Below are 72,089 nucleotides of genomic sequence, written 5' to 3' on the forward strand. Positions count from 1 at the left end.
ATGCTTCCTAATGACTTCTTAGACCCAGCCAAACTTTAAAGTGATGAAATTTTAAGGTATTAATTTCATCTTAGTACAGAATGTGTGTCATTGGCTGCAATCACACAGTGGAAACATAAAGTTAAACGTAGAGATCAAAATCTTGATAACACAATGTATCTACTGGACCTATCAATGATTGGCTTCAGCAGGACATGACACATCTGAAGAAACTTTTAGACTATCTTTCTCGCTAAATTAAGGCCATTATCACAGCTGAAGACTCTGTTAAGTGGTAGCCTGATGTTTTGTGAGGCTGACTAATTTATTGTTCAGTGTCTTTTTATACATGAAAGTTTCTGTTGTTGCACTTGAGTGTTTATTTCAAGTAATTCTCTAACTTTTAAAAATCTTGAAGACACCTCAGTGTATGGTCCCAGTAAGGCAGAAATAAAACGCATTTAAACCTGAGGCCTCTAATCACGAAAATAAAGTGTTCCTCACACAGTATTTCTTTCCATTGGTATCATGGACTCAGGTAAGACGATTCCTGTAATTTTAAGTTCTTTTGGTAATACAAAAAGTTATGGAAAGGAACTCATCATAGTTTAATGGGTCATTAATGTTTGAAAATTTGGTACATTCAATGCCACAAATCTTGAATTAAATTGGCTTGCCCCATGGTTTTGTGTTGTCTTGCTGACGAATATAATAACTTTGCTCGTTTTAGCTTGCTCTTTTATTTATGTAAATAAAATTTGTGATTATCAGGTCACCATACACATTTGGATGGTTTTATACAACAGTAGTCACTTTAAGATATGCAGCATCACTTGTTAGTGGTACAGAGTTTATTTTCTTATGAATAAAGCTGAAATGTTTCACGTTCAGTATAACACCGACTGACTTCTATGTCTATCCAGAGAATTCATACTAAAGTAACATAGAACAGTCAAGGAACACAGGATAAGAATGCTCTACTCGAACAAATACAAATCAGGAATGCTGCCATCATATTAATTCACACACTCAAATTTTTCTACACCGCTAGTTTTGATGCAGATGAACTGACAACATTCGCTGTTGTTGCCTTCTGTTGCTCTTGAGTCTAGCGTTGATAGTAATGTCGGCTGTGGCGGGGCTCCTTAGCGGCTGTTAACCTGGCGAAACAGCGCGTAGCACGAGTAGGACGCATTCAGCAGCTGCAACAGGCCACGACAAACCACTGCCTTAACTGAGAAGGAGCTAACACACAGGAAAATAATACTATCTCCTAACGACATATCCGTAACATTTCATAAGTCTCTTAATAAATCAACTTATCTACAGTCATTTAAGCTTTTCACCTATAGCACTGATAATATAGGTACGTTAAAACAAAATTCACTGTGTATTTACTTCATATTGTCTAGTAAGAAGAGTCCAGGATTACAACTGTTACTACTCTGAAGAGGCATTAAAGAGATAAATCTGTTTCGAGTTTCGTAAAAGGAATATATAGCAAATTCGTGAATATTTGTAAGACCATCTCCATCTTTTTTCTGTCCTCCCCCCCTCCCTCCCTCACTCCCTCCCTCTCTCTCTCTCTCTCTCTCTCTCTCTCTCTCTCTCTCTCTCTCTCTGTGTCTACATCTACATCTACATCCATACTCCGCAAGCCACCTGACAGTGTGCGGCGGAGGGTACCTTGAGTACCTCTATCTGTTATCCCTTCTATTCCAGTCTCGTATTTTTCGTGGAAAGAGGGATTGTCGGTATGCTTCTGTGTGGGCTCTAATCTCTCTGATTTTATCCTCATGGTCTCTTCGCAAGATATATGTAGGAGGGAGTAATATACTGCTTGACTCCTCGGTGAAGGTATGTTCTCGAAACTTCAACAAAAGCCCGTACCGAGCTACTGAGCGTCTCTCCTGCAGAGTCTTCCACTGGAGATTATCTATCATCTCCGTAACGCTTTCGCGATTACTAAATGATCCTGTAACGAAGCGCGCTGCTCTCCGTTGGATCTTCTCTATCTCTTCTATCAACCCTATCTGGTACGGATCCCACACTGCTAAGCAGTATTCAAGCAGTGGGCGAACAAGCGTACTGTAACCTACTTCCTTTGTTTTCGGATTGCATTTCCTTGGGATTCTTCCAATGAATCTCAGTCTCGCATCTGCTTTACCAACGATCAACTTTATATGATCATCCCATTTTAAATCACTCCTAATGCCTACTCCCAGATAATTTATGGAATTAACTGCTTCTAGTTGCTTACCTGCTATATTGTAGCTAAATGATATGCGATCTTTCTTTCTATGTATTCGCAGCACATTACGCTTGTCTACATTGAGATTCAATTGCCATTCCCTGCACCATGCGTCATTTCGCTGCAGATCCTCCTGCATTTCAGTACAATTTTCCATTGTTACCACCTCTCGATATACCACAGCATCATCCGCAAAAAGCCTCAGTGAACTTCCGATGTCACCCACAAGGTCATTTATGTATATTGTGAATAGCAACGGTCCTACGACACTCCCCTGCGGCACACCTGAAATCACTCTTACTTGAAGACTTCTCTCCATTGACAATGACATGCTGCGTTCTGTATCTCTCTCTGTCACTATCTATCTTTGTCTCTCTCTCTCTGTCTCTCACTCTCTCTCTCTCTCTCTCTCTCTCTCTCTCTCTCTTCTTTCATTACAAAAATTTATGTATGTGTATGTCTGTATGTTCCACATCTCCTCCTAAAACACGGGTCCGATTTCAACCAAATTTGCTACAAACATAACTTTCTGTCAGACAACAATCGCAGCAGGGGATAAGAACCACCTACCTATCATGGTTGAGAAGATGTGAAAAAACTGCTGCATCACGCATGACGTTTAAATTTATTACGTCTGTGCTTCTAACCCCATTCACAATACATTTCCTAAACAGTACCCACATATTCCGCTAAATGCATCTAAAAATTATATCATTGTACCACACATAGTTGCAGAGATATGACGTCACAAACACTGAGATTAGTGAAAAACTGCCACATTGTCCATGACGTTTAAATTTATTACCTCTTTGCCATTACCTCTGTTTGCAACACATTTTGCACACGCCGTCCACATATGCCGCTGAATGTACCTACAAAATTATATAATTATGACAAGTAGATCAGGAGATATTACGTCATAAATACTGAGATGCGTTAAAAATGGCCGCATCATGCATGAAGTTTTAATATACTAGACTTCACTTCTTTGACACTTCTACAGTCGAATAAACTTAATAATCTCTGTGTAGGTCCAAATAATTTCCCCTAACGTTTCTTCCAGTGCCAACTGAACTATCCCTGAATGCCATAGCTAAAATCTAAGTAATGTACCCCATCGTGTGATAGTGGTTTCGCATTGACTTTTCGTATTATGGTATTTCCATAAAGCAGTTTGTCTTTCTACTGAATTGCCAAAGTTCTTTTGTTGCGCTACATTTCAAATTCTCCCAATTTCTTCTCTGATCTCATCAGTAAACCAGCTTCAGTATCACAAACGCTGTACTGCAAATTAACAGATTCAAAAGCTTCTTCCCCTATTCTTAATCTGTCTTAGTGCTCTATTGTGAGGAACTTTTTTCACCTGCGTCAGTATACTTCTGCTGTGCCCCGTACATCACCATCTCGTGTATTCCTGATTCCCGGATAAGCGAATTCGCTTTATCTGTCTTACCCATACATGTAGCTTAGCTAGATGCTGTTCTCCTCTGTCTGTGTTTTCATTAACTTAAACTCAAAGACTAAGTAAAAACTGTAAGCTCCATTCAGCAGTGTCCTGGAGTTCCATACTTGCAATCAGAATAGCTCTGTCGCACTTTTTCACCCGCATATTACTGCCCGGTACATTTATTCTTCTTCTGAAATTTCCTTTCGCCTCTTGCATTGAGTCCTCCACGACTACTTTACAATGACAGTTACCTGTTACCCTGCGTTACACCCTTCTTCACACGAACACCCATTTCTTGATTTTCATCTTCTATTGTGTCTACCTGTTTTTAGAGTATTTCGTTGATTACTTTTTCTGACACTTTTTGTTTGTTTCCAGCCTTCTCTAGAACGTCTTATTATCTTTTACTTTGTGTAAGTCTCTTTTCTTGATCCAAAAATTCGATGTAGGCTTCCTGATCTATTTTTATCCATCCCGCCATTCCTAAGTGAAAGTATTTAATTATTGTAACTTAAAAGACCAGCTGGTTCATTCCATAGGATGACAACAACACAGAGATTGTGGCTTGCACGTCCAGGTATTGGGATAGTGTTATCAAGAAAGCTGTTGAAATCAAACTATCAAGCAACCTTATTAACAGAGATGGTGGATTTTGTTTAAATGCTGCTTGGAAACCGGCTCTGTCTCTCATCAAAAAACAGAGGGACAGAATTAGTGCTACCTCACCTGTTGAGTAACAGTAACTATCGATATTTCTGATGTTGGTTATCTTTGTGTTGACACTTGTTCTGTGTGTGATATCTTCCTTGTTTCTCCACTGTGAACCGAGGTATTAAATTTCCTTGCACATTTCTTCCTCCTTGCATTTGTGCCTTGAGAATGGCAGGGTGTGCTCCTGTCGAAATATCGGCGGTGTTCGACGACGTCACCCAGCAGCAAACCCGTAAGTTATTTGGACATTCAATGTGTGGTTTCCATGAGCAATAAAAAGGGCGGAAATGATGCTTACGCCGGCCGAAGTGACCGCGCGGTTCTGGCGCTGCAGTCTGGAACTGCGAGACCGCTATGGTCGCAGGTTCGAATCCTGCCTCGGGCATGGATGTGTGTGATGTCCTTAGGTTAGTTAGGTTTAACTAGTTCTAAGTTCTAGGGGACTAATGACCTCAGCAGTTGAGTCCCATAGTGCTCAGAGCCATTTGAACCATTTGATGCTTACGTTGATCTCTATTCCAATTTCCGTACAGGTTCCGGAACTCCCGGAAACGAGGTTATGCAGAACTTTTTTGATGTGATGTGTGTACATCAGACGATCACTATTTTTCCGAGATAACATGCTGCGTCCTCCCTATCAAAGGATCCTTATACCAGCCACAAATTATAGTATTTTTGACAATAAACGTTCCATAGCAAAAACATTGTTTGTAGAGTATGTAACGCTATTTTATACGAGCCAGAGCAACGCAAACATCATCTTCTCACTAAATTAATGGGACTGTTAGCATCTCAATGTAACTGTTTGCCAAGGAGTATTAGAACGAACCTGTTTCTCGTCACCAAAATTGTCCTTACACTGTGACTAGCTTCATCGAAAGTGCTCAGTTAAGTGGCAGTGAACGCAAATTTTTCTATAAAAGTGGTTCTCATTAACGTTTAAAATCCTGAAGCGACATAGATGACGCGGAGCCAAGTAATTTAACGTAAGACACACAGGGACGCACATGTCGGGAAATGCTCCAAAAGTGGATGACTTATTGTTGAACATGTGACGTCGCCAGATGGCGCACCTCACCGCACGTGCAGCAGTTGAGCCTATCGGTGTGTCGTACCTGGTAGTCCCTTCCCAAGTCCAGTATTCACGTCGGTGTGCTTCCGGCCGACTCGATAGCGTGCGGCTTAGGGTTCGAGTCTGCAGTATGACAGGCTGTATTACTTTCACTGCATTAGACAGTAATGGGTTTACATTGAGGTAAGATTTACAATTTTTTTCACCGGTCTCGCGGCCTTCGCTGGTTTATTGCAGAGTACAGTAGATCAAAATCCAACGGTATTGCGTCACAAATAAATGAGCATAAACTTCCGGAATGCGTCGCCACCAGTAAACGACCTTCGTTTTCTTTCGTAAATAAAGTCCGTAAGCAAAACAAGAAGGAACAAAAGAAAAGAAACATAAAATAAGAACAACTTTGGCCCACCCGGTTAGCCGTACGGTCTAAGGCACTGCTTTCCACGCGGGAAGGCGTGCCAGTCCCCGACACGAAACCACCCGGCGGATTAGTGTCGAGGTCCGGTGTGCCGGCCAGTCTGTGGATGGTCTTTAAGGCGGTTTTCCATCTGCCTCACCGAATGCGGGTTGATTCCCCTTATTCCGCCTCAGTTACACTATGTCGGCGATTGCTGCGCAAATACAATCTTCACGTACGCGTACATCAGAATTACTGTACCACGCAAACATTGGGGTTACATTCGTCTGGTGTGAGATGTTCCAGGGGGCGTCCCCTGGGAGCCGAGCCGCACATTAAACCTGGGTTCGGTGCGGGGTGGCGGTGGGGTGAGTGGACTGCTGTAGTGCTGTAGCCTGTTGTGAGGTTGAGTACCACTGCGGGCTACGGCGGAGACGAAGTCTCTCCGTCATTTCTAGTCCCCAGTTCCTAAGTCGTACGTTTGCAGCAGATCACATCAACAAAAGGTGTTAGCACTGCCCTCTACCGGGGACGGTAAGATCCACGAGACAAACCGCTGCGTGTGATCGAACTGCGTTTTCTTGTGACATTATAAGCTCAACATTTCTCATGCACTTTTGGGGTATTACCTGACATCCCCCCCCCATGAACCATCGACCTTGTCGTTGGTGGAGAGGCTTGCGTGTCTCACCGATACAGGTAGCAGTACTGTATGTGAAACCACAATGGAGGGGTATCTGTTTAGAGGCCAGAGAAACGTGTGGTTCCTGAAGAGGGGCAGCAGCCTTTTCAGTAGTCGCAAGGAAAATAGTCTGGATGATTGACTGATCTGGCCTTGTAACATTAACCAAAACGGCCTTGCTGTGCTGGTACTGCGAAGGGCTGAAAGCAATGGGAAGCAACCGCCGTATTGTTTCCCGAGGACATGCAGCTTTACTGTATGGTTAAATGATGATGGCATCCTCTTGGGTACAATATTTCAGAGGTAAAATAGTCCCCAGTTCGGATCTATGGGCGGGGAATAGTCAGGAATACGTCGTTATCGGGAGAAAAAAACTGGCGTTCTACGGATCGGAGCGTGGAATGTCAGATCCCTTAATTGGGAAAGTATGCTAGAAAATTTAAAAAGGGAAATGGATAAGTTAAAATTAGATATAGTGGGAATTAGAGAAATTCGGTGGCAGGAGAAACAAGACTTCTGCTCAGGTAAATACAAGGTTACAAATAAAAAATCAAATATGGATAATGCAGGAGTAGATTTAATAATGAATAAAAAAATAGGAGTGCGGGTAAGCTACTACGAACAGCATAGTGAACGCATTACTGTAGCCACTATAGACACGAAACCCACACCTACCACAGAAGTACAAGAATATATGCCAACTAGCTCCACAGATGACGAAGACATTGATGAAATGTATGATGAGATAGTAAAGGGAGACGAAAATTTAATAGTCATTGGTGACTGGAATTCGATAGTAGGCAAAGGAAGAGAAGGAAAAGTAATAGGTGAATATGGAATGGGGGTAAGGAATGAAAGAGGAAGAGGCCTGCTAGAATTTTGCACAGAGCATAACTTAATCATAGCTAACACTTGGTTCAAGAATCATGAAAGAAGGCTGTACACATGGAAGAGGCATGGAGACACTGAAAGGTTTTAGACAGATTATGTAATTGTAAGACAGAGATTTAGGAACCAGGTTTTAAATTATAAGACATTTACAGGGGCAGATGTGGACTCTGACCACAATCTATTGGTTATGAACTGTAGATTAAAACTGAAGAAGCTGCCAAAAGTTGGGAATTTAAGGAGATGGGACCTGCATAAACTGTGTGAGAGTGTGGGTGGTATTCTGCCATTCTGCGCAACGGATTAATCTGAGATGTACTCTTTACCCTTTGGCTCCTGCAAGATGCAGTTTCCACCCCCACACTACTACAGAAGTCAGACAGACGCTCCTAACGTTCTAAATAGAAATGCCTGAAAAACGTTCAGCAATAAATATCTTCTGGAGTCGTCCGCTGTAAGGAAATGATACAAAAATTCACAAAATTTCTTACGTAACTAGTGGGATACTTGGGTACTGGAGTAGTGCTAGTTAGTGTAAGAAAAACATGAAACTAACGAATAATATTTTTTTTTTTAATTCTGAGAAATCACAATGGCACTTTTAGTTATGAACTAAACAAGTTATTTCTGGGTTCTTTTCAGAATGTGAAGTTACCTCTTAAAGATAGGATTCGCTAATGAAATTTCTATACAAAGTTATTGACTTGGCAGAATGGCTGAGAGCCGTGCCTACTCAACTTGAATAATTATCCGTTAGAATGTTGCTAGGTTTGGTCGAGGCTGTCGCGTGTGAAATGCAGTGAAGTGTACTGCTGTGGAGGAAATATGGCGCTCGCAAGAGCTGTAATGCACAATACCATAAGCTGCGATGACTGCTGCCTGTGCCGCTCGCTGCTGACAAATGAAGGTCAGGAGACCACGACGTCTTACAAATGAGAGAACCAGAGGTTGTAGAGAGTTCAGGGAGAGCATTAAGAATGACAGACAAGAATGGGGGAAAGTAATACAGTAGAAGAAGAATGGGTAGCTTTGAGAGATGAAATAGTGAAGGCAGCAGAGGATCAAGTAGGTAAAAAGACGAGGGCTAGTAGAAATCCTTAGGTAACAGAAGATATATTGAATGTAATTGATGAAAGGAGAAAATATAAAAATGCAGTAAATGAATCAGACAAAAAGCAATACAAACGTCCCAAAAATGAGATCGACAGCAGGTGCAAAATGGCTAAGCAGGGATGCCTAGAAAACAAATGTAAGGTTGTAGAGGCGTATATCACCAGGGGTAAGATAAATACTGCCTACAGAAAAATTAAAGAGGCCTTTGGAGAAAAGTGAACGACTAGTATTAATATCATGAGCTCAGATGGAAGACCAGTTCTAAGCAAACAAGGGCAAGCAGAAAAACGGTTCAAATGGCTCTGAGCACTATGAGACTTAACATCTGTGGTCATCAGTCCCCTAGAACTTAGAACTACTTAAACCTAACTAACCTAAGGATATCACACACATCCATGCCCGAGGCAGGATTCGAACCTGCGACCGTAGCGGTCACGCGGTTCCAGACTGAAGCGCCTAGAACCGCACGGCCACACCGGCCGGCAGGGAAAGCAGAAAGGTGGAAGGAGTATATAGAGGGTCAATACAAGGGCGATGTACTTCAGGACAATATTATGGAAATGGAAGAGGATGTAGATGAAGATGAAATGGGGGAGTTTGACAGAGCACTGAAAGACCTAAATCGTAACAAGGCCCCAGGAGTAGACAACAGTCCATTAGAACTACTAATAGCCTTGGGAGCGCCAATCCTGACAAAACTCTACCATTTGGTGAGCAAGATGTATGAGACAGGTGAAATACCCTCAGACTTCAAGAAGAATATAATAATTCAATTCCCAAAGAAAGCATGTGTTGACAGATGTGAAAATTACCGAACTATTAGTTTAATAAGTCACGGCTGCAAAAAAATAATACGAATTATTTACAGACGAATGGAAAAACTGGTAGAAGGCGAACTCGGGAAAGATCAGTTTGGATTCTGCAGAAATGTTGGAACACGTGAGGCAATACTGACCCTACGACTTATCTTAGAAGATAGATTAAGGAAAGGCAAACCTACATTTCTAGCATTTGTAAACTTACAGAAAGCTTTTGACAATGTTACTGGAATGCTCTCTTTCAAATTCTGATGTTGGCAGGGGTCAAACACAGGGAGCGAAATGCTATTTACAATTTGTACAGAAACCAGGTGGCAGTTGTAAGAGTCGAGGGACATGAAAGGGAAGCAGTGGTAGGGTTGTAGCATATCCCCCAAGCCCAATACGCTTCACTTCGAAAGTCAGATACCTCGGTGTTTGGTTATTCCGGAAGCGTACACGGGGGGACCACATACAATACATGACCAACAGGGCAAACTCGAGGCTCAAACAACTCTATCCTATTCTCAACAGGAATAGTACACTGAATAGGAGGGTGTCTAGGACAATGATTTGACCGCTGATGACATACGCAGCACCTGTCTGGGGATATGTGGCGTCCACACACCTGGACCGCCTCCAGAAAATACAGAACAAGATATTACGTATCATAAGCAATGCTCCCCGATACACGCGGACAGCAGACCTTCACCGAGAATACCGACTGGAGACTCTCCAGGAGGTATTCAAAAAACTCTGTACAAGAAGTCAAGTCACTCGAACAATCCTAATATCCTACACCTGGGCAACTACGATCAGAACCATAGATGGAAACACAAGCGCCCAAAGACACTCCTTAGGGACTAACCATCTATGGTAACTTCGTAACTACTAAACGACAGAATGAGGCGAGCCCCTGCACATCAGCCACTGACTAGCTTGCTGGCTGAGCCTCTGCCATGAGAACTGGCAATCGCAGGGAAGCCACACACGACTCACAAACAAACTCCCAACACATATCACACTGCCAGTTCCTTTGAGGACCATCGAACAGACAAACTTACAACGACATGGCTGTGTTACAGGAGCAGCAGCAGCAGCAGCAGCTGGCCCCTGAGACATCGTCGACGCCAGCAGCGGCAGCGCTCACCTCCTCGACAGGACTGACCATTCTATGACAATCTGGCATTGCTTCTATGGTACTGATGCATGATACCCAACCACTAACATAACCTTACCTTGCACGATCTGTCGCAGATAGCAAGAAATCACTACTGCCCTTACTGCCCAACCTGACACTGTCGCAGAGGTTTTTCTTTCCCTTGGCGCTTGTATTCGCACTTTTTTCCCCTCTCCCCTTTAAACCGCTCTTCTTTCAAGCTTGATTCTGTCAAGCTTTTTCGACCACCTCTAACACCCAGATGCGCCTGTATTAATGGGTAATCTTACCCAGACGTATGGATAACATCTCAGTTCCTCCCTCCTGCGTTCTCCTCGATTTTAAATACTAACAATGCAGAGGTGATAGTAGACCTTTTGAGTTGGTCACCGTGCTTGTAGGAGCGTGGAGGGACTCACACTTAAAACAAAAAAAAAGCGGTGTCGGAAAAGCAACGATTAGTAACTGCAAAAAAGTCGCGTTAAAATTGAGCAGTTTTGTTCTGCTTCAAATGAAATAACCCTCGAAAAGCGGAAAAAAACGACTGTGTTTTCACATGAAAAACTTGACGAGGCCTTGTTCTTGCGGTTCACTCAAAGCAGACAGAAAGGAATCCCCATCACTGGTGCTTTGGTAAAAGAAAAGGCTTTTCAACTGAACAAGCTCATAGATAGTGACCGATCATTTTCAGCTGGCTGTGGTTTTTTTCGGATCGTTGGGAGAAAAGACACGAAATTAGACAGCTCACTATTGCTTGGGAGTAACTGTCAGCTGACAAAGAAGCAGCTGCAAATTACCTAAAAGAATTTAAAGAACTTGTTTCTCCTCAAAACTGTTCACCGCAGCAAATTTACAACACGACTGAAACCGGACTGAATTTTAAGGCTTTGCCTACCCAAAGTCTTGCGTCGCAAGAAGAGAAACGTGTCCCAAGGATTAAAATGGACAAACAATCTCTAACTGCCTTAGCTTGCAGCAACGCCTCGGCAACGAACAAATTTCCACTGATGGTAATAGTCAAATCGGCGAAAATCCGAGGGTCCAAAAACGTTAACATCAGCTCACTTCCTGTGTATTATAAGAATAAAAAAAAAGTTCAGATAGAGCGCGACTTGTTTAAGGAATGGTTCGAGCACTGATTTAACCCTAAAGTGACTGCGTTCAATAGAGAAAATGGATTGCCTAATCATGCTCTGACGTGTATAGATGATGCTTCGCCCTACCCAGAAGAAACCAAAGTTCCCAGAATGAGAATTTCACTCTGCAGTGGAGTGTGCGCTGATATGAAACTTCCTGGCTGATTAAAACTGTCTGCCGGACCGAGACTCGAACTCGGGACCTTTGCCTTTTGCGGGCAAGTACTCTACCATCTGAGCTACCCAAGCACGACTCACACCCCGTCCTCACAGCTTTACTTCTGCCAGTATCTCGTCTCCTACCTTCCAAACTTTACAGAAGCTCTCCTGCGAACCTTGCAAAACTAGCACTCCTGATAGAAAGGATATTGCGGAGACATGGCTTAGCCACAGCCTAGGGAATGTTTCCAGATTGAGTTGTTTGTGAAGACATTAAAGCACCTTTTCTGCCACCGAATGTAACTTCAGCTCTTCAATTTATGGTCCAGGGTGTATTGCAGACCATTAAAAAAATACAGAAAAATGCTGCTTCGCACTTTACTAGTAGACGATCAAAATGAAATCTCAATCCTGTAGAAACTTAAGAAAATTACAATGAAAGATGTGATTTACTGATTGGCTGAAGCTTGGATTAACGCCACTAAAGGCGAATTATAAAAATCATGGAAAAAATCTCTGACCTACATTGGAATTTGTTGAAAGAACTTTTGCACCAGCGAAAGACTGGTACCTTCTTCTACTAGTCAAGAAAATCCCTGGCTGCGAAGACACAGAAGAAAGCCGTGTTGACGAGTGGACTGCTGTTAACGTCAACGGCACCAGGAGTAAGGAAACGAAGACATCGCAGCAATGGTGCAGGGGTCATCGGTTCACATGTCCGCTTCCGGTAGCTGAATGGTCACCGTGACGGACTGTCAATCTTCTGGGCCCGGGTTCGATTCCTGGCTGGGTCGGGGAATTTTCTCCGCCCAGGGACTGGGTGTTGTGCTGTCCTCGTCATCATCCGATCATTCTTATCGACTGCAGGCTGCCGAAGTGGCGTCAAATTGAAAGACGGGCACCCGGCGAACGGCCTGCCCGGTGGGGGGCCCTAGCCATACGATTAAATAAATAAAATCGGTTCACGTCGACTCTGAGGGAAGTGAGGGCGAGTCGAACGCTCAAACTGAACTCACATCAACACAGACGCGGCAAATGCTCTCGACCTCGCCTTACGCTACGTCGAACAGCACGCTTCATCAACACCAAATGATGTTACGTTCCAGCGGCGATGGCGGAACATTACATCCTCATGTCGATTCAGTGTTCTTTGTCAGACAGAAAGGACTGGCTTCTTAAGTGTATGTAAATTGGATGTTTTTTTGTGTTTAGTAGTTATTAAAAATAATTCCACAGAACTGTATAAATGGATCCGACATTTACTGTATGTACTGTACTGTAAGTAACGAGCTTTCATTACAATATAGTTTCAGGCGTTTTCATCAAACTTAGGGTCTATGTACGTCTTTATTTAACTTTTTTGTTTAATAATAAATGTACGATTTCTCCTGTTTTTAAGTTAAAAAACCGGTGTGTACGGAATAGGCAGATTTTCGGAATAGCGGGTTTCGGAATAACGAGACTCTACTGTATGCCAACGGAGCTCATTCATCTTCCATAAGAAATTTCAGTAGTTCATGTTAGGCATCGCAAATGTAGTTCTTTCTAGATGTGTGTGGACAGTGAAGGCATCATCGTAAATTACTGTTTCCTGAACATATACCGTCGATTTTCAGGATATTATATTGTGTAAGGCACAGATGATAAAAAACATTTGTCCTGCACAAACCAACTCTATGAGATTCAACTTCAATACAGCTTAAGGTAGGTATGATGTTTGCGGTCGATGTTCTACTTCAAAACTGCGTTGTGCTACTTTCGAGTAATTCCTCCTTCCCCTTTCTCGTTGCGCTTTGCATAAGTGTAGCCACCTTCGAAACATATAAGTTAAAGTCAGATTGCATTATTATTACGAGTCTTATTCAGTGAAACTCCCTGGAAGATTGAAACTGTGTGCCGGACCGAGAATCGAACTCGGGATTTTTGCCTTTCCCGAGCAAGTGCTCTACCACCTACGCTACACAAGCACGACTCACAACCCATCCTCACAGCTGTAATTCCACCAGTACCTCTTCTTCACAGAAGCTCTCCTGCAGACCTTGCAGAAAGGATATTACGGTGACATGGCTTGGCCACAGCCTGGGCGGTGTTTCCAGAATGAATTTTCCCTCTGCAGCGGAGTGTGAGCTGATACGAAACCTCCTGTCAGATTAAAACTGTGAGTCGGACGTGAGGACGGGTCGTGAGTCGTACTTGGGTGGCTCAGATGGTAGAACACATGCTCGCGAAAGACAAAGGACCCGAGTTCGAGTCTTGGTCCGACACACAATTTTAATCTGCCAGGAAGTTTCACATCAGCGCACACTCCGCTGCAGAGTGAACATTCATCCTGTATTATTCAGTGCCTTGGGGTATATTTCAGGGCTGAAATCAGGTTCGTAATCACACGGGTTCAGAATCTTACATGAGCACTCAGATAGAGTTTCAAACTATGTTTTAGAAAAATCTATGACCATTTGGAATTCAGAGCTTGAAAATAAAGGAACATGTCCGGTGTACTTTGAAGATGACTTCGCGGTAATCTCGGAAAGTCCAGAGGAAGCGACCATCCAGGTCGACGTCCAAGAAAGGATTGCCAGCAGAACACGGGTGAGGATATCAACAGAAAAAATCAAATTCAACACTAAATGTAAATATGAACCGAAATTCCTTGAAACATAGAGAGTCCAGAGTACGAGGGCAAAGAAACTGAAGTACCTCTATGGGACCATACAAGAAAACAGATTGGAAAAATCTACGATTGGCGAACGGAGCTCAAACGTGGAGAGATAATAAAAGCTGACTCAGAAGTTTTACGGCGAAAAACCGTATATTCGGCGACGCGAAACTATGACAGAAAGTCTGTACACCAGTGAATCTCTCTCGATGAACTACATTCTAGAAAATTTGTATATCCTGGAAAGGAGAATACTACGAAAAATTAAGGCTGAGGCCGTCTGAAAATTTCGGAGCAATAAAGAATGTGGAGAGGGTCTAAGAGACCACTAGAAAGCCGGCCGTGGTGGTCTAGCGGTTCTAGGCGCTCAGTCCGGAGCCGCGCGACTGCTACGGTCGCAGGTTCGAATCCTGCCTCGGGCATGGATGTGTGTGATGTCCTTAGGTTAGTTAGGTTTAAGTAGTTCTAAGTTCTAGGGGACTGATGACCATAGATGTTAAGTCCCATAGTGCTCAGAGCCATTTGAACCATTTGAACCACTAGAAAAAGGAAGCTGATATTTCTTGGATACCGTAACGTGCCATGAAATATTTTGCGCAGTGGGTTACTGGTCAGTTGTGACTTCACCTCATTTCTGGCCGATCGAAGTGGCGCAGTATTTAGCACACTGGACTCGCATTCGGGAGGACCACGGTTCAAACCTACGTCCAGACATCCTGATTTATGTTTTCCGTGATTTCCCTAAATCGCTTCAGGCAAAAGTCGAGATGGTTCCTTTGAAAGGGCATGGCCTACTTTTTTACCCATTTTTCGCTAATCCGGTGGGACCGATGACCTCGCTGTTTGATCCTCTCCCCCAAATCAACCAACCAACCATTCTTAGGACAGCTTTATAGCCAAATGTGTAGCTGCAACTTGTGTATTATAGGACAGTTTATTATGATGTTACAGTTGTGTTGCCTGTATATTGTTGTATAGAAAGGTAGACCGTGTGGAGACTGGAAGCTGCCGTCTCAGATGGAGGCAATGATTTTAGCCGTCCAGGATTGCAGGTGGCAAAGATGACGCACAACCAGCGCCTGGCCGCTATTCCACAGCGCAACGGCAGAGATGAAGAATTAAACTGTTGTTAGAAGTGAGCTATCGTTATTCATTTATTCAGAATAATGGCTCCAACTACTCTAATATAGATACCTGGAGTCTACAGCATCAGCTGCGAGTGTGGCAAAAATGGTTCAAATGGCTCTGAGCACTATGGGACTTGACATCTGTGGTCATCAGTCCCCTAGAACTTAGAACTACTTAAACCTAACTAACCTAAGGACATCACACACATCCATACCCGAGGCAGGATTCGAACCTGCGACCGCAGCGGTCACGCGGTTTGAGACTGAAGCGCCTAGAACCGCACGGCCACACCGACCGGCGAGTGTGGCAAGCAGTACGTCGGCCAGAAGCAGCGATGTATGTTGCAGCACTGCTCAGATCGCATAAGGAACGTTCGCCTGGCCAAACGGAGAAATCTCCAGTTGCGAAACGCAGCCTCAAGAAAATCCATATGTTTGATTTATAACAAACAAACCTGTTGTGCAGGGGGAACGGGTTCTGGGATTCGATCTTTAAAGAGGCTGTCGAGATACGAGTCCATGATAAACTGGTCAACGGAAATAGCGGATTCGATCTTAACACCGCAGTTCAAGTTTGCTCAGAGCTAAGTACGCATACGTCGCTCTGAACATAGTCGGTTTGGAGTGGTACTACCCTGCTCTGGCCAGTTTATAGCGAGGATTGAATTCCCACTGGAACTACTGATTCTATTACTGACAGTAGATAATTAGATAAGGTTTTATTCAGGTTCCAGAGGATATCGTCAGAAGAATAGTTCATTTAAAGTGTGGAACTTAGTGGCGGATCTTGTGCCACTTTGGAGCTATGCTAGAGTGTGTAGGGCTGGCTTAAATCCTAACTCGGTCTTTAAACGTGAAGCTGTATTATCGTGAATATTACGTGTTTGATTGAGGTTTGAATTGTTGCTTTTCGGAGTCGGCGTAGGTTCCGATTTTGTTCCAGTTTTCGAAACTAGTAACGTGCACAGAACAACCCACGCAGTGGAGAGTAGGTTCTGAATATTATGGGTTATAGTGTGTCGTAGCGCTGAGGTGTTGGGACGATTCATGTGCTAAATCTATTTAAATTTGTGGGACAGGCCCTAGATAAATAGTTCTGTCACTTCTGAAATTTGAGATACAGCATAGGTAACACGCTCCAAAGGAACCTGTAATGTGAATCACGGATAACGATAGTACTCACTTCAGAGATATCTGCGACAACTGTCCATTTAATGGTAACAACTGGGGAAGAAGAAAAGAGTAGACGCCAGCGCATGAAGAGCCAGAGCTTTGATTAATCATGTTCATTTAGAGTCAAAGTGGATATGGCAATTAGGATTTTTTTGAATAAAATAATTTTGGGTGGCAGGTCGCGTCATTGTAAAACACTAAGGCAACTAAATTGACGACATTTCAACCGACTTACTGCGGTCCTTCTCAGAGCGTTTATCTGCACTGAGGAGTAACGTGGCAACTTGATAGAAACGTCGTCAGTTTAGTTGCCTTAGTCTTTAACAATGACGCCGCCTACCGCCCAAAATTATTTTATTCAAAACGACACTAGCAGTGGAAGCCTACGAACGTATATAGATACTCCGTTTTCTTCAGTAAACCAGTTTAGTACTAGTATTCGTGGGATCCCAGGCACTCATCCGTAGTGACGTGCTGTATGTATTTGTTTGTGGTAAATAAACAACATTCGTTATGGAAATTAAAAGAAAAAAGATAAAAATTGCAAACTTCAAATCTATTTGGAAATAAAAGGCCAGTTAACATAAGAATAGTAATGGGAAAGAGTAAAGTACGATATTTCACTAAAAATGGCTACGTTTCGAAATGAAGCATAATAGAGATATTCTTTAATACTGATATCCAAGTAGCACTAGGAGCTAATAATATTAAAGAAAATTAAAATCAAGAATAGCAGTGATAGATTTAAAAATATTTATTTTGATCAGTGAAAAGAAGGATGAAGATAAGAGAAAAAATATATTTTCTTGATTTCACTGATAGAATACTTTTAAAAAAGTAATAAATTATTCCGATCAAAGAATGAGGAAAAGGGTTAATGCTAGATCGCTGACTGAATATAGTTAGATCTTCGTTCCTGAGATTTAATTTTCTCGGAACAATGGACGGCATAGAGACCGGGAGTTGCTGACAGCAATAACTACAAAATAGTAAGTAAATGTGAATGGTTTAGCTCGTTTTTGAGCATTAAGTAATGATCGATATTAACGAATTATATATACGTTGTTCGTGGAAGTTGCTGTATTCAGAGCCATAGCATCACAAGCGCAGTGCACTCTTTCGTTATTTATAAACCGAAAACATTTTACACTTTTTACAAAATAATGTCGTATTTAGATTTGAAAATAGAACTTATAGGATAATTAATTTAACACGAAGCTGCCTTATTGCCGCGCGGGGTAGGCGTGCTGTCTCAGGTGCCTTGCCACGATTCGCGCGACTATCCCCGCCGGCGGTTCGAGTTCTCCCTCAGGCATGGGTGTGTGTTTTGTCCTTAGCGTAAGTTAGTTTAAGTTAGATTAAGCAGTGTGTAAGGAACTTACCACAAATTTCCAAATTTGCTCCCTTGTCATTTATTTAAGTAAACATTCTCCAAAGTATTAATTGTGCTTATTGATACATAAACTTGCACAGCTAACAGGTGTCCATTTGTACATTTGAACAAATAGCTCTAATTTATTGAAAGAAAATAAACTTTGGACACAACTTAATTAAAGTGGCTATCTGTACAGTACATATAAGAATTTAATCATAAGAAAATAATACACAGTACAACATTATTTTGAACGGCGGAAGGTTGTTCGTGGAATCGATATTAAGAACGGTGACTGACAGGGTATTAAATATAAAGATTTTTACCTTTCTTGTGCAGTAATAATTCAAGCAGTTCACTCTAATAACACGAATGAGCAATGTTACATAAAGATTCTGAAACCTAATAATTAGTCAATGTCAGCCTAGATTTCAAATCCGTCTACATCAAAATAGATGCCTGCAAGTTGCCGTACGGTGCGTGGCGGAGGTCACCCTGTACCACTCACTACTAGTCAGTTCCTTTCCTCTTCCACCTCGGAAATAGAGTGGCTATCTTTACAGTACAGATATGAATATAATCATCAGAAAATAATACACAGCACAGCATTATTTTGAAAAGCCGAAGGTTGATCGTGGAATCGATTTTAAGAACACTGACTGTCTATATGCCTCCGTATGAACCCTAATTTCTCGAATCTTATCTTCGTGGTCCTTACACGTAGTGTATGTTGGCGGCAGTAGAATAGTTCAGTAGTCAGCTTCAAATGTTAGTTCTCTAAATTTTCTTAATACTGTTTCTCGAAATGAACGTCGGCTTTCCTTCAGGGATTCACGTTTGAGTTCCCGAAGCACGTCCGTAATACTTACGTGTTATTCAAACCTATGAGTAACAAATCTAGCAGTCCGCCTCTGAATTGTTTCGATGTGTTCCTTCTATCTAACCCGGTACGGATCCCAAACAGTAGAGCAGTGTTCAAGAATAGGTCGCACCAGCGTCGTATATGCGGTCTCCTTTACAAATGGCTCTGAGCACTATGGGACTTAACATCTAAGGTCAGCAGTCCCCTAGAACTTAGAACAACTTAAACCTAGCTAACCTAAGGACAACACACACATCCATGCCCATGGCAGGATTCGAACCTGCGGCCGTAGCGGTCTCGTGGTTCCAGACTGAAGCGCCTAGAACCGCTCGGCCACAACGGCCGGCGGTCTCCTTTACAACTGAGTCACTCTGTCCTAAAATTCTCCCAATAAACTGAAGTCGACGATTCGCCTTCTCTACCACAGTTGTCACACGATCGTTCCATTTCACATCACTCTACAACGTTAGGCCCGGGTATTTGAACGACTTGACTACACCAAGTAGGAGGAGGAGGATATTAGTGTTTAACGTCCCGTCGACAACGAGGTCATTAGAGACGGAGCGCAAGCTCGGGTGAGGGAAGGATGGGGAAGGAAATCGGCCGTGCCCTTTCAAAGGAACCATCCCGGCATTCGCCTGATGCGATTTAGGGAAATCACGGAAAACCTAAATCAGGATGGCCGGAGACGGGATTGAACCGTCGTCCTCCCGAATGCGAGTCCAGTGTGCTAACCACTGCGCCACCTCGCTCGGTACACCAAGTAGTATCCTATTAATACTGTAACGGAAGATAACAGGTTTGTTCTTCCTACTTATCCGCATTAACTTACATTTTTTCCACATTTAGAGCTAGCTGCCATTCATCACACCAACTAGAAGTTGTATCTCCCTACAGTCACTCAACTTCGACACCACAGCATCATCAGCAAACGACAACTGCAGATTGCTGCCCACCCTGTCCGCCAAATATTTATGTTTATAAACAACAACGGCGATCCTATCACACTTCTCTGGGCATTCCTGACGATACCATTCTCTCTGATGAACATTCGCCATCTAGGACAATCAACTGGGTTCTATTATTTAAGAAATCTTCAAGGCACTCACATATCTGTGAACTTACTCCGTATGCTCGTACCTTCATTAACAAACTGCAATGGAGCACCGCGTCAAATATTTTCCGGGAATATAGAAATATGGAATCTCCTCGTTGCCCTTCATCCATAGTTAGCAGTATACCATATGAGAAAAGGGCAAGCAGAGTTTCACACGAGCGATGCTTTTTAAAACCATGCTGATGCGTGGACATAAGTTTCTTAGTGTCAACAAAGTTTATTATATTCGAACTGAGAATATGTTGAAGGATTTTCCAGCAAATCGAAGTTACGGGCATTGGTCTGTAATTTTGCGGGTCCGTTCTTTTACCCTTCTTATATACTGGAGTCATCAGCACGTTTTTCCAGTCACTTGCGAATCTGTGCTAGGCGAGAGATTCACTACATATTCAAGTTAGTTAAGGGGACAGTGCCTGTACTGGACGAGAGATTCAGGACACATTCATGCTAAGTAAGGGGCCAGTGCCATAGAACATTCTTTGTAAAACCAAATGGGGATTCCATCTGGACCTGGTGATTTATTTGCTTTCACATCTTTCAGTGTTTCTCTGCGCCATGGATGCTTATTTATATGTCGTCCACACGAGAGTGTCCGATGGTCAGATGACGATATGTTTGTGGGATTCTCCTGTGTGAACGATTTTTTGAACGTGAAATTTACAACTTCAGCTTTCGTTTTGCTATCTTCAACTGCCACCCCAGTGTGATCAAAAAGGGGCTGAATGGAGGCGTTAGACCCGTTTGGCGATTACACACAGGACCACAGTTTTTCTGTTTCTCAATGGGAAAATTGGAAATAAGTTGTAAGTTCCTATGGGACGAAACTGCTGAGGTCATCGGTCCATAAACTTGCACACTACTTACGCTAACTTAAACTAACTTACGCTAAGGACTACACACACACACCCATGCCCGACGGAGGACTCGAACCTCCGAAGAGGGTAGCCGCGCGGACCGTGACAAGGCGCCTCATACCGTGCGGCTACACAGCGCGGAAGGTTTCTCAATAGATTGCTGTTATGTGCTGTTAAGTCCTACTGTATCGAGTAGGCGAGATGGTTATTTAAATAAGTTACAGGACCTAAACTCTTAATATTTAATCACACTTTCCTCCACGGATTTCGGTTAGTGGTAGACACCTGACGGGAGGATTTCATCACCGATAGCTCGATTCTTAGACTGTCTGTACTCGCCACCTTCCGCACAATCCTTCCTCTTTCGACGCGTTATAAACAGCTGGACACAATGGATAAAAATGGACTATCCATACAAATATTTGATCACCTCTGGAACAAGAAGCAGACCGCGACGTGGATTGAAGTACACTAGAGGACATTACAATTGCTACACCAAGAAGAAATGCAGATGGTAAACGGGTATTCATTGAACAAATATATTATACTAGAACTGACACGTGGTTATATTTTCACGGAATTTGGGTGCATAGATCCTGAGAAACCAGTACGCAGAACAACCACGTCTGGCCGTAATAACGCCCTTGATACCCCTGGGCATTGAGACAAACAGAGCTTGGATGGCGTGTACACCCCATGCAGCTTCAACACGACACCACAGTTCATCAAGAGTAGTGACTGGCGTATTGTGACGAGCCAGTTGTTCTGCCACCATTGTGCAGACGTTTTCTTTTGGTGAGAGATCTGGAGAATGTGCTGGCCAGGGCAGCAGTCAAACATTTTCTGTAACCAGAAAGGCCTGTACAGGACCAGCAAAATGCGGTCGTGCGTTATCCTGCTGAAATGTAGAGATTCGCAGGGATCAAATGAAGGGTAGAGCCACGGGTCGTAACAGATCTGCAATGTAACGTCCAGCACCCCATACCGTCACGCCGGGTGATATGCCAGTATGGCGATGACCAATACACGCTTCCAATGTGCGTTCACCGTAATTCGCCAAACACGGATACGACCATCATGATGCTGTAAACAGAACCTGGATTCATCCGAAAAAATAACGTTTTGCCATTCGTGCAACCAGGTTCGTCGTTGAGTACACCATCGCAGATGCTGCTGTCTGTGATGCAGTGTCAAGGGTAACCGCAGCCGTGGTCTCCGAGCTGATAGTCCATGCTGCTGAAAACGTCGTCGAACTGTTCATGCAGATGGTTGTCGCCATCCAAACGTCCCCATCTGTTGACTCAGGGATGGAGAAGTGGCTGCACGATCCGTTACAGCCATGTGTATAAGATGCCTGTCATCTCGACTGCTAGTGATACGAGACCGTTGGGATCCAGCACGGCGTTCCGTATTACCTTCGTGAACCCACCGATTCCATATTCTGCTAATAGTCATTGGATCTCGACCAACGCGAGCAGCATTATCGCGATACGATAAACCGCAATAGCGCTAGGCCACAATCCGACCTTTATCAAAGTCGGAAACGTGATGGTACGCATTTCTCCTCCTTACACGTTGTTACGTTTCACCAGGCAACGCCGGTCAACTGCTGTTTGTGTATGAGAAATCGGTTGGAAACTTTCCTCATGTCAGCACGTTGTAGGTGTGGTGTCACCGCCAGACACCACACTTGCTACGTGGTAGCTTTAAATCGGCCGCGGTCCATTAGTACATGTCGGACCCGCGTGTCGCCACTGTCAGTAATTGTAGACCTAGCGCCACCACACGGCAGGTCTAGAGAGACGTACTAGCACTCGCCCCAGTTGTACGACGACTTTGCTAGCGACTACACGTACGAAGCCTTTCTCTCATTTGCCGTGAGACAGTTAGAATAGCCTTCAGCTAAGTCCATGGCTACGACCTAGCAAGGCGCCATTAGCCTTACAGTGCTTGTATTTAAAGAGTTTCATTTGTATCGTCAAGAGCGATGTACCACAATGATGGATTAAAGTTAAGTATTACTGAAGCTACGTACTTTTCTTTATAGCATTCATTACGTATCCTGTTTCAGACCTCACGCCAGCCGGCGTGTGTAACGCGTGCATTTCGGCTACTTCCGAGTGGCGTGGCTGTCTTGATACGCCACATCAGTAGGTGACACCACCGGCGCCAACCTTGTGTGAATGCTCTGAAAAGCTAATGATTTGCGTATCGCAGCATCTTCGTCCTGTGGGCTAAATTTCGCGTCTGTAGCACGTCATCTTCGGGGTGTAGCAATTTTAATGGCCAGTAGTGTATTTTGATGTCGCTGCTTATCGTCGTCACAACACAACCTTGTCGTCGGAGGGTGAGGACCAGCGACGCTGTTTGGAGCGGTGCGGGGCGGCGCGGCGCTCACCGAGAGGAAGGTGCCGCGGCTGATGGCGCAGAGGCCGGCGGCGCTGAGCCTGCAGGGCGCGGCCGCGCGCCGCATCACCAGCAGCAGCGCGCCGCGCGCGCGCCGGCTCGCACACTCCCAGCCGCCGCGGTACACCGACAGCGACACCGCCTCGCTCTGCCGGCCGCGTGCGAACAACAACAACACCGCCTGTTTACGTATCGTCGCTGGATTCTGCGTAGCTGCCGCGCAACGCACGTCAGGGCTTGTGATGTTACAAAATAAAAGTGAGGTTGTTATTCGATGGAAAGTTGGAAATTGAGATTTAGCTTACTGTTTTATCAATCACAATTGGCGTAAGAATCATGGATTGACCATTGTCATAAAATATTGCATTATGAGATGTGATTAGTTTTTACTTGCAGTTTCGCGTGGCTTGAGGCAGTCACAACTAGCGTGCTATTGATTAAGAAATCGCGTTATCATCTTTCTAATTACTTCGTGATCGTAGATACGATCATACCCGGTTGTGAAGTTATTGTTATGACAAAACAATTTCCTAAGGGACCAGAAAGTTCTTAAGGGCGCAAAAACAACTGTAACATCACACAAAAGGGAAATTCAATATTAAAGCTGATGCAAGAAGACGATAAAACAGTTTTCTTTTCATCAATGTAACACGCACATTGGACTGCTGATCTTGGAGTCTGTAATATTAGCAAAATGCATAATTAAAATGAAAATAATACTGAGGAGATAATAGAAATGAGCACTGCTAAATGATTCAGTATTCCCAGAACAAATATTTATTATAACTAAAACATAATTCGTACCTTAAGCTTAATACTACAATGACGGTAGATTTTTATGTCCGTATCGTGTCCATTGAGCGCCCTTTTATATAGCCATTGTCTTCTTTGAGTCGCTCGTGCGTCGTCACGGTAAGTTATAACAGTTCTTTAGACGTCACTCAAACTTAGACATAACACGTTTATATACATTTAGTAAAAATTAGATCAGACTACCACAAATCTGCGTCCGTCTTACTCGAGAATAACAGTACAAGTCTTTTTAGCGCTCAAGGCTTCATTTGTTATCCAGCGAACAAAATAGTGAAGGATCGCATATCTATCCGTATTTTTCTGTTTATATTGCCGCCCAAAGACGACGAATTACATTATTTAGAAAATTCCACCGTCGCCATGCGACGCCTCATTATACATTAATCATTATTTATAAACAAGTATTTGCCTTCTGGCTGAAAGTATTAACTACTCGTATTTGCTGTTTTAATGAAGTCAAAAATAGGGAATATCACAGGCTCCACACTAGCAAAAAACAATACCTATCGTTTACTCACGTACCAATAATATAGGATGTAACAAAAATGTGTGGTACAACTTTCACGGAAAATGCCTCACGGGTTGTTTGGGGAAGGAGACCAGACAGCGAGGTCATCGGTCTCATCGGATTAGGGAAGGATGGGGAAGGAAGTCGACCGTGCCCTTTGAAAGGAACCATCCCGGCATTTGCCTGGAGCGATTTAGGGAAATCACGGAAAACCTAAATCTGGATGGCCGGACGCGGGATTGAACCGTCGTCCTCCCGAACGCGAGTCCAGTGTCTAACCACTGCACCACCTCCCTCGGTAAAAAGCCTCACGCCTAAAGAACGAGAATATGATATATGGACGAGGGTCCGGAATCGCTTTGTTTCCATGTTACAGCTCAGTTTCTGTAGCTCTTCAGTAGATTAATCGTGGCAAACACAAAGGAAAAGAACGTATCAGCACCTTATGAAACACTTTCTCGAAATTTTTTTTAAAATTTATAGACGCAATCACATTCCTATGACACAGTCATAACCGGTTTCGGCCATACAGAGACCATCTTCAGATTCTATAACATTATTTACTTTAAAACCTAAAATAAGTGCAGTATTTAACCAGGCTCATTAGTAATCTAACTGAATTGATGCGAAATACATATACGAGGTGCATTCAAGTTCTAAGGCCTCCGATTTTTTTTTCTCCGGACTGGAAAGAGATAGAAACATGTGCATTGTTTTAAAATGAGGCCGCGTTCATTGTCAATACGTGCCAGAGATAGCAGCACTGTAGAGCAGATGGAATTTTACCGCCAGCGGTGAGAGTGAGAACTGTTTTAAATGCTTAAAATTGCGACGTTTTCCTTACTTGAACAGCGTGCAATCATTCGTTTTCTGAATTTGCGTGGTGTTGAAGGAGACATGTGGTGATGGAGTTATGGATGTGTCGAAAGCGCGTTCGTGGGTGCGACAGTTTAATGAAGGCAGAACATCGTGTGACAACAAACTGAAGCAACCTCGGGCTCGCACAAGCCGGTCTGACGACATGATCGAGAAAGTGGAGAGAATTATTTTGGGGGATCGCCGAATGACTGTTGAACAGATCGCCTCCTGAGTTGGCATTTCTGTGGGTTCTGTGCACACAATTCTGCATGACGACCTGAAAATGCGAAAAGTGTCATCCAGGTGGGTGCCACGAATGCTGACGGACGACCACATGGCTGCCCGTGTGGCATGTTGCCAAGCAATGTTGACGCGCAACGACAGCATGAATGGGACTTTCTTTTCGTCGGTTGTGACAATGGATGAGACGTGGATGCCATTTTTCAATCCAGAAACAAAGCGCCAGTCAGCTCAATGGAAGCACACAGATTCACCGCCACCAAAAAAATTTCGGGTAACCGCCAGTGCTGAAAAAATGATGGTGTCCATGTTCTGGGACAGCGAGGGCGTAATCCTTACCCATTGCGTTCCAAAGGGCACTGCGGTAACATGTGCATCCTGCGAAAATGTTTTGAAGAACAAATTCCTTCCTGCACTGCAACAAAAACGTCCGGGAAGGGCTGCGCGTGTGCTGTTTCACCAAGACAACGCACCCGCACATCGAGCTAACGTTACGCAACAGTTTCTTCGTGACAACAACTTTGAAGTGATTCCTCATGCTCCCTACTCACCTGACCTGGCTCCTAGTGACTTTTGGCTTTTTCCAACAATGAAAGACACACTCCGTGGCCTCACATTCACCAGCCGTCCTGCTATTGCCTCAGCGATTTTCCAGTGGTCAAAATAAACTCCTAAAGAAGCCTTCGCCGCTGCCATGGAATCATGGCGTCAGCGTTGTGAAAAATGTGTAAGTCTGCAGGGCAATTACGTCGAGAAGTAACGCCAGTTTCATCGATTTCGGGTGAGTAGTTAATTAGAAAAAAAGATCGGAGGCCTTAGAACTTGAATGCACCTCGTAGTTCATACGTAAAGGCGGCATACACTGAACATAGGTTCATGCGTTGACAAACTAGCTATAAAATGTAAAACACCGGTCTTATGTAGATACAAAATTTTTTTAGATTTTGTTCACCTCTTTGCGCTAGATGCGCGCGTCCTCTATAAGATAGTCTTTATTTTTTAATGCCTAAAATATGACAAATTTACTATTAATATTTAGGTAAAATATATATAAAATTTAAAATTACAGAACAGATCGTTACATCGGTGAAATAATATTTCAGAACAAGGAGGAAACATTGCTGTAGATGGAAATAGTAGTAGCACTTGTAGAATGTATTTCTGACGCCATAGGGCAATGATATTATGTACATATTTCAATATCCTACGGTCTCTTAATGTTTTTCCTTATCACTATAGTGTACTTTCTGGATTGGTATGGATATCCACTATGTCTCTCTCTCTCTCTCTCTTTCTCTCTCTCTCTCTCTCTCTCTCTCTCTCTCTCTCACACACACACACACACACACACACACACACTCATAAGCTTATTCATAAAAAACCTAGAGAATTTACTAGCCGTCAGGCTATTCAATTAAAATTCTTGTTTTTGGTACAGTACTTGTAACTAAGTCGTCACATTCAAATTACACAGATTAAACATGTAAAATAAAACAGAACAACTGACTTTAGCCAGTAAGAATCAAATCTTCCCCACAACAAGATTTCAACCCAGATTAACAAGTCACAGACCTTCGCATTAAATTTCACACGTAACCTTTCCTACGGACCTACCACATTCTGGAGGAGTCATGCTCATCTCCCACTGCAATGTATCCCTCATTGCGTTGCTGGGCAGATGGCTAACTCAACTTTTTCTCTCTCAGAGTATCAACATTTCTAACTTGCTTCACACGAATGTAATTAATAACGGTAATTTTGGTATCATGATTAGTTAATTATCTTACACACGGATCGTCAACTGAAAGCTTCCACAAGCACTTCTGTTTTGCACTTTCTCCTGGTCAGATAGAGACAAAGTCAGTACTCATATGTGGAAGTGCTTGTTCCTAATTCAAATTCTGCACACGCAAATCTTAAATATTCTCAGCTTAAACTTATACACGCAAGTATCTCAGTTTAAAATTACCACACGTGGTTTCATTGTGACCGTTGGTCACTACCAAAGAATCCTAAGTTCCCCTTGAGTCTTACCTGCCTACCTTTACAAGAATCTCCCACCAAAAGGTATTGTTCTCGTCGATATTCTGGAAAGGGAAATCATTATTTCTAGCTACTCTTAAATATTCCAAATGCATGTCATTTCCATATGTGTTTCAACTTCAGGAACCTGTGACAGGGTGTCGGAACATGGCCGTTCACCAGGCCATCCCATGCTTCCTCAGAAGTGGGGGAGGGTCCTGTTACCGTGTTGCTCAGCCACACTCCAGGCCCTCAAGTGCTCTGGAATACTTCCTTTCTTTGGTTCTGTCAAAGGTGACTAGAGGACTGTCTCAAAGATAATTACAGATTATACATACACTATCTGTAGGCAGCAGACAACAAACCATTCACTCATTTCTCAAACATCACAAAACTGGATATAGGAATCTATTTTTGAAGGAAGTGCACATATGAATAATTAAATATACAAATTGTCCTTCTTTTCTACATCAGTATCCGGTTTCAGCGTATTGAATAAAATTGGGTTACCATAAAACCGCTGTTCTGACAAGAACAACGAAGAATGTTGTTATACGACGGGTATTACTGTACCATATGAGACAAATCTTCTCTATGTCGGGTAGTACTGTAGCCTTTCAGCTGTATCAAATTTAGTGGAATCTATTTCTGCTACATATAAAAAGGTTTTGTTGTTTTCATTAATGTTTCTAATTATGGCACCATATTCGTCCCGAAGGTGGTGTGGCCATCTTAGAATAAGTCGGTACTAGGTTTTGTTGCTCGAATTTTCGATTTGTATATTAGCATAACTAGGAGTTTGTTGGTTGAACTTCCTTGCACTATATCGATATCATTCTTTAAGTCGCGATACACCGGTGAGTAGGTGAAGTCCTCGCGAGGGGTAGTCCAGAGGAGTGTGGAGAGCCTGTTGCAGAGCTATTTGCTGATTTCCTTGCAGCCGTCTGATGTGGGTGTCGCCAGCACGGCCCCAGGCCACTGCTGCACACTCGAGGAGATGTTGTACGAGGAATTGTAGATGGCAAGATCGGCATGGGTAGGCAGCATAGAGTCTGGGCTGAGAACCGGATATAGGTCCCTCAGTCGTCCAAGAACCCTACCACGCACTTCTTCTGTGCCTTGGCGTTAAGTCAGACGTCTGTCGTGCGTGACGCCAAGGTAACAGGCAGACGATGACCAGTTTACGGATGTTGTCCTGACGATGACAGATGGAAGATATGCCGACGCCAACCTCTTTGTGATGATGATGGCCTGCGTCTTGTTTAGGTGGAAAGGTAGCGGCCACTTTGTCGCCTAGCCGCTGTCTACAATCTCCGGTACAGTGTGCGTGCGTTAAGGCTCTTGGTACACAACGCTGTTTCATTAGCGTATAAAGCCAGCTTCACCCGGCGTGTTGTGGGGATGTCTGCTGTATACAAGTTATATAGGATCGGGGCAAGCATCGACTCTTGGGGCAAACTGCCGGCGTTGGGACATGATGACACTCAGTCGGCAGCACGAACATGAAAGGTACACCCATCCAAGTAGTTGCACGGTAATAACACGTGTGCTGTTGGGACTGCATGTGTTGTCCTTCATGCCACACGGAACCGAAAGCTCTCGTGACGTCGAGCAGCAGGAGTCCAAGGCCTCTGCCAAGTGCCGTACTTGATGGGTTTGCTGTTGTCCCCCTGTCCAAACCCCTGAATATTCGGCGGGTGGAAGGATACTGAGTAAATCTGTAGTTCCGCCCATGTAACCGGCGCAGCAAAATAGTACGGCAAAGGCGGAGCCGCCTGCGTACGCTGGACAAGAAGTACCTGTATAGTGTCATCCGGAGGGATACGCCTGTTGTGCAGACAACCGCGCACACTCTACTGTAACGCTTGGAGCCTGTATGCCCCATGAATGCAGCAGATACGCGAACTGTTACGGTGATCGTGCGTAGTTCACACATTTCTCTGCCCCTTCTGTTTTCGGAATTGTGTGAATGATATTTTTCCGAAGGTCTGATGCTATCTTTCCAGCCTCAGAGATTCTACATATCAACTTGAACAGCTGTTTGGTTGTCAGTTCACCCAACGATTATAGAAATTCTAAAGAAATGCTATTTATCTTGCCTGCCTTATTTTGTCGAAAGTCTAGCAAATCTCTGTTACATTGCAACTCCAATAATGGACGCCGTATGTCTTCTTACCTCCCCTGATATTCACTGTAAATCAACCTAAATACTTTGTGCTTTCCGGATTTGATGGCAGTATTATTTGCAAGTACTGTAATAAATTTGTACACGCCCACTATTTTCAAAAGAAAAGTAATAGCTATTTTGTCCCACGTGTTTATATTTGTTATCACTTACCTTCTGTTAGTGAAGTTATTTTGACCACAAAAAAATTATACAATTGCGAATGGTCTGTAACTCAGCTCTCAAGGATACTAACGGAATAAAAATCGCAACACTAAAAATAATTACTATAGAGCGAAACGGAACTTGTTGTACCGTTACAATGTTTTATTAAATTTCTAGCACGCAGAAATTATTAGCAAGAGTTTCTTCTCTTGCAGGTAATACCTCACCGTTCCAATGTTTTATTAAATTTCTAGCACGCAAAAATTATTAGCAAGAGTTTCTTCTCTTGCAGGTAATACCTCTGCTGGTGTTCAAAAGGAGAGAATGGACTAAACAGTGTTATCTATTGAATTTTTTTTCTGTTGTGTACCACGTTTCCCATTTTCCTTTCCTTTGTGCGGCCTGGACGGTGTAAATGAGGGAGTGTGTGAACTAGCAGAAAGCTTTAGGCAGAGATTGTAGCACTGCATGAATGGTCGTTCTGTGGTAGGGTAGTACCAACCCCCAAGCGTGAACAAGTTTAGCAGAGACCAAGTTTGCAGGTCAGGGAAAAGATGACTCGTAGGTGCGCGAATTGGCTCTGTCTGGTTGGCGCGCCACCCCCACCACGTTTGTAAGCGGAACGGTTAGACGAATTCGGTTGGAAGAGCACTTGTTCCTGGGCAGCGACGCGGTACAGAGCGCAGAAGTTGGAGTTCTGCACTTTACGGTAGTATGATGTAAGGTATTGGAATGCTTCAAAACTGCTGCCGATTAAGGTCAGGATGCTGGAAGCAGGTGTAACATTACCAGCAAACCCCCATAAGAGAACTTATTTTCGCTATTTGCTTTAAATTTCCGTAAGAACTTCGGGTTTGTGCCTTCCACAAGCATGGACCATGGGCCCTAAGCTCACGGTCGTATTTTGGGTCTAAGTGTGAAGATAGATACCTCATTTCATCCCTTTTTGTGTGCACTCTTCTTTATAGTGAAGTTTTGGGGGGATTTTTATGATTTTTCTTTCGATGTTTTCATTGCGTACACAGTTTCCTGCCATGTGGCCAGTTGGAGTAATGGTCATGGCATTAAAGTATAGATCGGTTATCGCTTAGATGTTCAATTAGCTTCAGTACAGTTTCGCTAGTAAATTAGTTCCGTGGTTATAAATACGTGCCTAAAATTAAATTTGATGTTCGGAAATGTGAGCGGGCTCATTTTGGCCCGAAACGGGATCAACGGCCATTTATAAGAAAACAGGTCAGATTTATCAGTATGAGACCCAATTGAATAATTAAACAGTAGTGCACGACTGCAATGAATGGTCGAGTTAATATGGGGTGTCAAGATTTCGTGTATTTTCCTTGCTTTGAATTACTCCAACTTAGCCATTTGTGCGAGCTGGGACCAATGTTAGTTGGTAGATGTGCGTGTGTCCTCCTCTTTAAACATTTTGTCCTGCTAAGAATGAAGTTTACTGTGTAACTTGCGGAGTACAGTACTGTTTACCTGGTAATGATCTCCGATTTTGTCGGCATTAATACTCGTGTGATTCTGGCACCACGTGGTAATAGGTAGATGTTCTTGAGTTCCTTTAATCACTTTGCTTTAGAATAATGGAGCTTGGCGCGAAATCTTCAGTGCGCGATACAGGTTATTAGAGAAATTTCCGTTTTTCGGTATAATTTGTGCTGCTATTAAGACTTGTATAACTCTCCCCGCCACGTGGTACGATGTAAACGTTATTGAGCTCCTCCAACCACTTTACTTTAGAATAATGGTGGCTGCCACGCAACCTTCAGTGAACGATACCGTTTATCAGAGAGATTTACGATGTTTTTTTATGGATAATTCTGCTGTCATTAACCTTCGCGTAACTTTACCGCCACGTGGTACTAGATAAGCGTTCTCCCGCCACTTTACCTTTTGCTTTATAATGATGTTTACCCTGAAACATGCATAATAAGGTACTATCTATTTGAATGAGCCCCGATTTTATGTATAGTTTTGATGGCCCTGATAGTTGCATCATTTCCCAGCCACTTGGTACGTAGTAAATGCGCGTGTGTGCCCCATTTTATCTAACAGTAAATGTGTCTGAAAATTATTTGCTCTAATTTACGGGTTACAATCAAGCCAGCTATATTTAGTAGGGAATGCTGGGTCCTGGAATGTGATAGTGTATCTGTGTAGTCTTAACACATAAATGAATCCGACTTGCCACACCAAATATAAGCAGACAACTTGCTATATCCTTATGAAACACATGTTAGCATATAGTGCATCCTGTTGGTACTGACCAGTATACTTGAGTTCTCGATAGTTGGACTTGCTCTGCGTTTCAGTTGTAGTACTTAGTAATAATACCAAAGCAAAGCACGGGTCTAGGCATGACTGTATGGTTAAATATGTATTTACACTGAAGCCAGGTCAGCACTCTATCCCCCCCTTCCCACAATTGCGTGGTAATAACCATAGGCTTATTTTGTTAGAGAGACCTTCTTTGTGAGTAAATAGGGCTGATGCCCTTGCAGTTGTATGACTTTGGTTCTTGCTTAGTACTAATGTGTTAACAATTGTCTTGGTATCATTTAGACAATAAATTCCAATCAGTATAGAACTGCCAACAGTTTTTCCTCAAACCTGTCACCAATAATTTAAAGCCATAGTCAAATTTCAAATTGCTCAAATGCCCCAGTACAGAAAATTAGAAATTAATTAATCTTCCCTAAGAGATGAGAGAGAAATGAATCCCATTAGCTAGTCACATGTTTGATCTAATCAACAAATATTGAAAGATCAGATGCCCCCTAATAAACTCTGTTTAGGTACTTTCTGTAGCGGCTTTTATAGATGCATTATCCGTGGCCTTTATAAACTGGTGAGTTAATTAAACCACCTTGCTGAATCATTAACACCCTAGTATTAAGTCTCGGGCCTATTGTTTCGTGAACCACGTGAATTTTGAGCCAAAGCTACAGAGGGCAACTTGCATAAGCTCTGGACTCGTTAAGTAACGATAATATTCCCAATGGGTAGAGTTCAACTCACACTCAACCCAACGCACAACCTGAGGGTTACGTTGCAAGAGTAATGAAATTTCGGGAATATATTTGTCTAGGTAACATGTTTAAGTGATTAACATTGCAATGTTAATGCAAACGCGAGACAAGCCATTGCAAATGTCAACTGCTGGTACATTAAGAAGCGATGTAATCGCTACAATGTTCGGTGCAAGCATGCAAATGTGTGTGCATTATGTTGTACAGGTACCGGAAGTGACTTAGTGGGATGGAGTTTTATGCCTGTTTCATCTGGTCAGTCAATACAGGGACGGATAATGTGGTTCGGCATGACGCTGGAATTGTCACCGATGGTGTCCCTTATGTGCTCGAATAGAGACTGACTGGTGATCGAGCACGCCAACGCAATATTCCAACACTATGTGCATGTTGGGTTGCTACAGCGGTGTTTGAAAACACCTCCTGGAATTATGTTCATGAATCCCAGCATGGCAGGTCGAATCATCAGATTACCATACAGTTTACCTCGGAGATTCTGTGTTCCATCGCTCGTGCGCCGACTATAACACTACGTTAAAACTTAAATCTTGATAACCTGCCGTTGTAGCAGCAGTAACCGATCTACACTCCTGGAAATTGAAATAAGAACACCGTGAATTCATTGTCCCAGGAAGGGGCAACTTTATTGACACATTCCTGGGGTCAGATACATCACATGATCACACTGACAGAACCACAGGCACATAGACACAGGCAACAGAGCATGCACAATGTCGGCACTAGTACAGTGTATATCCACCTTTCGCAGCAATGCAGGCTGCTATTCTCCCATGGAGACGATCGTAGAGATGCTGGATGTAGTCCTGTGGAACGGCTTGCCATGCCATTTCCACCTGGCGCCTCAGTTGGACCAGCGTTCGTGCTGTACGTGCAGACCGCGTGAGACGACGCTTCATCCAGTCCCAAACATGCTCAATGGGAGACAGATCCGGAGATCTTGCTGGCCAGGGTAGTTGACTTACACCTTCTAGAGCACGTTGGGTGGCACGGGATACATGCGGACGTGCATTGTCCTGTTGGAACAGCAAGTTCCCTTGCCGGTCTAGGAATGGTAGAACGATGGGTTCGATGACGGTTTGGATGTACAGTGCACTATTCAGTGTCCCCTCGACGATCACCAGTGGTGTACGGCCAGTGTAGGAGATCGCTCCCCACACCATGATGCCGGGTGTTGGCCCTGTGTGCCTCGGTCGTATGCAGTCCTGATTGTGGCGCTCACCTGCACGGCGCCAAACACGCATACGACCATCATTGGCACCAAGGCAGAAGCGACTCTCATCTCTGAAGACGACACGTCTCCATTCGTCCCTCCATTCACGCCTGTCGCGACACCACTGGAGGCGGGCTGCACGATGTTGGGGCGTGAGCGGAAGACGGCCTAACGGTGTGCGGGACCGTAGCCCAGCTTCATGGAGACGGTTGCGAATGGTCCTCGCCGATACCCCAGGAGCAACAGTGTCCCTAATTTGCTGGGAAGTGGCGGTGCGGTCCCCTACGGCACTGCGTAGGATCCTACGGTCTTGGCGTGCATCCGTGCATCGCTGCGGTCCGGTCCCAGGTCGACGGGCACGTGCACCCGGCCTCCCGCATGCCCACTATACGCCCTCGCTCAAAGTCCGTCAACTGCACATACGGTTTACGTCCACGCTGTCGCGGCATGCTACCAGTGTTAAAGACTGCGATGGAGCTCCGTATGCCACGGCAAACTGGCTGACACTGACGGCGGCGGTGCACAAATGCTGCGCAGCTAGCGCCATTCGACGGCCAACACCGCGGTTCCTGGTGTGTCCGCTGTGCCGTGCGTGTGATCATTGCTTGTACAGCCCTCTCGCAGTGTCCGGAGCAAGTATGGTGGGTCTGACACACCGGTGGCAATGTGTTCTTTTTTCCATTTCCAGGAGTGTAACAACTGCACCACACACTTGTTATCATATATAGGCGTTGCCGACCACAGCGCCGTATTCTGCCTGTTTAAATATCTCCGTATTTGAATACGCATGCCTATACCAGTTTCTTTGGCGCTTCTGTGGTGTTATAGTCGATGCGCGAGTGATGGAACACAGCATCTCCGAGGTAGCGATGATGTGGGATTTTCCCGTACGACCATTTCACGACGTCACTGCGGCCGGAAAAAGATCCTGCAAGAGCGGAATGAACGACGGCTGAAGGGAAACCTTCAGACAGAAAATGTGAATCAAAAGCCAAGAAGAGCTGCGCTGCGACCAGTTTCAGAACTTAAGTTTTTCAATTTTCGTCAACTGTTCCGATATAAAAGACATGTGCGCCAATTGTGTGTATTCATGAACAGTGAAAAATAATGATTTTGAAGCTTACCATAAAACTTGCCATAAAGATTTATTTACTGCAGACGCAAATTTGTAATTGCCACAAATTTTGTATGATTATTATTTACTTCCATTTGTGAAGTTGCTTTAGAGCATTAGCAAAACCTGTATTGGAGATCACATGTTTCAAAAACATTAACATTAATATTCTTATTTTCTTTGTGCATAGCACATACAGTTTATTAATACTTTTTCACGATAAGCTACACACGTTCTTCCACTTAATGCCTCTTCTTTTCACTCTATGGAACACTACAGAGTGATCTGGAATATAATCCTACACATTGGCGCAAACTCTGTTGATCAGGCTGTTAACACCACTGCCTCTCCTCCACTAAATATCCAGTCATTTAAATCTCGCGGGAAATAAAGAGAAAGCTGTGACTTCGATCACCCCTTATCCTCATAATGTCCGCGAAAATCAAACCTACCCCAACGGAACTACCGTAACATTACAATGTTGCACCTGTACACACAAACCAATATCTTAAATACGCAGACAGACTAAAAAGTGATTTTTCAAAAAAAACTGGTGCCCCTCTTTATCTTCTCAGGCTATGTGGAATTTATAGTGCTTTCTTTCACTAGACAGATCAGCCATAGTACTGGTATGTGGCCTTGGGACACAGCAGTTATCCAGCTGGAAGATGGCTCCGCCGCCAGATAAGACATGGAACATGAAAGAATGCAGATGGTCCGCAATATTGTTCACGTAGTCAAAATAGTTCGAAATGGCTCTGAGCACTATGGGACTTAACTTCTGAGGTCATCAGTGCCCTAGAACTTAGAGCTACTTAAACCTAACTAACGTAAGGACATCACACATATCCTTGCCCGAGGTAGGATTCGAACCTGCGACCGTAGCGGTCGCGCGGTTCCAGATTGTAGCGCCTAGAACCGCTCGGCCACAACGGCCAGCGGGAAAGGTATATTAGATGCAATTGAACTGATGAGAATTACAGGTGAGAGATACACTGAAAGACTGGAGGAAGGTTTTGATAGAGTACAGTGGAATAGATTCTAAGGAAGAATGGTGTCGGCTGGAGGAATAGAAGGCTGATTAAAAACCTATACCTTCAACAGAATATAGCTTCTTCTCCTTTTTGTACTCTTTCGTAGGTGCTAAGCTTTATTTTATTAAGTTGGCGGGTGACGATGTCTTCGATCTCCAGAGTAGTGTCCACTTTATTTTTATTTAAAGCTGGGAGGACGAGTCACAAACTTCATTAAAATCTCTTGAAACAATAATAGCGGACGTAACGTAGCTTGATATCGTCGTAAATTGTTTATTCATAAGCTCTGTTACTAAGCAAGCTCAGTCTAATTCGGTGAAAAAACACTATTTGTTTTTAATTAGAATTAATTTCAAGCATTTATAGTCGAAATAAATGTCTTGACACCTTATATTCGTCGTAATTAAGTTTTCAAGTCAGATTACACGCTGAAAGTCAGATAGGTTGTTGCAATGTAGGCGGTGAAATTCCTCATGTACATGACAGTCAGCCGGTCGCTCTATGCTGCGATCGGAAGTTAACTTCTTATGAAAATTGTTTAACTGCTGTTGAATTGAGACTGACTTGAAAATTGTAGTAAGTACAGTCTAGTATTTCAAACCAATCAGTCTCAGATGTAAAATCGTAACACTTCAGTAACTGCACATATTAAAATCCATAAATAAAGAAGCTGAACCAGAGAGTACTTTTGATTCTGTGCTATTCGTAACTCGTACTAAACGAAACTTCCACAAATAACGATTTTCAATAACAAGCATAAATGCAACCGAGCTAACAGGACAGAAGATATCGCTATGGTCTAAAATATATACTAGTAAAAAAGTGAACAATTTAAATTATTTTATTATATTAATAAACTTATAAATTTCAAACAAAAATTGGAATTATAACTCATCCAAATAACTCAAATAAAATAAAAATAAGCATTTCAATTACTGTACCACACCGGCCTGCTTCACGTAGTCCACAGCTGTCTCGGTACTTTCGATTACTACCACAGATCTCATGCAAAGCCATGTGACTATCTCCCGTAGCATAGCACTGCCCGCACGGACGTGCGTCGGTGGCGCGATACGTGTTTTTCTGAATGACGGCGTTTCCAAATACTACCATCGACTTAGTGTAGCAATAAAGGTTATTCCTGAGGCCAGGCGACGCATCTCCGTTGATCCACGGTCCAATGTTGATCATTCCGTCAGCAACGCGATCAGAATTAACGACGTCGTTGGGTCAATATCGGAACAGTTACGAATCTCCTGCTGCGGAGGCCCGTCTTCAGTGATGTTCTCTGAAAAGTTAACTTCAAAATATGTGATCCGACACCATTATCGTACATTGTCGTTAGATCTTCCACAGACCTTCACCAATCCTGCTTTACAGAGCCGGCAAGCCTCCAAACTCCACTTTGTGTGATGAGACGTGGACGTCCAACACCTTGTCATGCACCCCTAGTTTTACCATCCTTCCATCACTATCCATAGATGCTCACGACAGCAGCACACAAACAGCCGACAAGCTTCTTCGTTTTCGAGATGCTCTTTCCCACGTGCCGGGCACAACACACTAGCTCTTCGTCGAAGTCACTTAACGTCAGCCGAGTTCCCCACTTGCGGTCCTCTTCGTGGCCAGAATGATTCCCTGCTCGTTTGTGTTCCGTTTATGTGTTTTGAATCCCGTCTGCTGTTGGCGCCGTATCCAGAACGATTTGTGACCAAGCGCCACCACAAGGAAGCCACGCGGAGCCTCGGCAGATTGGCGCTAGTATGAAGACCGGCCAGAAGTCACGACAGCCAACGTACACCTAACAGGGAAGCCTGCCGCACGAGGCAGAGCAGGAGTTCGTACAGCAAAGCAACGGAGGCAGCATGATGGAGTTGCGGGTCTAACAGCAACAAACAGACCTGACCTCTTTGGGGAAGTCCACATCGAAACTGGTATCAATGACCATGAGACAGTTATAGCAGCAATGAATACCAAGCTGCAAAGAGTAACTGAAACAAGCAGCAAGATTTACATGTACAGTAGACAGAGAAGCGGTAGTGTCATGTGTCACTGAGGAACTTGTGACGTTTAATTGTTTAGCTCAAGACAAGAGCTGGAAGGCGAACTATGCCTCAAGTTCAAAAGACTACTTGACCATGCATTGGATAGTTATGTATCCAATAGTTCAGCTTGTAACAACAACGACACTGTACTATTGTACATACACTCCTGGAAATTGAAATAAGAACACCGTGAATTCATTGTCCCAGGAAGGGGAAACTTTATTGACACATTCCTGGGGTCAGATACATCACATGATCACACTGACAGAACCACAGGCACATAGACACAGGCAACAGAGCATGCACAATGTCGGCACTAGTACAGTGTATATCCACCTTTCGCAGCAATGCAGGCTGCTATTCTCCCATGGAGACGATCGTAGAGATGCTGGATGTAGTCCTGTGGAACGGCTTGCCATGCCATTTCCACCTGGCGCCTCAGTTGGACCAGCGTTCGTGCTGGACGTGAAGACCGCGTGAGACGACGCTTCATCCAGTCCCAAACATGCTCAATGGGGGACAGATCCGGAGATCTTGCTGGCCAGGGTAGTTGACTTACACCTTCTAGAACACGTTGGGTGGCACGGGATACATGCGGACGTGCATTGTCCTGTTGGAACAGCAAGTTCCCTTGCCGGTCTAGGAATGGTAGAACGATGGGTTCGATGACGGTTTGGATGTACCGTGCACTATTCAGTGTCCCCTCGACGATCACCAGTGGTGTACGGCCAGTGTAGGAGATCGCTCCCCACACCATGATGCCGGGTGTTGGCCCTGTGTGCCTCGGTCGTATGCAGTCCTGATTGCGGCGCTCACCTGCACGGCGCCAAACACGCATACGACCATCATTGGCACCAAGGCAGAAGCGACTCTCATCGCTGAAGACGACACGTCTCCATTCGTCCCTCCATTCACGCCTGTCGCGACACCACTGGAGGCGGGCTGCACGATGTTGGGGCGTGAGCGGAAGACGGCCTAACGGTGTGCGGGACCGTAGCCCAGCTTCATGGAGACGGTTGCGAATGGTCCTCGCCGATACCCCAGGAGCAACAGTGTCCCTAATTTGGTGGGAAGTGGCGGTGCGGTCCCCTACGGCACTGCGTAGGATCCTACGGTCTTGGCGTGCATCCGTGCGTCGCTGCGGTCCGGTCCCAGGTCGACGGGCACGTGCACCTTCCGCCGACCACTGGCGACAACATCGATGTACTGTGGAGACCTCACGCCCCACGTGTTGAGCAATTCGGCGGTACGTCCACCCGGCCTCCCGCATGCCCACTATACGCCCTCGCTCAAAGTCCGTCAACTGCACATACGGTTCACGTCCACGCTGTCGCGGCATGCTACCAGTGTTAAAGACTGCGATGGAGCTCCGTATGCCACGGCAAACTGGCTGACACTGACGGCGGCGGTGCACAAATGCTGCGCAGCTAGCGCCATTCGACGGCCAACACCGCGGTTCCTGGTGTGTCCGCTGTGCCGTGCGTGTGATCATTGCTTGTACAGCCCTCTCGCAGTGTCCGGAGCAAGTATGGTGGGTCTGACACACCGGTGTCAATGTGTTCTTTTTTCCATTTCCAGGAGTGTATAAATAATTTTTTCTTCTGATTTTTCGATACATTTGTGTAGTTGATGTTCTTATTTCATTTTTTTTGTTTCATGCCATTGTGTTAAGAAAACTGTAAACAAGTTTCAATGTGAATATTAACGTTTGTGTCAAATGTCAAGTAATATTGTAATAGAATTGAAATGTAACAAATGTTGAAACTGTTGTAAGATGTTTAAAATTGTAACTGTGCGTCTGGTCCATACGTAGGCAATGTGTTCGGACGTGTAGAGTGCAAAACCTCGGGTGAATACCCTGTCTGTAAGGGAGCGGTAAAAGGTGGATGGCAGGCGAGCGCGGGAAAATGTGCGCGGGCACTGCACGGCACAACGGGCTCAGCAGTAGTAGTTGGAGTTTGGCACTGGTTTGAGCAACATCTTCTGGAGCGAGGAGGCTCTCCTGGAAGACATAGCTTCACTGAGCCTCGGGTATGCCGTTCCAACGCCCACACAGTATGGCAAAATTCCATAGGCACTAAATGGAAAAGTATTGCGACACTAAGAAGAATTAAAGTGCCGATACATCAAGAGCCATAGCTGTGGTTGTATGTGTGCTCTGTGCCTCGTCATCTCGCCGCCCGTCAACCGCCGCATCGATACAACCAGGTTGAAACTTCTAGTACTGTATTCGTAAGGATCAGATAGTGAACTGTGCAATAATAACCTAAATTTTACCAGAACTTTCCCATCATTTAATTATCCTCACAACTAACCTAGACAGGGTCCTTTCCAAATGTTGTGCAGTCCGAGTGTCCAAAAATGAAAATTAAAATTTGTCTTAATAATAATTATTTGCAGAACTAGCTACGTTAGAATGGTGTTTAAAGAAATGTTTCGTTAATGAACCAGTAAATGAATAACGAAAGTCTAACGAAGTTGAAAGATAACTTTAATATTGATATAGTAATGAAGTTTAATTATTTCGATGCAGATATAAAGGAATTTAAAGGAGCAGTAAATAAGATGAAAAGAGTAGTAATTTATATACTGGAAATCTTGAACGCATAATAAATTCAGTAATCATTTTTTTCATACAGTGATCATAACAGCTTCAGCATAACAGCTTCAGCCCCCCCCCCCCCTTTATTCATTTGAATTCTGAAGTGTTCTAAATTGGTTTGACCAGTAAAAGTCAAAGTCAATATAAAAGACAAAATTTATGTGTTTTATCTTTATCAAAATTGACATTTTGTGTGTGGCACGAAAGTGATATTTCTAGGGTAACCTATTCCAGATTTTAATTAGATTAATAGACAGTATAAAGTTTTGTAGTACACATTATAGTGTAGTGTTATGTATTCATGGTTTTTCCATATCTATACTGAACGTAAAACTATCAGTTCAATAGATTTTTTGGTTCTAAAATTCTACTACATTATGCAGTGTTACAACTTGTTGTTTTGCATGAATATATACCAACTTGTACAGGGAAGAAACTCAGTTAACGCCTAATTACGCTGGCGACCGTATTATTATCAATTGGTAGCATCTTCAGTGTTGCTTTTGGTCCATCCTGGCGTGTAATTGCATTTCGAACTTGCTTGACGGATCATTGTTATTACAGAGTGGGCGTAAGTCTGATTTGCCACCATTCAGGTACACGCGGTCGATATCTATACAAAAATCCTTTCTCATAAGGTGAACCCCGCTCATCTACCATAGTACATGCTTTAACGAGTACTGTGTCACGCGCACATTGCAAGCTCATAATAGGAGGGAAACTCCATGATATACAGTAACTGTAAAGGAACTTCTAAAGAAACAGATATTACTGCATAACAAATTTAAAAGGAAGCCTAGGACTATAGATAAATGCTGAATGCGACGCGTTTGGCTGTCAGGAGACCAATGTGTGATGCCTTCAATGACTACCATAGCAGAATAATGTAAAGTGATCCTTCACAAAACCCCAAAGAAATTCTGTTCATATGTGAAGGCTGTTAGTGGCACTATAGAAAGTGTCCAGTCACACATCCACAAAGCACGAGCTGAAATTAAGAGTAAAACGCTTTACTCTGTTTTTCAAATATTCCTTTACAAAGAAAAACCCAGGAGTATTGCCTCAACTTAATCTTGTACCTCTGTAAATACACTCCTGAAAATGGAAAAAAGAACACATTGACACCGGTGTGTCAGACCCACCATACTTGCTCCGGACACTGCGAGAGGGCTGTACAAGCAATGATCACACGCACGGCACAGCGGACACACCAGGAACTGCGGTGTTGGCCGTCGAATGGCGCTAGATGCGCAGCATTTGTGCACCGCCGCCGTCAGTGTCAGCCAGTTTGCCGTGGCATACGGAGCTCCATCGCAGTCTTTAACACTGGTAGCATGCCGCGACAGCGTGGACGTGAACCGTATGTGCAGTTGACGGACTTTGAGCGAGGGCGTATAGTGGGCATGCGGGAGGCCGGGTGGACGTACCGCCGAATTGCTCAACACGTGGGGCGTGAGGTCTCCACAGTACATCGATGTTGTCGCCAGTGGTCGGCGGAAGGTGCACGTGCCCGTCGACCTGGGACCGGACCGCAGCGACGCACGGATGCACGCCGAGACCGTAGGATCCTACGCAGTGCCGTAGGGGACCGCACCGCCACTTCCCAGCAAATTAGGGACACTGTTGCTCCTCGGGTACCGGCGAGGACCATTCGCAACCGTCTCCATGAAGCTGGGCTACGGTCCCGCACACCGTTGGGCCGTCTTCCGGTCACGCCCCTACATCGTGCAGCCCGCCTCCAGTGGTGTCGCGACAGGCGTGAATGGAGGGACGAATGGAGACGTGTCGTCTTCAGCGATGAGAGTCGCTTCTGCCTTGGTGCCAATGATGGTCGTATGCGTGTTTGGCGCCGTGCAGGTGAGCGCCACAATCAGGACTGCATACGACCGAGGCACACGGGGCCAACACCCGGCATCATGGTGTGGGGAGCGATCTCCTACATTGGCCGTACACCACTGGTGATCGTCGAGGGGACACTGAATACTGCACGGTACATCCAAACCGTCATCGAACCCATCGTTCTACCATTCCTAGACCGGCAAGGGAACTTGCTGTTCCAACAGGACAATGCACGTCCGCATGTATCGCGTGCCACCCAACGTGCTCTAGAAGGTGTAAGTCAACTACCCTGGCCAGCAAGATCTCCGGATCTGTTCCCCATTGAGCATGTTTGGGACTGGATGAAGCGTCGTCTCACGCGGTCTGCACGTCCGGCACGAACGCTGGTCCAACTGAGGCGCCAGGTGGAAATGGCATGGCAAGCCGTTCCACAGGACTACATCCAGCATCTCTACGATCGTCTCCATGGGAGAATAGCAGCCTGCATTGCTGCGAAAGGTGGATATACACTGTACTAGTGCCGACATTGTGCATGCTCTGTTGCCTGTGTCTATGTGCCTGTGGTTCTGTCAGTGTGATCATGTGATGTATCTGACCCCAGGAATGTGTCAATAAAGTTTCCCCTTCCTGGGACAATGAATTCACGGTGTTCTTATTTCAATTTCCAGGAGTGTATGAGTGAAATAGATATTAGTGTCAGTGGTATTGAGAAACAGCTGAAATCGCTAAAATTTAACAAGACCTCAGGGTCTGATAGAATCCCTGTCAGATTTTGTACCCAATTTGCTGCTGGATTAGCCCCTCTCTTAACTACACTCTACTGTAGGTCCCTCAAATAAAACAACTGTGTCCAGTAGCTGGAAGAAAGCGCAGGTCGTACCTGTGTAAAAGAAGTAATCTAATTATTTAGCTTTCTCTCAGATCTCTCTGAAGACTGGGCTAAAAAACCGTGAGGCGGAAGTCTCAAAAGTTGTTTCTTGCCACTACTTAAGTGAACTCATGCTCAGTATTACGAAGTGGCATTTTGTTGTGCATTTCTGACATTGCATTATCCAGATCCGGGTTGTAGTTCAGTTCTTACGCCATACTCCACAGCTTCTAAAGCACAGCAAATAAAACCTATGTTTCTTTCTTGGAATGAATTATCTGTACATGTATGAAAGACAGTGTCCTGACTGATTATTATCGCCCGGCCCAAGCAACTAACGACAAAATCTCGGAATTTGGGGAGGGTGCTGATCTTACAATGCAGTAGTCGCTTAAGAAGGTATTTCTCGAAATTCCACCTCTACGGGAGTGAAACAAGAGATGAAAGATTTTTTGAAAAATGTCGCTCTTAAGGCATTTTTGAAGCTTGACCTACGAAAATTGGTATTTGGTTCTTCGGTCACAAATAAATAAAAACGTGTTTCGGCATTTTCGGAAATGGGGGAGAAACAGCGGGTTAAAGGTTTTTAAATAAACAACTATTAAAGTACTGCTGCCGGCCGCGGTGGTCTAGCGGTTCTAGGCGCTCAGTCCGGAACCGCGGGACTGCTACGGTCGCAGGTTCGAATCCTGCCTCGGGCATGGATGTGTGTGATGTCCTTAGGTTAGTTAGGTTTAAGTAGTTCTAAGTTCTAGGGGACTGATGACCACAGATGTTAAGTCCCATAGTGCTCAGAGCCATAAAGTACTGCTATAATATTTTTAAAGCTATGTCTATGAAAATTGGTATTTGACTTCTCGGTTACAGATAAAAATGGAAGTTCCTGAGATTCCGGAAATCCAACCCCTAAGGGGGTGAAATAGAGGATGAAATGTTTTATGAAATATTTCATTATGAGAGCATATGTAAAGCTAAATCTACGAAAATTTAAAGTTGGCTTCCCGGTTAGAAATTTTAAAAAATCGTGTTTCACTGTTTTTGAAAATTCAACCTCTATGGGGGTGAAATAGGGGTTGAAAGTTTTTATGGAACTCATGCAAGCATTTGTTAAACTAAATCCATGAAAATTTGTATTCGGTTTCTCTGTTAGAAGTAAAAAGACGGGCATTTCATTCTTTTTGGAAATTCAGTCCATAAGGACTTGAAATAGGAGGCGTAATTTTTTATGAAAATATTTCATTGTGAAACCATTTTTAAAGCTAAATACAAGAAAACTGGTATTTGGCTTCTTGGTTAGAAATGAGAAAAAATACGTGTTACCCGTTCTAGGAAATTCACCCCCTAACGCGGAGAAATAGAGCAAGGCTGATTACTTGATTCGTCATCATCCAGTTCAAACCGCTAAGAACAGAAACCTGAAATTTGGATAGGGTGTGGATCTTATACTGTAGACATCATTTGAAAAGGACTTGTTCAAATTCCACTCCTAGGGGGGGGGGGGGATGAAACAGGGAATGAAAGGTTTTTTGAAAAGATCTCGCTATTAAGGCCCCTTGAAGCTAGAACTAGGAATGTTGGTGTTTCAAAAAAATACGTGTTTCAGAATATTTCGGAATGCAACCACTAAGGGGGTTAAACAGTGGATTAAAGTTCTTTATTTGAAAATAAATCAGTGTTAAGGAAGTTCTAAAGCATTTTAAGGCTACATCTACGAAAATTGGTATTTGACTTCTCGGTTAGAAATGAAAAATATCTCGTTGCAGTGTTTTTGGAAGTTCAGCCCTATAAGGGAGTGAAACACGGGATGAAAAGTTTTACGAAATTATTTCGTTATGAAAGCATTTTCAAAGCTAAAACTATGAAAATTTGTATTTGGTTTCTCTGTTAAAAATTAAAAAATACGCGTTTCATTTTTGAAGCAAATTCTCTGAATGTTAGTATTTCACTTCTCGGTTAGAAATACGTATTTTTAAGAGACTGTTTCGTTATATTAAAACAATTTTGAAGATAATTCTGTGAAATTTGTTATTTCACTTTTTGGTTGGAAGTATGTATTTGGGGCTGAAAGTTTCTACGGAAATATCACAGCAAGAACGCAAAAGGCACGATTAAGAAAAACATTGTATTCCAGCTACCACAATCGCATTTTGTCCAGAAGTACATTCGGAAAAGACCATGCTTCAAAGGCCTTAATTAGCGTGAAATGTTTGGAAGATGTTGCAATTTGTGAACAGCATATAAATTCGATTAAAGAAAAACAAAAATATCTATGCAGATCATACGGTCTACGCAAGCAAAGCAGCGGACGCTAAGCTAGTATTTTACAAATACAGGCACATTTTCTGTTTTGATCCGCTTGTGTGTAAAGATTCTGTGCGAAGTTTTATGTGCAATACTTCTTAATTGCGTGTTGTATAAATCATTACCAGTTCGCTTTGTGTGTGAGTACTGTTTGCGGCTGTGCATAAGCAGACACTCTGTAAGAGAAAGCCGGCCGGAGTGGCTGAGCGGTTCTAGACGCTACAGCCTGGAACCACGCGACCGCTACGGTCACAGGTTCGAATCCTGCATCGGGCATGAATGTGTTATATCCTTAGGTTAGTTAGGTTTAAGTAGTTCTAAGTTCTAGGGGACTGATGGCCTCAGAAGTTAAGTCCCATAGTGCTCAGAGCCATTTGAACCCTTTTTTTTTTTTGTAAGAGAAAACAAATCACTGTGAGATACCTGTTCCATGATGTCGTGGGCGAACCAGCAGTAGAGGTAGACCTGAATGGCGGGTATTGGCAAGTAGACAGCAGCCTTCATTGCGCTGCCTGTGTCCGGATTCTGAAAAAATTATCAACAATTGAGAGCACCGTAAAACCAATCTTAAATTAAATTTAGACACACAAAACACATTACAATGACTTGAAAACAACGGAATAAGAAACTCGATGCTCCGTACACAACATTCCAGCCGACCGATTACGAACCTAAATTGAAAGCAGTACAGAATTAATATGGAAATTACAATACCTAGATCTGGGTTCGTTAAGGGGAAACAATTTATTTAAGGAACTCGGGATATGCACAATACCTTCGCAATAATATATTCACTTATGAAATCTTTTATTAATAACATATCCCAATTCAAAAATAACAGCGAAGTGCATAGCGACAACACTAGAAGAAAGGATGATCTTCTCTATTCTGGGTTAAATCTGGCTTTGGCAGAGAAAAGTGTGAATTATGCTGCCACAAAAATCTTTGGTCATTTGCCAAATAGCATTCAAGGTCTGACAGATAGCAAAACAACATTTAAAAACAAGTTAAAAGGATTTCTGAATGACAACTCCTTCTACTCAACAGCGGAATTTTTAGATATGAAATAGTAACTCTAAAAAAATTATTTTATGTAAAGAAAAATTATGTTAAAGTGACACGTTCCGCATCATCACGAAATGTCGTATTCATGACCTATGGAACAAGTATTTATGTATGTCTGTGCACGCCCCTGAAAATAGATTGAATACATAAGAAATGTTGCAGCGTCTTCGGAAATCTGACAGAAAGCCCATGATATGGCGTGCTGCTGTTCTTTACATCCTCTGTATCCAGCCTGGTAGATATCCCATACCGACGAATAGTACTCAAGAATTGATCGAACAATAGTGTGTGGTGTGCGAGACGACTTTCTACGTTAACGTATTACGCTATCTTGTGTTTCACCCGGGAGAGTTCAGTCTGGTATTGCTCACAGATAGACTTACATGCTCGCTCTATTATAAACACCTTCCTTCCTCCCTCCATCCCCCCCCCCCTTCTGAGATTTATTCATAGAAACACAATACTTCGGAGTTCTGAACAATATTAGCAACTGCAGCAATATAAATTCGTACTTACGAAAGTAGATATGCATAAAGTCATACAAGCCACGGTCACACTCGATGCGAACTGTATCAGCACAACTGCACTCATTGCCTCCTGGAGATGCCGCACGAAACTGTAAAAAAAACACGTATGCATGAAAGCGAAGCATTCAATGTCGACTTGGTGATAACAACACAAATATTATGATTAGCATTGTTATTAGAACTACACGAACCGCCACAACAGAACGCAAATAAGAAAGAAACAGTTGTTCTGAAACGTGCCCAAAAACAGGTTCTACCATAAAGAAAGGAACTACCAAAAGTTTTGTACTTAAGAACAACTATTACATCAAATTTCTTAGTTTAAGATTTCTCAACCCCAAAACACCAATATTTTTACAGCACTGTCGTAAGCTTCCCAATTATTTTTACTGTAGTTTAGCGACATCACACGACGATTTAAAAAAATCATGAAGTAAGGTATGTCGGAGCGCGTTTTCAGACTTCCTACTTTCCATCTAACATAAGCTCACCATACAAAAAGCTAGTACCCCAGTGAGCTCACACAAATCAATCGCCGAGCGAGGTGGCGCAATGGTTAGCACACTGGATTAGCATTTGGGAGGACGACGGTTCAAACCTGCGTCCAGCCATCCCGATTTAGGTTTTCCGTAATTACCCTAAATCACTTCAGACATGTGCTGGAATGTTTCCTTTGAAAGAACACGGCCGACTTTCTTCTCCATCCTTCCCTAACCCGTTGCCATCGATGACCTCGCTGTTTGGTCCGCTCCCCCGAATCAACCAACCAACAGAGATCAACATTTAAGCCTTTACATACGGCGCAACAATCGAGTCACGTGCTTAAACGTGCGAGCACTGCCTCTCTTATAAGGCAGTAGCGATCAGTGAGTCATTTATGTTTCAAGAGAACATCACACAGAAACATGGGTAAATTGTAAGGAGACGTGACAGAGTAGGAGAAAGGGACAATCGTGTTTGGCCCTGCCCGTGGCGATACGTTCTGTGAAGTTGCTGGATTTGTTGGTGTTTCGCGGCGGGCTGTTAAACGTGACTTCAGGCAGTGGTATAAAACACGTGGCTACGAAACACTACGTTAGAACTGCGGTCGGAGTAAGCTCCTAACTGAAAGGTGCCGGAGACGCGTTTCACGTACTGTGAATCACAATTGCTTCCAAACCCAATATGAATTGCTGCCGGCAGTGTATGAAGGTCCATTCCCATCTGTTAGCAAGAGAACATTGCGACGGGAACTGCATGTAATGGACATTTGGAGTCGGTCACTGCTCAAACAGGCGCTTAGAGACGACAGCAGAGAAAGTCATCGGTGTAAACTGAAGGGGATCACTGCTGTTAGCTGTGGTGGGACATTACGCGGACGACTGAAAACGTGTATCGAATCGGGATTCGAACCCGGGATCTCCTGCTTACTGGGCAGGTGCCTTAACCACTGAACCATCTACGACACAAGGTTATCGCAACTGCACGGACTATCTCGGCACGCTTCAACGGAGCGCAACCCATCCGCAGTCAGTGTCCATTGACTTCATGTTCACTACTCTGAGATTCCCACAGGAAATGGGACGTACTCGTACATCGGCACTGAAGAAGGTGCATCCATTGCCTAGCTAGGCGTATGAACTATACGTATGCATGGTGTCTGTTCTTTCGGACACGTCCGTGAAAACCGACACCACACATTCATAAAATTCATAGAGCTGTAATTGGTTGTCTGAACACTTCCCCACCCTATTACATCTCGACTGGCCTGCAAAATCATCTGCCTCGACCCCACACAAAATCTGTGGGACATGTTGCAAACATCAACATCGCAGCGAGTCAGCATTCGTTGGTTAATATATTAAAAAACTATAAACCCGCCTCGATTGCGAAACAAGCACCTAGTGTTAAGTGTTAACCCAGGTTTCGGCGTAGATAACTACACCTTCTTCAGAACAACAATAAAACCCACATGTGCCTAAGAAGACCTTTATAAATGATTAAAAGAACACCATAGCTATATATTTATAAACGAAACAGAAAAGGAAAACAAAAACAGTACATATGTACAAAGTCAAAACCACTACTTTACTTAATGGTGTACGCTCCACCTCACATTGCGCTATGTTCGATGGGCCATGACCCGCCATAAACTGCAGCTACAAACGGTCGCTCACTTAGAAGCCTGACCCGCTATCCATGCACATCCACACTTGCTAGGTGGTAGCCTTTAAATCGGCCGCGGTCTGTTAGTCTACGTCGGACCCGCGTGTCGCCACTATCAGTGATTGCAGACCGAGCGCCGCCACACGGCAGGTCTAGAGAGACTTCCTAGCACTCGCCCAGTGGTACAACCGACTTTGCTAGCGATGGTTCACTGACAAAATACGCTCTCATTTGCCGAGACGATAGTTAGCATAGCCTTCAGCTACGTCATTTGCTACGACCTAGCAAGGCGCCATGTTCAGTTACTATTGATATTGTGAATAATGTACAGTCAAGAGCAACGTTCACCATTTATGGATTAAAGTTAAGTATTCCACCAGCTACGTCCGTTTTTTCTAAAGTCTAATTTCCTTGTCCTGTTCCAGACCTCACGCCAGCCTGCGTGAGCTAAAACGCGTGCCTTTCGGCTTCCTCTACTAACCTGGTGTTGGCTCTCCTGCCAACCCACAACAATATGTACTGTTTGTGTTTTCCTTTTCTTTTTCGTTTATAAATATGTAGCTATGATGTTCTTTTAATCATTGACAAAGGTCTTCTTAAGCACTTGTGGGTTTTATTGTTGTTCTGAAGAAGGTGTAGTTATCTACGCCGAAAACTGGGCTAACACTTAACACTAGGTGGTTTTTTCGCAATCGAGGCGGGTTTTTAGTTTTTTAATATGTTAACCAACGATTGCTGACGCGATGCGATGTTGAAGGTTCTTAAATTCGTACCAGCCAAGGTGTCATATGCAGCAAGTAGATACTTAGATGTTATTCTGAAAATAGCTAAGGCAAGCATGGCTATTCACTGTATTCAACAGTGTACAGTGCTCAATCTCTCCCCAAGTTTTATTGATGGTTTCATAGGTAAACCCTGCCATAAAATGCGAGTCCTTAGAAAGAAGCTGCATTACCAGGTATTTAATGCTAGAATCTCTGATTTATATGCCAAGAAAGACATTTTGAATGAAAGAGCATATATGATGTACGGAGGTGAACTTCTACCGCTTTGTCTAGCATTATTGTTTTCCAGCGTATTTACAACTAACACGTTGTTTGTTTACATGTACTTTCTTTATTTCCTGTAAGGGAACAAGGAAGACTAACCTGATTATCAGAAAGTTATGATGCAGGTTTTGTTTACTTTACTTGTCCATAAGGTGGCTCTGTTGTATCGTATTTACACTGTCCCATGACAGAACTTGCTATGAGTCAACGACAGACCCATTACTCAGTGCTCTACAGAGACTTACAGTGCAATACGATGGAGCGTTAGCGGTATAGTATTTCCTGGTCGCTGGATTGGAAGGGGAGGGGACCTGCGATGTCAACTGACCTGAATCCCCTTGAGTATTTCCTGTGGGTATATCTAAAGTCACTTGTGTATGAGACCCCAGTGGAGACGGAGATGAAATTAATCGCCAGAATTGTAGCTGCCTGTTAAGTGATTCAAAACACACCATGAATATTTGTCAAGATTCGTCAGAATCTCATTCGCCGCTATCATACTTGCATTGAGGTTTATGGTCGTCGGTTTCAGCACAATTTGCACAAATGGTACGTTCATTTTGTCAATGATGAAATTTTCAGTTAACTAATGTAAAAAAAGTACTCAGTACTGTGATTTAATTCCTATTATCTCCTTAAGCTGGGTTATCCGACCCCAGGTTCCCTGTCTCAAACTGTTCAGTGAGACACCCTCTGTGTCCTGTCAAATTTTTGGCCGCTCTTACGGAAACACCCTGAATATCTAAAATACTCATCTCTCTCTTGTGTCTTTCCCACTCATTTTTAAAAGCTGATGACGATAGATCGCTAGACTGCCCCTTTTTGTGCAGACAGCCACTGGACCTGTGAACGTCCTCCATATCAAGAACAAACAGCGAAACAGAGCTGACATCACGATTCTGCCGATGTGAAGAGAGTTGTGCAGACCGAAAAATGTCGCACTGCAATGTTAAGCGAAATGTCGCGCAGTGCCGTGTACTTTCGGGAGGGACCGAGAAAAGCCTAGTGACGGGCCGTGGTTTGGCCAGCCCACGGCCCGGATACGTTGCACGCGTAATTTGGCACGGCGTGGCCGGCCCTGTTTTAATTGGCTATAGTCATACCACTGAATGTTCAAATGATTTAAATGGCTCTGAGCAGTATGGGACTTAACATCTGAGGTCATCAGTCCCCTAGAACTTAGAACTACTTAAACCTAACTAACTTCTGTTGGTCATAGTATATGGACAATATGTGAGAAGTAGGGACTGTTAGTGTTTGCACGTGTGTCAATAATTCAGCAAGGGACTGGATAACAGCATTGCTGGTTCTAAGGACATTTCAAACAAATTTTTTGTGAGTGGACAAGTGGTGGTTTATGGACTTGCTATATTCTCCGCAAGACTCTTCGATGGTGATTGTGCACCTGCACAGTCGCAACAGATGGCTGCTGGCCATCTCTACAAGGACTACAGTGGGTCTGCACGTTTGATGGCCCACCAATACCATTATCTCTACAAGGACTATAGTGGGTCTGCATCTTTGGTGGCCCACCAATACCGTAATCCCTACCGGGACTACAGTGGGTCTGCTCTGTGATGACCTACCTACCAATCTTCTTCAAAACTTCGACTGACTCTGCTGTGGGTTTGCTCTGTTGTGGCCCATTACCTGTCTGCATGTCAAGAGTCAGCACTGTCTTTCCGTTGGAAGGACAACACTACTTCTTCAAGACTGCATGGAAATCCACTACTTCTGTGTGCAATTTCTTTTACTAATGAGACTTTGTGAAAAAAAACTGTAATTACTATTATGATGAATGATCAGGACTATCTTTATGGACTGTGAGAAAATTTTAGCTTTTGACCAACATTGTATCGATAAGTGTGTGCATTTGATTTCTTTGTTATTGTAATTATGAAAAATTTTATCAAATCATTATTGGCCAGTGCCCAAAACAATTTGTAAAAATTTTTGTGGGAAGCATGGGGGCTATGTAAGTAGACTGTATAGGTTTTTTATTGGTAACGCCACATAGCGCTCTGTATGAAAATTACTGGCTGTGCTGTGTGCAGTCTGTGGCTGGTTTGCATTGTTGTTGGCTATTGTAGTGTTGGGCAGCTGGATGTTAACAGCGCATAGCATTGCGCAGTTGGAGGTGAGCCGCCAGCAGTGGTGGATATGGGGAGAGAGATGGCGGAGTTTGGAAATTTGTAAGACTGGATGTCATGAACATGTATATTATGGTTTTTCAACACTATTAAGGTAAATACATTGTTTGTTCTCTAGTAAAATCTTTCATTTGCTAACTATGCCTATCAGTAGTTAGTGCCTTCCGTAGTTTGAATCTTTTATTTAGCTGGCAGTAGTGGCGCTCGCTGTTTTGCAGTAGTTCGAGTAACGAAGATTTTTGGTGAGGTAAGTGATTTCTGAAAGGTATAGGTTAATGTTAGTCAGGGCTATTCTTTTGTAAGGATATTTGAAAGTCAGATTGCGTTGCGCTAAAAATATTGTGTGTCAGGTTAAGCACAGTCTCGTATACAATTCTTCAAAAAGGGACGTTTCAACACATCCATGCCCGAGGCAGGATTCGCACCTGCGACCGTAGCGGACGCGCGGTTCCAGACTGTAGCGCCTAGAACCGCTCGGCCACTCAGGCCGGCCCAGTGAATGTTGTTGAGTACTTACTTTAAAATCTGTTGATGAGTGCGGATACAGTTTACCAGTGTCGTGTACCCGACACGGTCTGTAGCGGCCGTCTTTTGCGGCTGGTGCGCTTCGCACGAGGCTACGGGCCCGTCGGTGATTTCGGGACGGCCGTCGCTCTGGTGGTCCCTCCCCAGGCTAGACAGACGCCAGTTGAGCAGTCTGAACTGGGCCGTGACGTGCGTCATGATGCTGGCGAAGAAGCAGTCGAGGCCGACGCTGATGTAGATCCAGTAGAAGGTGGACGCGAACTCGACGCCGTAGGCGAGCTCGTAGAGCGGCAGAGGGCCGGCGTCGAGCCCGCGGATCTGGCTGAAGGGCAGTAGCCGCTGGGCGGAAGCGCCCCGTAGGACGAGCGGGAGGGCCGCCCACAGGAAGAAGATGGTCGTCACGTAGCCCACGAGCAGCAGCGTCAGCCGCGGGGCCAGGCGGCGGTGCCGCTCGTACGCCTCGCCCATCTGTCTGCGAGTGGATGTCGTATCCTTTATTTTCTTTTTAAGTTTGATTTCATGCCCCTGCCCCATTTGGGCAAGGGAGGGCTGGCAGCGTCACAATCTGCCACTCTTCAGCCGAATGATACATTTAATAAAAAGATGAAAATGATATATACAGGGTGTTTCAAAAATGACCTGTATATTTGAAACGGCAATAAAAACTAACGAGCAGCGATAGAAATACACCGTTTGTTGCAATATGCTTGGAACAACAGTACATTTTCAGGCAGACAAACTTTCGAAATTACAGTACTTACAATTTTCAACAACAGATGGCGCTGCGGTCTGGGAAACTCTCTAGTACGATATTTTCCACATATCCACCATGCGTAGCAATAATATGGCGTAGTCTCTGAATGAAATTACCCGAAACCTTTGACAACGTGTCTGGCGGAATGGCTTCACATGCAGATGAGATGTACTGCTTCAGCTGTTCAATTGTTTCTGGATTCTGGCGGTACACTTGGTCTTTCAAGTGTCCCCACAGAAAGAAGTCACAGGGGTTCATGTCTGGCGAATAGGGAGGCCAATCCACGCCGCCTCCTGTATGTTTCGGATAGCCCAAAGCAATCACACAATCATCGAAATATTCATTCAGGAAATTAAAGACGTCGGCCGTGCGATGTGGCCGGGCACCATCTTGCATAAACCACGAGGTGTTCGCAGTGTCGTCTAAGGCAGTTTGTACCGCCACAAATTCACGAAGAATGTCCAGATAGCGTGATGCAGTAATCGTTTCGGATCTGAAAAATGGGACAATGATTCCTTTGGAAGAAATGGCGGCCCAGACCAGTACTTTTTGAGGATGCAGGGACGATGGGACTGCAACATGGGGCTTTTCGGTTCCCCATATGCGCCAGTTCTGTTTATTGACGAAGCCGTCCAGGTAAAAATAAGCTTCGCCAGTAAACCAAATGCTGCCCACATGCATATCGCCGTCATCAATCCTGTGCACTATATCGTTAGCGAATGTGTCTCGTGCAGCAATGGTAGCGGCGCTGAGGGGTTGCCGCGTTTGAATTTTGTATGGATAGAGGTGTAAACTCTGGCGCATGAGACGATACATGGACGTTGGCGTCATTTGGACCGCAGCTGCAACACGGCGAACGGAAACCCGAGGCCGCTGTTGGATCACCTGCTGCACTAGCTGCGCGTTGCCCTCTGTGGTTGCCGTACACGGTCGCCCTACCTTTCCAGCACGTTCATCCGTCACGTTCCCAGTCCGTTGAAATTTTTCAAACAGATCCTTTATTGTATCGCTTTTCGGTCCTTTGGTTACATTAAACCTCCGTTGAAAACTTCGTCTTGTTGCAACAACACTGTGTTCTAGGCGGTGGAATTCCAACACCAGAAAAATCCTCTGTTCTAAGGAATAAACCATGTTGTCTACAGCACACTTGCACGTTGTGAACAGCACACGCTTACAGCAGAAAGACGACGTACAGAATGGCGCACCCACAGACTGCGTTGTCTTCTATATCTTTCACATCACTTGCAGCGCCATCTGTTGTTGAAAATTGTAACTACTGTAATTTCGAAAGTTTGTCCGCCTGAAAATGTACTGTTGTCCCAAGAATATTGCAACAAACGGTGTATTTCTATCGCTGCTCGTTTAGTTTTTATTGCCGTTACAAATATACCGGTCATTTTTGAAACACCCTGTACAAAGAGCGATAAAGGGGGACATACTAACACAATAAGGAGAGACAGTGGGGGTTGAAATATACATGTACACATAGACGTTTATTGTGTAACAGTTAAAAAAAAGTCTACGTAAAGTAAAAAAAACACAGTCGGCGATTTGCGTAGAACGTAAAAAACACAGAAGCCACACGCACAAGTTAAAAGCTGGCCACAGAATTAAAACATTCCAAAAAGACGACACTTAAAACCCACTGCACGAGACGGAGCACACACCATGAAGAGTAAAACCTGCCGGGAGGGACCTGCCGAGGGAGGGGAGGTCTTTGAGGAGGGAATAGAAGGGACAGGAGGGGGCAGAGAAATTTTCTGAATGATGATAGACCATGATTCAAAAGGATTCATCGCATTTCACAAGACTACATTTTCTACATCAATGAAGATAGAAAGATTGGGTGATTTTTAACTTATGCTTCGAAACTTGAAGTTTTCATTGGTGCCAGCTGTAAGTTTGCCGTCCATGTAGTTACTTGGAACGTCTCCCTGAAACAGTTAGTTCTCGCCGCCATCCGTTCATTACCCAATGTTAGTCAAACCGACATGGGGACAATTCAGCAATAAAACGGGTTTTGTGTTCTCCGTTTCGACAGGTACAATTCAGCTACTACTGTGCGGTGTGATTTTCGTCACCTCCTACAATGTAAGATTGACATTTCACATCCAAATACGCCTGCTGTCATGTTATGTGTTTCTCTTGGATGAAAGGCAAATGTTGAAAGACCACATCTACGTGCCTTTTATTCCAACGACTTTTGCGTTAACTCCATCAAGGCATAGAAAGAGTAGTGAATCCAATAACTCCAAATATGCTCACAAAAGTACGGGATGAGTTTAACTACAGTCAGTATGTCTATCACGTGACCTGCTGAGTGCAAACTGAATGGAAATTGAAAACGTTCTAAGCGCCAATTTTCTGCTAAACGCGTTTTTAGTTCTAGTGTGTTGTCCGTACTCTGTTTCATGTCCCTAGATTTGATCCAGGTGCCAAACCATGCATCAGCAGATGGCGCAAGTTCCTTCCGTCAAGCTGTACTTGCCTTTGGAGTCCCAAAATTTAAAAGATATGAGAAATAACTTTGTTGAATATATTTTTACCAGTTAAAAATATAATGTTGTATATCTCTATTTGTTTCATCACGAGTGAAACATAGTGCCTCAGTATTAATGGCATTTAGAAAAAGAACTTTCTTCCTGATATTTTGTCGAGATTTGACATTTTTAAGACCATGGCTGTGTCCAAAACACAAGTCGATTCTTGCAAAGAAGAGACAGCAACCAGCCACTGCTAATAACGTCATTTATTTACACAATTAGCGCCGTTACCGGTTTAGATACCCACATGTTCATCTCCAGACGGCTTCTTACGTTTATACTACTTTTGTTGTGAATAATGCAACCAGCCGCAAACACAACTAATTTGTAGCTGGCTGTGTCATCCACCAAAAATCATTGACGGCCGCGGATTTCACGAGATCCAACACGGATAAAATAACATTGTATCACATTAGTTTCTGTAAAAAATATCCAATGACTAATATGAAAAACAACAAATGTAATATAAACATGAGCAGCCGTCTGAAGATGAACCTGGCTGTTCCAAACCGGTACTAGCGCTGTTACTAACAGTTGCTTGTTGTGTTTTTTAATTTTCTTTTTTTTTGCAATAATCAACTAGCAAAAAGTTCCTTATTTGCACGTAGAACCAGTCAGTTCCCTGGTGAGCATTTAGAACGTTCTTAAATAGGGTGCGGCTATAATAACCAAAGTGATCCTGCTATGAAAACAAATGGCACCCCGCACCGACACGCTTGGTTGTTAGGCCTATGGCGTTCGACACCTAGGCCCGTATCCCAGCGCCTTCTGGGGCGACTCTAGAGGCGTCTTCACTTAATTCGATGCAAGACAATTCTACTCCAGTGAATGAGATTCAAGACCGAAGACGTGTCTGGGTGGAATACCAGCCTAGCTGTCACCGCCGTACCGCACGACAACGAGGACTGATAGCCTGTGTTGCAATTTCCTTTCATAGCAGGACCCCTTTGATTCTCATACGCCGCACCCTTACAGCACATCCTTAACTTTTAGGATAGAAAACAGTTACTTACAAATATACATTTTCTTAATTTCCTGACACATGACAGATTTGGCAAGTAGAACGTTTTCCTTTTCCACTCTTCATTTTCGAAAGGTAAACAAAACTTTGATCCTAAAAGTAATTGCAAAAATTACAGGTTGGTTATATGTCCATGCATCTAAAAGACATACAATTGTAAAATCGGATGGTTCTTTTGGAAACATTTTGCAGTCCTAGGCATAAGTTAAAATTTATCTCAGTTTCTATCTTCATTAATGCAGAAGAGATAAGTGTTATGGAATCGGATGAATGTTTCTTAAACGCCTTGTCTTCTGCCGCAATAGCAGTTATTTGTTTTGGTTAAAATATCTCTTTATTATGCATTGGCTGCTGCGTTGGTTCAGCCGCGTACCCATTTTCATGTGACTGAATGGAATCAGTAAAGTAACGTGAGCACTCACGATTACGCCGAATAAAAAAAACTATGGCACTGTTAAAAAAGAAAGAAAAAGCCATGCTGGTGTTCATATCTTCGTAATGAACGAGGCTGCAAGACAGCCAGTATGCTGGTTAATCTACTCCTGATTGTAAAACAATATATGGCTGATTATTTTTTTATGTTACTGCCAGGTGAAATATTATTTGAGGTGGTCAAGATAAATGGGACACCCTGTATGAACAGACCGTGTGAATTAAATTCCACTCGTACATAGAAGAGTAGATCAAAGCTTTGATACGCCGCAGGTAGAAAGAGGCGGCTGAGCCGTTGCGCTTCGGAAAACGGTTTCAAGATTAAGGATGAAGGCGCTGGTGGATACAGGGACGGTGATCGAAGTGCGAAGTGCAGTAGGACTTTTGCCTTTAACGAAAACGTTCCCAGCTGCATTTCATCGCTAATTAATGGAAGTATACGACTGGAGCGTAATATCACAAAAATAGTTCTGGTTCTGGTGCCAGGAATTTGAAAAAGGAAGAACAGTCGTGCGAGTTAGGCAAAGGTTAGGGCAGTGAGGCAGCTATACTTCACGTCGTGTCGAAGGGTTGACTGAAGCCCATCGCCGCATTCACGTGAAGCAGTGTGTACACGATCTCAGCATCTCCAGATAGTGTACTGGGTATAATGTTTAATAAATATTTTCGCTCAGCGGACTTGTTACCTTACTTTTCAATTACCCTTGTACACTTCACGGGTAACATGTAAAATATAAAATGACCGTTCGTTGCTTAATCGAACGAATACAAACAGGACTTACGTAGTATAATTGTTACAGGCTATTTGCATTACAGTTCGCAGTATTCATCTCGTCATACGACGGCATAAAAAGCCTAAGATCCAAGAAAAACTCCGTGTCATGTCTTATATTGCAAAGTACAGTAACGCGTAAGATATTCCATGGTATTATGCTCTCTTTTACTGTTAGACCGCCACTTTTAATTCTACTTAACTTGTCTCTACCTGCTGATATGGCTGCACCTGCTGCGCGGAGTGGGACCTCTTCGATCACGTGATTGTCATGCCACAACAAATATTTCAGTTTTCTCACAAAAATAGTGAAAGGCATGAATATAATTCTAGAACGTAAACCAATCACTAGAAAAACTTCAATGGGTGAACATTAGTGTAGAAATGAATCAGATACATGGCTCCACATGTGTTAGATATCGCTTGACTAATGTGATGGAGATTAAGACTACATTAAAAAGCTTCCTATTGCGCACCTTCTTCTACTCCGTTGAACAGTATCTTCACAGAAGCCCTTACATACACTGGCGGTGAAGAATCCGCCGTAGGTGGAACTTAAGTCACTAATTTACCACAAAAACAGTATGCTTGTCCGCTCCAGCGAACAAAACACAATTAACACTCAAATATGACTGACAGGCTGAAGTCCTTTGTTCAACAACTCGAAGTCTCATACTTGGTACTGTTTTCCACGAACTAATAGCTACAAAGTTCAACTGCTGCACATGGAAACCAAGTTCCACAAGAGTTTGCTCTTAGTACGCGCACAGTGATGTAGATCCTTGGGAAAACATAATACGGTGAGTGTTCTAACAAAGATTGTGAACTAGGTTACAACATCAAACGACGGAAATGGACCGTCGACGGATCTGCAGAGGCCAGGCAGTGTCCGTGCAGGAGACAGCTGGTCGGGAGTATGCGGCGGCACCGTAATGGAGCAGATTTCCGTTTGTAGCTCTGGCATGTCGTGAACTGCCTCTGCATGACAGTGCGCGGACTTAAATACCGTCACGCGGCTAAATTTCACAGGAACTATTTTATGTTATGTAGGTTGCTGAAAGGACCGCCTAGTGGAACCGCTGCACGCCTTTTCTCGTGCTGAGTGGTTGCGTGGCATGCAGGCAACCTGCGACGTTGTTGTGCCAGATGGGTTGTCGGCCTTACCGGCGGAATGCCGTAACATGTCAGGCAGCCATAAAATTGCAACCTCGCAAACATAGCATGCGACAAACGTATACTACATGATAGGGGTGCAAATGGTTAGCCTAAACCGGCAAAGTAGGTAGCAGTATTGGCATCTACACTCTCTATGAAAAGAGAAGATAAAGAAGCGGGTTTCTTATTACGAAATCCCATCTTAATGCTGTGTAAAGGATGAGTCAGACACATCAGTGTTGATATGTTTATATTTTTAACTTATTCTAACAAAAGAAAAAAAAGACATTTTTACTTCAACTTAGCAACAAGAACACTTCACATGTTTACCTAACACACACTGTCATGTTTTGTTCTAATTTTATTTTGATATTTTATGATGTTTTAATGTTTTATGATGTTTTGATGTTTTATGATATTTTGATGTTTTATGATGATTCTTGTATACACACAATATTGTTGACATGTGTAAGTTCCTTTGCGGCCCCTAGGAGGTCTTTAGAGTCTCTATATCCTCCCATAGGTTAAGACCCCTGCCGTCTTCCGTGAGAGCCATTCTTAATCAAGTAATGTTTACTTTGTTTTGCAAGCTAAATTTGTTTACATTTAAATGCTAATTGCATTGAGAGAATTCACATACGTTCTCCGCTCCCACGGAAGGGGGAGGAATGTAAAGGATGAGCCAGACAATAAGGGATTTTACTTTATTATATGAGCCTCCAACCGGTAACTTCATTTTTCCATTGCGGTCAAGCCACGGCCGGCAGTGTTAGCTGCCTGTAAATTCTTTCGTCCCACGGTTTAGTAACAGGAAGTCAGCACCGATGAAGGGCACCTTGTTCACGCGCCTCTCTCGTGTGCTGACGAGGTAACGCCGCCCCAGGCGTCGCTTAGCAGGCAACGCTCTGGAAAGTTCCATGCCGCCCGCACGGTTTGCTCGGTCCTGATCAATCAGGGCGGAGGAAGCCGCGTGGTGCGTCGAATATACCCGGCCGCCAGTCGCCGGGCCCGCTCTCTTGTATTCTTGCTCACCTGCGAGTCGGATGCGCGCCCTGTAGCATTGAACATCTCCCGATTCTCCCGGTGCTGCGGCACTGTGGACTTAGTTTTGGCAGACAACAACTTTCGGTAGCTTCGTGAACAGTGTTCGCCAAATTGTAAGCTCTGGCTCACCCTCACCTCCCTAGGCCTATGTAGCCCCTTTTCATCATGCTTTAGCCAATAAATGGCCTTTCTCTAAAAATTACCCTATTATTCCACAACGCCCACCGCCTGCCCATACCCGCCAGCCTGTACAGCTGCTTGTTTGTAAGAGGTAGGTGTTATGCTACATGTAACAAGCAGAAACGTCTATTAGCATGTGTTGGTGTTTGACAGGGGCGGGATCGAGGCCTAGCAATATTATGATTTTTCATTCACTTCAGTCGGGATCCCATGACTGTCACTCAAAGACGTAATTCATGGGTTCGGCAGGGTCATGCTCAATGATATGCATGGCCTCAACAGCTTCATATGACAAGTGCCTGCAAACACACATTGTTTACTGTGCCATGTACGAGCTTAAAGCAACGTCGTGTGCCTTTAGTAAGGCAGTGGGCTTGTTTGCGAGACGTATCCACACGGCCAGTGCAATGACTTCTGGGCCATCACGGAATCTCGCTGCAGCGACCGTTGTTACACTTTCGCGTGGCTCGCAGCAGCAGAGAGAAGTGCGGTGGCAGTCGAGCACTCAACACTAAACACGGGAGTAGCAACAGCTCGTCTCTCCAGATGAGTCCCCGTTCTGTGTGTATCATCACGTTGGACGCATCCATGTTTGTAGGCTACGGTGGAAAGGAACGTTGTCAGATTGCTTTTATCATCGTACTACGGTCGCAGCACCTGGCCCGGTGGTGCGGTATGCCATTGGGTACAAAACTCAATCATTTCTGATTTACATACCTGTAATTTGTAGAGCAGGCCCTACGTTTCTGGCGTTTTAGGTCCGGTGACTGTGCTCTGTCCTCACATTATATGTGATATTCTGTTTCAGAGAGGTAACCCAATACCACATGTTCCCCATGTGTCCTGGCCTACATCGGTACAGGGTATGGACTATTTCACCGACCTGCAAATTCTCCAAATCTGTGACCTACTGAAAATATGAGATCCTGGGTTCCCGAGTGACTGAAACCGCTGCAATCGCTATCTGCTACCATTGATGAGCCCTGACATACAGCTGAGGTATCATGGAATAACGTAACTATACCTATCATGCAAAATAAGTTCATCACTGAGCCCAATTGTTGTGTCTGCTATAGGTGGCAGCTCTCTTTACCAAATGTTGGACACTGTATGTTGTGGATTACTTCGTAAACAACACCAAGGAGAGGTGGTCTACAGAGTGCTGTAGCGGCATCGTTATAGGAAAGCTGGACAGGAGCAGAAATGATTAGCCAACAAGTAAATAGAGCAAACAGAAGCTTTACTTAACTGGTAGCTTTCTGCAAGTGCATTAAGACTCGTAACCCAGGGAAATGAAGCAGTAAAGTTCAGCTAATATAATAGCAACAAGATTATCACTGGAAGACGCTCTCTTAATTAATGCTTGAGCGATAGTGACAGGGCCGTGACTGGGGTGCAACTCAGTATCGGCTTTCTTGGGACTGGACCGTACCTCGTTGGGATTGGGCTGAGTGGCTGCCGCCGACGATCCTCTACTGTTTGCGGAAGAGGTTGCTCGTGGTACAGAGCTGCTGGGGGCGTGGCTCAGCAGGCGTGCTCCACTGGGACCACCGGATCCTGCAAGACTGCTATCGGCATCTGATGGAAACTTGTGTTGCCCTTACCAACCATGGGAGGCTAGTGGTGTGATATCGATATATGATAGCATACTGCATAACCTCTGATCATTTACAAGTTCAATGATATATTCGTCCTCTACACTACATACTGGCAACGGCCTTGCTGCAGTGGTAACACCGGTTCCCGTTAGATCACCAAAGTTAAGCGCTGTCGGGCTGGGTTAGCATTTGGATGGGTGACTATCCGGTCTGTCGAGCGCTTTTGGCAAGCGGGGTACATTCAGCCCTTGTGAGGCAAACTGAGGAGCTACTTGATTGAGAAGTAGCGGCTCCGGTCTCGTAAACTGACATACGGGCTGGAGAGCGGTGTGTTGACCACATGCCCCTCCATATCCATGTCCAGTGACGCCTGTAGACTGTGGATGACAAGGAGGTCGGTCGGCACCGTTGGGCCTTCCAAGGCCTGTTTGGACGGAGTTTAGGTGATACTACATACTCACAATAAGTAAAATTTTGTTATTTCCTGTCGTTTCTGCTATTGGGGTTTTAACAGGCAGCTGTGTACAACATTTCACATGATGTGGTAATTATAACTAGCAATGTAGTACTGTGGTCTTTCATAATTTAAAGCATGTAATGTATCATTTCCGAGTGGCGCAAGTGTGCTCTTCCAGTAGTTACTAAGTATGATGTGTCAGTTTCTAGAGGAAGGAAGACATCTTGAGCATGGGTTTCATGGGGTAGTCTTGTCCTAATAATCTTAAACAAGTACTGGCCCGTGCATAAGAGGCCAGTTCATGGTCGAGTTATTTTCCCACGGGAGCCGGTGTTCTCCAACACATGTTGCAGAGAAACTTCTACAAGTCCTGGAAGTGGGAACAGGAAATGATCAGTCGAAAGACGTACCATCTACTCATAATTTCGACTGGCTGGTAGAACTCAATGTTGTTCAAACAAATTTCGGGCTTGCAGACGGTCGTCGTTCAATACTTCGCACGATATTTCAACTGGGCACCTGCCAGTCATCTTCAGGTGAGCCGTCGCAGATTAGCGAAAACGTCCTCCGTTCCGCAATATATAGCGTACTGTAACTATTCTGCGCATGCGTTGAAAGCTTGATAGTTGAACCACACTGCCCGCCGGCAGCGTCCTCGCTGGTGGAATAGCGGAGCTCAGTCGCCCTCTGCGTTGCTGTTTGCCACGGCCGTCGACGCAATCTGTCGTGTTCGATTTGAGCAAATCGTGGAGATGATGGGATTCCATGCACTGTCCAGCTGGTAGCCGCTGTCACGGTTTAACAGATTTTCCGCCAGTCGTATTTCTACGGATTCTTTAATAATGGAGTCCCAGAGAGACGTTGCTGTGGACAAAATCATTGTTTTCTCATACTCCATTGAATGTCCAGTAGAAATACAATGTTCAGGAATAGCGGACTTGCTTGGCTGCAAAAGGCGGGTGTAACGTTGATGTTCAGTGCAGCGTTCTTTCACGGTGCGTGTGGTTTGACCTATGTAAGCCATCCCACATTGGCACGGTATCTTGTAAATTCCGGCCTTTCGTAGTAGCAGATTGTCCTTAACTGATCCCACAAGGTCCGCAATCTTCGATGGTGGGCGGAAAACGACTTTTACCTGAAATTTTCGGAGGATTCTTGCTGTTTTAAACGAAGTGTTGCCAACGAAAGGAAGAAAAGCTAAAGATTGTTCCGGCATGTTCTCCTCTTTATTCACTGCCTGCTTCTTAGTTTTACTGTTAGTGCCATGTTAATCTGCCGGATGGAATACCCATTTTCGCTTAATACTGTCTTTAGATGGGTGAGTTCTTGAGGTAAGCTATCCAGATCTGAGACAGTATGAGCTCTATGAACAAGTGTTCTAAGCAAACTCATGGTTTGCGATGGGTGATGGCAACTCCATGCTTGCAGGCGCAAATCAGTACGAGTGAGTTTCCGGTAAACTGAATGCCCTAGAGAACCATCATTCTTCCTTCGAACCAGGACATCCAAGAAAGGCAAACAACCATCTTTTTCTATTTCCATGGTGAACCGGATGTTGCTATGAATGGAGTTGAGGTGATGTAGAAACTCCATTAATTTATCTTCTCCATGAGGCCACACTATGAAAGCGTCATCCACATACCGCCAAAAAGCTGTTGGCTTCAGGGCAGCTGATTCAAGCGCTCTCTCTTCAAAATCCTCCATAAAAAGGTTGGCCACCAAAGGAGACAGGGGGCTACCCATGGCGACACCGTCAGTCTTTTCAAAATATTCTTGATTAAACATAAAACAAATTTCGGGCTTGCAGACGGTCGTCGTTCAATACTTCGCACGATATTTCAACTGGGCACCTGCCAGTCATCTTCAGGTGAGACGTCGCAGACAGGCGAAAACGTCCTCCGTTCCGCAATATATAGCGTACTGCGCATGCGTCGAAATTCACATCAGAACTAAATGTTATATAATTTCGTGGAGCGATTTGGAGCTGTAGAAGTCGTGCGACCTCTGGGGCGAAGGTGATGTTCCCGTAGTGCATTTCTTAAAAGCGGGGAAAGTAATCCTTCATGATCAACCGAGTTCTTTCGTGAAGTACAGAAATTGATGGTTCCGAAAGTGCGTTTCCCGAAGCGGCTGTGGATTTCGGGTTCAATCATTCCGCTTTTTCAGGGAAGTGTTGCCGTTTAGCGATCGCCTACACAACTCAATAGGCCGAGTCCTCATATTATATTGTGAAGCCGAGTAGCTAGCTGGGCAGTGGTGTTTAGTGAGCGAAACGGGCTTGACGAAGTTTTCATTGAAGCCAACAGATAATGATCGCCTTCCCGCAAGTTTAAGTGTAGTTTTTTTGTGTCTGTCTTTCCCTATTCACTTTGAATTCTATTCACGTTTCGTTATTGCATATTTTGGAGATTAGCAGTGGAACTTGGGGGTAGACATTTCCATATAGTGAATAAAGTGTTAGCGGTCAACATAATCCAATTCAGTGGTCCAGTCTCCCAATCATTCTGAAAGACGTTGAATTCCCGCAGGGCTTTGATTATTGATAATGGGATAGCGGGAAGTTTAATCTTGTGAAAGCGAGGCTGGCGATTATTATTTAGCTTGATTTTTAGATGTGTAGCAGCGCAGAGAATTAATCCTGGTTAGGCAACAAATGTTACCTATTAAATCCTAGAAGCGTTGCACTATCTGATCGGAAGCAAACCGACACGGATCAGAGAATATTATTATGGGATGTTTTCACTCATTGTCTTTGTAACGGCTTGAACTGTCCTGACGACACATCAGTGAGGAATCTGAAGGTTTATGAAGTACTGGGAGCCTATTTTTCCTCAAAAGACGAAACCAGAGAATGTAGTGATGCTGGACGCTGGGGTCTGGAGCAAAATCGACGTTTTGAATCGTCCAGAATGTGTTCCATTGTGTTCAGATCGGGACCCTCCTTTATGACAGGGTGCATTGTCATGGCGATACAATCATCGCCCACGAACTGTTCTCCTGTAGGCAGCATACAGTTCACACTGCTGCAAAATGTGTTCATATTCTTCCACAATTAGCGTTTTTAAGCAAAAAACACCCACCCCCCGCCCCCATATCGTAACATCAACTCTTTTTTACTTCACTGTTGACACCACAGATGATAGTGGGTAACATTCTCCAGCCATTCGCCAAATCCAAATCTAGCCATCCGTTTGCCAGGCGGTATAGCGTGATTCAACCTTACAAACCACTCGTTTCCTGTCACCCACTGTGCAGTGGCGTCGGTATTCCCACCCGCTCAAGCACCGCTCTGCTTTTGTTACAGAGCAGATGCTCAACCACTATACCCCATTGCTTCTGCTTCTTCCCCTCCCCGCCCCCCCCCCCCCCCCCACACCAAGAGTCACTAAGCTGTCTGGATTTCTGGTAGTACGTTAGAACTCACGAGTGATCGCTTCCGCTGACGCCATCCGGTTTTTCAACTGCCAACCCCATCGTAGCTCGGCGGTCCATGCCCGTCAGTATAGGAGTTCTGCCTGGTCTTGGTTTACTGTGATTGATTGTTCATTCGTGATTCCAGTTCACAATACCGTCACCGTCAGTAGACTTTGGAAGCTTTGGAAGGATCGAAATGTCCTTGAATAACTTGTTACTCAGATGATATCTAATGACTTGTCCATATTCGAACTGAATGAGTTCACTTGACCCACTCATTCTGCTGTTACTGCTTCGCTACTGGCAACACAACACTTCCCGTCGTCTTTGTTACTTGTTGATCCGCCTCTCGTGGCATCTATTTTAAACAGCAGGTGAGCCTATGGATGCCAGAACATGGAATTTCAAACTTAGAATTCGGAACACTTCGGACATATTCTTTTGTTGAGTTCAATAGACGAGTGACAGCATCGGAGCCAGAAACATTTGCACCGTGTTTGGGGTTAATGTGACTGGGCAGAGCACGAAAATGGTTTTCTCGTTTTAGGGAGGATCCTTCCGGGATTAGTAACTCTCACGATCAGGAAGACCTTCGGCGTTTCATGAAGATCGCTTAAACACATTAATGCACAATGATACACGTCAGTGCATTCGAGATTTGCCAAATGTGATGAACTGTGATCGTTCCATCTTCGTGTGATATTTGCATGCAGTGGGGAAGATTTAAAAGTGGGTGAACTGGTACCGCACGTTCTAAGTCAAAATCATATAAATAAGCGGGTGTCCATACGCTATGTGATCAAAAGTATCCGGACACCCCCAAAAACATACGTTATTCATATTAGGTGCATTGTGCTGCCACCTACTGCCAGGTACTCCATATCAGCAACCTCAGTAGTCGTTAGACATCGTCAGAGAGCAGAATGGGGCGCTCCGCAGAACTCACGGACATCCACCGTGGTCAAGTGATTGGGTGTCACTTGTGTCATACGTCTGTATGCGAGATTTCCACATTCCTAAACGTCTCTAGGTCCACTGTTTCCGAAGTGATACTGAAATGGAAACGTGAAGGGACACGTACAGCACAAAAGCGTACAAGCCGATCTCATCTGTTGACTGACAGAGACTGCCGACAGTCGTAATGTGTAATAGGCAAACATCTATCCAGACCATTACACAGGAATTCCAAACTGCATCCAGATCCACTGAAAGTACTATGACAGTTAGGCGGGAGCTGAGAAAAAATTTGGATTTCATGGTCGAACGGCTGCTCATAAGCCACACATAATGCCGATAAATGCCAAACGCCCCTCGGTCGGTGTAAGGAGGGTAAGCATTGGACGATTCTTCTTCTTCTTCAGTAGCTCTACAGCCCTTGGTGAGCCTTGTCTTCTTGAACAATCTTCCTCCACACTTCTCGGTTATTTGCCTCTCTTTTCCACCCCCGGACTCCCATATTGCTGATATCAATTATTATCTCATCGATCCATCTTCTTCTATGTCTCCTTTTTCGCCTAACTGAATGGATCATACCTTTTATCATTTTCTTTGGAATCCTATCCTCTGCCATTCTCTCCAAGTGTCCTAGCCATCGTATTCGCTGTGATTTCACAAATTTTACTATGTCCCTGCCTTGTATTAACTCTCGTAATTCGGCATTGTAGCGTATTGGACGATTGAACAGTGTAAAAACGTTGTGTGGAGTGACGAATCACGGTACACAATCTGGCGATCCGATGGTAGCATGTGGGTATGGCGGATGCCCGATGAACGTCATCTGCCAGCGTGTGTAGCGCCAACAGTAAAATTCAGAGGCTGTGGTGTTATGGTATGGACGTGTTTTTCACGGAGAGCCTTGCACCCCTTGTTGTTTTGCGTAGCACTATCACAGTACAGGCCTACATTGATGTTTTAAACACCTTCTTGCTTCCCACTACTAAAGAGCAATTCGGGGATGGCGATTGCATCTTTCAACACTATCGAGGACCTGTTCATAAGGCACAGCGTGTGGCGGAGTGATTACACTACAATAAAATCCCTGTAATGGACTGCCCTGCACAGTGTCCTGACCTGAATTCTACAGAACACCGTTGGGATGTTTTGGACCTCTACTCTGTGCAGCACCATGTCAAGAACGGGCTGCCATTCCCCAAGACACCTTCCAGCACCTGACTGAACGTATGCCTGCGAGAGTGGAAGCTGTTATCAAGGCTAAGGGTGGACCAACACCATATTTAATTCCAGCATTACCGATAGAGAGGGCGCCACGAACTTGTCATTTTCAGCCAGGTGTCCGCATACTTTTGATCACATGCTGTATGTGGATTTCTGCTTGTTCGTCATCAATTGGCTTGCGAACAACACCAACCGTTCGTATGTTGAACCGTTACTGGTAACGAGGAATTGTGTCTTTATGTTAAAATAAGGGAAAAAAGGTTTGGTTGAAGGCAAAGAAAGTAGCTCGCCCCATACAATGACCTCCGGGCATCGACAAAAGATAATGTTATGCATCTGGAGGCACAACGACGGTGTGGTGAACTACTAGGAATTACTTCCCCGAGGTGTAACCGTCAGTGCTGGTACTTATTGTGAACAACTGAGCCGCGTCGCACACGCAGTCCAGGACCAACGACCAGGAAGACTGCGTGAAGTGGCGCTCTCCCACGAGAACGGCCGCGCGCATTGTGCTAGACTGACAAACAAAACTTCACTGGAGTTCCGTTGGGCGGCCATTCCGCAGCCACCTGACTCACCTGACCTTGCGGCCTCAGACTGCCGCCTCTTCCGCTCTCTGTTGAACAATCTTCAACGAACTTCCTTTTCGGATGAAAATACGCTCCGAACATGGCTCGACGAATTCTTTGTCTCAAATCCGCATGATTTCTACAGTCGTGGAATAGAAAAGTTACCCCATCATTGGCAGGCTGTTGTAAGTAGTGAAGGAAAATGTACAGGGTTATTACAAATGATTGAAGCGATTTCACAGCTCTACAATAACTTTATTATTTGAGATATTTTCACAATGCTTTGCACACACACACACAAAAACTCAAAAAGTTTTTTTAGGCATTCACAAATGTTCGATATGTTCCCCTTTAGTGATTCGGCAGACATCAAGCCGATAATCAAGTTCCTCCCACACTCGGCGCAGCATGTCCCCATCAATGAGTTCGAAAGCATCGTTCATGCGAGCTCGCAGTTCTGGCACGTTTCTTGGTAGAGGAGGTTTAAACACTGAATCTTTCACATAACTCCACAGAAAGAAATCGCATGGGGTTAAGTCGGGAGAGCGTGGAGGCCATGACATGAATTGCTGATCATGATCTCCACCACGACCGATCCATCGGTTTTCCAATCTCCTGTTTAAGAAATGCCGAACATCATGATGGAAGTGCGGTGGAGCACCATCCTGTTGAAAGATGAAGTCGGCGCTGTCGGTCTCCAGTTCTGGCATGAGCCAATTTTCCGCGGGCTACGCGTGAAACTTGCCCGCACGCGTTCAACCGTTTCTTCGCTCACTGCAGGCCGACCCGTTGATTTCCCCTTACAGAGGCATCCAGAAGCTTTAAACTGCGCATACCATCGCCGAATGGAGTTAGCAGTTGGTGGATCTTTGTTGAACTTCGTCCTGAAATGTCGTTGCACTGTTATGACTGACTGATGTGAGTGCATTTCAAGCACGACATACGCTTTCTCGGCTCCTCTCGCCATTTTGTCTCACTGCGCTCTCGAGCTCTCTGACGGCAGAAACCTGAAGTGCGGCTTCAGCCAAACAAAACTTTATGAGTTTTTCTACGTATCTGTAGTGTGTCGTGACCATATGTCAATGAATGGAGCTACAGTGAATTTATGAAATCGCTTCAATCATTTGTAATAGCCCTGTACACTGTGTACAAAATTAAAGCAGCAAACCGAAATTTTGCAAGGTTGTGTTTATTTCGTCAAAAACAGTCTAATTATGTGATAGTAAAGTATAAGCAATATAAAGAATGCAGAACGTAAACAAGTGCAACACGCATAACGGTAGACAAACATGTTCTTCGTTTTTTCCAACTTAACGGATTCAAACACACACTCCAACAACTAGTTAATGCACTCAGTATGGGCTGTGACCTCCTCTGGTAACAATACAGGCCTGCCAAAGCGACTCGGCATGCTCTGAATGATGTCATCAATCTCATGTTTAGGCAATAACGTCGATTCTTCCTGCAGCGCTGCTCGCAAGTATTGGAGATTGGTTGGTGGATGCTGACGTGATGGCAACCCGTGTCTCTAGTGCATTCCAGGCATGCCCTATGGGATTCAAATCGAGAGAGCGAGCAGGCCACGCCATGTGTGCAACATCTCCCGTTTCCCGGAAAACATATGCTCTATATGCTGGAGCATTCAGCAATACGAAGGCTCGGTCCTCAGCACCTCGGAACAACCGCATGAGGTCATAAGATCTCGTCACTATACCTTACAGCAGTTAAATCTTGCCGATTTAACAGTACAATTTCATGAAGACATGTTCGAATGGTTAACATAATCCTGGTTCACACCATTAGGGACCATCCTCGTAATCAGTCTCTTTCCATAATGGTTGGTCCTAAAATCGTGTTCAACGTTCCCTCCAGATGCGAATGCGTCTAGAATCACTGTCCAGACCAAATCGGGACTCATCTGTGAGAACACCATTGGCCCACAGTTCGACCGTCCAGGTGGCATGTTGGCGGTTCCACTCTACAGCACGTCTCTGACAATAAGGGCCACTATACTGAAACCTTCTGCACACCCTCTGCCTCGATACAACACTTCTAGTGGATGTTGCGAGATCGGACGCCAGCTGCCGTGCAATATTAAGGTGGTACCGTCGTGCCCTAGAGCAGGGGCGGGCAAACGTTGCACGCAGCTCATGAGCGCACGCAGCTCATGAGCTGCTCGCGTGCAGGGTCGACCGGAGCTGTGGTGACAGCCGGCAGGTTGCTGCAGTACAGTGCCAGGCTATGCTGCGGACGTTGATGCGAAGCGAGCACTATGTAGTGAACGTTGTGTTTCAAGAAACGGAGAAGTGGAGAT

The 72,089-nt window shown here is 44.2% G+C and overlaps 1 protein-coding gene across 1 annotated transcript; it reads right to left on the reverse strand.

Moving 5' to 3' along the window:
- Positions 1 to 1,016: 1,016 nt before the first annotated feature.
- LOC126160923 (uncharacterized) lies at positions 1,017 to 54,129 on the reverse strand. The gene is made up of 4 exons (XM_049916939.1): positions 53,654 to 54,129; positions 47,782 to 47,881; positions 46,624 to 46,725; positions 1,017 to 1,181 (listed from the first exon to the last, which is right to left on the reverse strand). Exons 1-4 carry the CDS (start codon positions 54,127 to 54,129, stop codon positions 1,125 to 1,127), a joined length of 735 nt encoding a protein of 244 aa, XP_049772896.1. The 3' UTR covers positions 1,017 to 1,124.
- Positions 54,130 to 72,089: the final 17,960 nt, after the last annotated feature.

This window comes from Schistocerca cancellata, chromosome 2 (assembly GCF_023864275.1).
Source record: "Schistocerca cancellata isolate TAMUIC-IGC-003103 chromosome 2, iqSchCanc2.1, whole genome shotgun sequence".
NCBI classification, from domain to species: domain Eukaryota; kingdom Metazoa; phylum Arthropoda; class Insecta; order Orthoptera; family Acrididae; genus Schistocerca; species Schistocerca cancellata.

Excerpts from the sequence above, each read along its gene's own strand:
- LOC126160923 (XM_049916939.1), bottom strand. The coding sequence starts at position 54,129 with ATGGGCGAGGCGTACGAGCGGCACCGCCGCCTGGCCCCGCGGCTGACG. Across the intron at positions 46,726-47,781 it reads CTTTATGCATATCTACTTTC|AATCCGGACACAGGCAGCGC; the intron begins GTAAGTACGAAT and ends TAATTTTTTCAG. Across the intron at positions 1,182-46,623 it reads CCCACGACATCATGGAACAG|CTGCTGAATGCGTCCTACTC; the intron begins GTATCTCACAGT and ends GGCCTGTTGCAG.